A 68,774-nucleotide genomic window follows, 5' to 3' on the forward strand; every position below is an offset into this window, starting at 1 on the left:
GGACCATCTTGTCTTGTACGTTCAGTACTTCGCGTACCTCACACTAAATTAAGGGAACGATGAGCCATGTGTTTTTTTTCAAGGCGCAACGATGAGAGCCTCTGATACTAGTAAGGTCTCACACTCTTTTGCAGTGACTCCAATCATGTAATCGCGATGTGGCGTAGGACCCGGGGCCCTCGTGACTCTCGTGAGGAGACACCGTGTTTAAGCTGGCATTCATTCCGTTCAACGCCCCGGGATGCCTGCCAGTGCCGAGGTATATACTCGGCTCGATCGGTTGGCCTTGGCCCTGCCACTTTTGTTGTATAAAAATAAATCCTAGTAGTTGAGGTCTTGAGGCATGTCACACCAAATACAAATGTCTCGTGTTGTTGCCTTGTTGGCATCGAACGTTGAACAAACAATCAAGCATGGGCACCGTGCGCCTGTCTTCATTTCTTTCTCTCTCCTTTTCTGATCGAATGGCTCCACGCATCTTGGGCTGAGTTCGATCACCCGGACAGCTGGATCTTAACGTGTCGACCCATATATGCCAACATGCTCCTGTTGTCTCGCTACCTCAAGGACATTTGATCCGCCTTATCTAATTGCAAATTGTAGCACCAGGCCGGTTGGTTTCACCTTGCAAGGTGACGTCGCGGTAGGTAACCAACGCGATGCTTCCCAACAAGCATGAGCAATAATTTCCTGATCGGAGCTTTTGATTTTTGATGAATAAGGAAGAGTAACTCGAGACTGAAGTGACAGAGGACGATCGAGTATGCTTTGCTGGTTGCATGGCCAGTCCGCCACGGAGACTCTCTTCAGATAGCACCAGCAACCGGGGCGTTTTCCCTGTCTCCGATCGACACGTGCCCAGTGGATCCCGGGATCCTCGTCGGCGCGTTGCGCGTGCCGCGTGCGGTACCATCCGGCGGGACAACCTGCCGGCTGCCGGCAACGAGGGCCGGCGGGTCCTCGCGCAAAGCTGGCAGCAACAGGATTATTCGCGCGGCAGCAGCCGTGCCGTGGCGTACGTGCTGCGGTGACGCGAACGGGGATCCGTGGTCGGTCCGCCGTGCCGTGCGCTAGCTAAAACCCACCGCTCCACCAGCCTGTTTGGACTTCGGAGACCACGGGGATGGCAGCATGGCCGGCACGCCCGTTCTCGTGCAGTTGCCGTGGCCGCGGGAGTGTCGCGCGTAACGTGTTTGTTTCATGTCACATCGTATATTTGATTTTAATTAGAATTATTAAATATAGATTTATTATAAAACTAATTGCAGAAGCTCTTCTAATTAATAGATTAGCTCAGAATTTCTACAATTAATTTTATAATTAGCTTATATTTAGTTCTTCTAGTATTCGAACATTCGATGTGGCAAGAGCTAAACTTTAGCTAAGGATCCAAACACATCCTAATCAGCGCCACCGTTCTTCCTCTAACGGCAGGGCGATGCGAATGCGGTTTTGTGATGACCGTGCCCGGTTCGGCAGATAGACGTTGTTGGCGAATTTAGCAGAAAGTACGTATCGGCCTACTGTAGTACTGCTACTGCTGCTACTATGCCAGGTGTTATTGCAGATGCAGGCCGAATTGGACCAGCTCCCAGCTGCACCACAACGATGATGGTGGACCAACAACGATGCACGCGCCTTGATCGATTTAGTTTAGTGGTCTCTTCTGCGGCCCAGTACGGTCCAGCTAGCTCCACGCCTGCTCTACGTAGTTCTTGTTTGTGGTCTTTCTGCGTGGAAGCCAGCACGTCGCTTCTCCTCGCAACCACTGATTTCACTAGAGTCTGCCGCGCCTCCGGCGCGCTAATGGTGTGATTAGTTGTAATAAAATATATTAGCATCAAGAGTGTGATATGTTTTAGGAAAAAATAAAAATTATGGTACTAATTAGGCAGTTGCATGCACTTATGTTATGTTTAGATCTTTATGTCTTGATGTGACGGAAGAAATTATGGTTTTAATAATGACAATTAATACTTGCATGCGATAGTATAAGCATTAACTTTAAAGAAGTTGCGTAATTCTTCCAATATATTCATCAATGTGAAGGTAGGAAATTGGAATGGAAATCGAATAGCATAACTGTATAGTAATCACAATCACGTTGCCTTTGCTCGTATGGAAAAGTAAATCAGCTGTTATTGAAATAAGTGCTATGGTAACATAGTATATAATTACATAGTAGTGATAGAAGGTGAGCATTAAAGTAAATAAATATATCTAACAACAATGTTTATTGACCAAGTAGACAAACTGGTCGGTAAACATCTCAAGAGTAGACTGCGGATGAGTATTTCTTATGTATGTAAGTGTGATGACGTTCGAAGCAGTAGCATTGCCTATATTTGGAAAAATTGCAAGAGGAAGTGAGTTGCTGTAGTCGGCGAATAGCTCTGCGATCTCAGCGATAAAGTTGCGATGTTGATTTTCTATCTTTTTCAAGCGTTTCATCTGAGTGACACATGTGTCTTCAAAAATTCATGCCCAAGACATAGTTGATTCCTTCTCTTTCTGAATCTTCAATAGGTTGGCGTGGTTGTGATCGACCAAAGTCAATTTCCTTTTGCTTGTGATACTGTGAATGGCATTGTTGTAGGCTAACTCGATTGCTCCATCTATAGTATCTACAAAATCATTGTAGTAAGTTGCTTCCTTATTATGCGGAGGAGGTGTTCGTTGCGTTGACATAATAGTAATGGAAGCAGTGAAGATAGAATGACTCATATCTCTCACATCTGTTCTAGACACATAAAGACCTAGTTCTTGCGCAATTTGATAAAAAAAATATAACATAGTTATGCGGCATTTAGAGTAATTCTTTAGCTTTCATATTGTAGTAGAGATTTGATGTGTTGTATGACGGAAGAAATGATTTGAACAATGGAAAATTCACTACGCATTTGGTTGCCTACTCCTGTGTAAGGTGGTTACCATTTGGAAAGGTCGTAGTTTGAAGAGATGGAAGTGCATTGCATCTTGGATAGCTATTTATATAAGATAGTCCTAGTTACGAACATCTGTAGGCAAAGGTGGACACGTATGAAGTGCCGTGGTGGCTAATCTTCTTGTCGTGTCATGCAAGTACTATGCATGGAAGTTGTGTTTATGTGTATGTCTGTCTTGTAGCTGTGTGATATCCTTCAATCGACAACATAGTATATGTTAAATTAATTAATTGTAATTATTTATCCTCGGTAGTACGAATTTTTTAATTGAGATCGTCGTGAAGATTAATTAATTGAAGAAAGAATATTGTTATTTGATACGTAACCATGAAGCAATGTTCAAGGGAAATTGGTAATGTTAAATTTTAAATGAAGGTTAAGGTTTAATTAAAAAAAAGTTTATTTTGCGACAATACATGGAACTCGGGCCGTGTTGAATTCGACTCAACTATGAGGTCGCAGTGAAAGTCTCTACATGTTCAAGTTTTATTCATTGGCCCAACTATGAAGTCGCAATAAAAGACTACATATGTGAGTTTTATTCATATTTTTTACCCGCTCTATCTCTAACTTCTGAATTGATCGTCACGAAGGACCTAAGCAAAGTTGGGACGCAGCAACCTTGAGGTGTCTAGTTGAAGCAGCGGCGGAACTACCATGATGTGTCTGTATAGAGCCTGGGGCGCGCCTTTTTCGGGTCAGTTCAGAAGCTACCGAGCGGGACAAGATGCTCACTGCTCTCTTCGCGGCGGAAGCGGCGACGCCTGCCCATATTAAGGGCCTGGTTGCAGGTTTCATGGACTCGGAGAATGATAACATCAGTTCAGAAGCTACCGAGCGGAGCTACCGGAGGCAATAGAAACAACCGCTAAGCTAGCGCAGTCAGCAGACATGCTCAAAATCCTAGCAGACAGGCCTGCAAAGCTGACATGACAGTGTTTGGCAGTAACGGAAATTATTTTTCAATTACAACACACAGGAATAAACATTTCTAAAAAAAACCATCAGGACCTGTTTGGCAACCATGTGTTAAAGTTTAACACCTGTCACATCGGATGTTTGGATACTAATTAGGAGTATTAAATATAGGCTAATTACAAAACTAATTGCACAGATGGAGTGTAATTCATGAGACGAATCTATTAAGCCTAATTAGTCCATGATTTGACAATGTGGTGCTACAGTAACCAATTGCTAATGATGGATTAATTAGGCTTAATAGATTCGTCTCGCGAATTAGCACAGGGTTCTGCAATTAGTTTTATAATTAGCTCATGTTTAGTTCTCCTAATTAACATCCGAACATCCGATGTGACACTGTTAAAGTTTAACACCTCGTAATTCTGACCGAACGAAGAATGGTAACATCGATTTTGATTTGATAGTTATTTTATGAAACGACAACCTTTAGCCATCAGAACTGAATCTTCGCGGCTCTTGTGCTCAAATTCTGTATGTTTTCACGAACTGATTTGCACCAGTTTGGAGACTTCTGCGAATAGCCTACCCCTTTTTAGATGGCTTTGTTGTTGCAAGCAATATACTCAGCATGATCAGGACTTGAAAATGACCGTCACAGTTGATGAAAAAGGAGAAAAGCACTTAAGCTGAAGCCCAAAAGGTTGCCCTCTATCCCAGGATGTTATCAGTTATGACTCACGAGGGATGCAAGTGCGTTGACCCAGACTGACAAATTGACATATTGCCACTTTCTAGTTTATTTGGTTTATAACTTTGTTCACAAAATGAGATGCCAAAAAATGCAAAGGTAACAAACTTACATTCATGTGTATCCTATGACAGAAAATTCCCCGTAGGTCAATGAGGACAAGGCCACATATATCTCCATCGCCACTCGATTTGCCGCACTACCGCTCGTGTGCCCCTTCACCAAATGATTTGCTCATGTTGCTTTGTTAGATCTAATTGAAATATAATCAAGTTGGATAGTTTCCCTAGTAGACTACTAAACGTTTTAGATGGATTTGCTGGTGCAAGAAGCATGCTCTACATATGACACCACGACTTCGAAAATGGCTGTCACAACTAATAAAACTAATATTCCTGTAGTTGAAGTCGAAAGGTGATTGCTCAGCCAAGACGCTGCTAGTTTCATGGCCCCGGACAGACCCATCAACCCTGTTTGGCTCTTTCAGCGTACTGCAAGTTGAACCAAGTGGTTCCTAAGCAATAACACCTAGAATATATATTCCCATGGAAGGCTAAGATTGTACAAAGTTCTAATCATAACCTCGAAAGTCTGAAACAGCACTAAGACGCACGGCGTGCAAGACCATGGGGACTCGCTCTCATTGACGTGCGGGTCATGTCACAGTGGGGTGAACATGCCAGTGGGACGAGTCCCTCTACAGTTACCTTGATTTTTTTTCTTGGCTAAATGTGCTCATTGTTTTTCTTAGGCCCTGTTTGGGAAGGGGGTGTTAAAGTTTAACACCCCCTTTTTAACAGATTTTAACACTTTTGGCTGCCAAACACAAGTGTTAAAGATGAAGTGTTAAAATTTAACACCTCCCTTTTCATAAACACATGGAGGGGGTGTTAAAATGTGGCAAATGTGTTAAAAGTGGTCCCCCTCTCCCTCTTTTCCCTGGTTGCCCCCCTCTCTCTCTCCTCTTCTCTCTCCCCTATCCGACCGCCAGCGCCTCCTCCTCCCGCATTCCCCTCCCACCCTTTCCGCATCGCATCCTCCACGGCCGCCGCCATCCGCATCGCTTCCTCCTCGCGCGCCGCCGTCTCCTCCCGCAGGCCATCTTCTCCCGCCGGCCATCCATCCCGGCCGCCGCATCTACACCCGCTCGTTCCCCTCCCGCATTTACATCGCTGCTTGCGCGCCCGCCGCCATCTCCATCTCCTTCCGCATCGCTTCCTCCGCGCCCGCCGCCAACCCCTCCCGCCGGCCATCTCCTCCCGCCCGCGTTTTAACAGAAAGCATAGACGAAGTTTTGAGTTGACAATTAAATTGCACAAAGGTCAGCAGGAAGAAGGACCAACCCCCTCTGACTACTCGATTTGCCGCATTACTCTTGTGCCCCTTCATCAAAAATTAATTTGGGCCTGTTGCTTTGTTCAACCATTTTCATTTGAAATCAAGTTGGATACTTCCCCTAATAGCCTAACCTATATAGGTGGATTTGCTGTCAACAAACATGGCTCGAATGATGTTGTACTGCCACATGATTCCAGATAATGAGTCATAATGTAAAGTGGACGCCGGATGGTACTCAGTGAAAGATAGCCTACAAGCTACAGCTTATTGGCTCAGGGGGTGTTTGGGAAACACCCCTAAAGTTTAGGACATATCACATCGGATGTTTGGATACTAATTAGAAGTATTAAATATAGTCTAATTACAAAACTAATTGCACAGATGGAGTCTAATTCGCGAGACGAATCTATTAAGTCTAATTAGTTCATGATTTAATAATGTGGTGCTACAGTAACCAGTTGCTAATGATGGATTAATTAGGCATAATAGATTCGTCTCGCGAATTAGTATAGGGGTTCTGCAGTTAGTTTTATAATTAGCTCATGTTTAGTCCTCCTAATTAGTATCCGAACATCCGATGTGACACTTTTAAAGTTTAGTACCTCGTATCCAAACACCCCCTCAGTCAAGGAGGCCCATTGGTCGCGAATCTGGAACATAAATGCATGATCTTCATAGAGCTACTGCAACAAGAAAAACAAGTCCAAGACTAACTTCATGTTTTATGTCTGTGTGTAGCATGGGTCATCTTCATAGAGCTCCCATGTTTTATGAACCTCACAAGATTTGGAATCTTCTATGGTTTTACACGAGCTCAGATAGAAATAGGCTGCACCACACATGCCCCTATTAACATGAGCTTGTTCAACTTCACACTAGAAACATCAGTATCACAGCCAGTTTTGACTATTACATTAGCGTACCTACTGACCCAAGGAAATGGTAACATTAGGAATTGCATAAGGTCATTTAATGCATTTTAGCACTATGATCCCTAATAATACCAAATCGCAGGCCAACATCACTCATCAAACTATACTAAGAGGAAATTAGTGAGTTCTCCGGTTAAACTGCATTGCAAACTGATCAGCAGCCACCATTGCTTGTGAAGCTGAAGCAAGAGAACCATCATACCTATACATTAAGATACCAGTGTGAATTAAATAGTTTTTTTGGCAGAACGCTGATTAATATCAAATATATGTTAGACAATATGTCAACCGGTTTCAACGAATCGAAGTTGGAAAGAAGGTACATACATACAGACTAATAAGTAAGCTCCAATCTGCATAACTATAGCTCCTTCGCCTACTGACTTTGTGCTGTTAACGCAGCGGGCACAATACCAGTTATCATGGATTGAGGTGACCAAATCTACAAAACATAGCTATCAATCACAAATTGCTGGCCACAACGAAGACATTATAAGTTTAAAAAATTCACTAAAAGCAGCGAAAATTCGCCGTGTGGATACTCACATTGGTTTGGCCTAATAGAGAAGAATTCGGTCTGCAGATTACCCCTCTTAACAAAGTCAAGGAATGGTCGCATATCAATAGCTGTAAGTTGTGTTCCCTCTTGCTCTGCTCTGCACAGAGAAAAAAAGAGTGCCTGAAGTTTTCAGCAACAACATCAACTTATCTTTCATGGGTCATAACAAAAAGGATATTTCCTTTCTTCCAAAGCAAGGACATGGCATAGAGGTATCCTTCAAATATCTGATTCATTCGTTGCAAAACTCAACGTCCAACAAAAATATGCCTTCAGTTACAGGGGATTTTGTCCAAATTCTATGTCAAATCTTCCCATGTGAAGATATGGCCATTACACGTATCTACAACCATAAAAATGTGCAATTGCTAGCGATAACCAACTATTTCTTATCCCCCATAACTTCTCCTAGTGAGATTTAAAAAGCATTAAGTTCAACCTATAACTTCTCCTAGTGAGATTTAAAAAGCATTCAGTTCAACCTAGTGATACCTAACTATCCAAGAACTGAAATACACATCCCAATCCACTATTTTAACCACCAGTATCACAGATTATACATGTCCAACAAATCCTTACTGGAAACAACATACTGACAGAGGTAAAAATGACGACAGTAAGGTATTGGACTGGACTATTGGTAGGTATACCACGAAAACTGTAAAGTAAAAATAACCTGGGGAATGGTGAAGGACTCACATGACCGGAAGGAGCCTAGACGGCCCGGACGGGTCGTAGTTGAGCAGCAGCGCGGCCTGGACCTGCTTCCCTGCGAGAGCACGGCGGTCGGTTACAAATCAAATCGGGCGATACAGGGAGCTTGAAGAAGCGCAAAGCGGAGAGGCACGAGGGAAGACCGGAGGGGCCGACGTGCTTCGTGGTCCACTTCTCCCACGCCCGGCGCGCCGACAACCAGTCCGCCGCCATTGGGGGCCGTCGCCGCCTGCCGCTGCAGGGCGGAGAGGGAGAGGGGGTGCGAGGAGGGGGAAGCGGCGACGGGCGGCGAGGCGCCGGGAGAGGGCGTCGGGGAGAGGAGAGATGGGAGAGGGAGGGAGAGAGAGGAATGAGAGGAGGGTCGGGCTCGGGCGCGCGGCACGGGGGTGCGGCGTGGGGTTCCTTGCAAATGTAGCGGCGGGCGTTTTTCTGCAAAATTACCTCACTGTTATCCCATAGATTCCTAGTACACTATAAGGGAATTGGGCACTGTTCATTTTGTCAAAACATGGAGTCAATTTTAAGGCATCTTTGACCGGGGACTATCTGTGGAATGTGTGCAACTGGTGCATAACGCCATGCATTCTGTGATCTAGATCCAGCCTCGTATTTACCTGAATTCAGCACCACAATAAAAACTCCAACAAACAAACAAACAAAAGTCTCACTGTGACTCACCAGTCACCACCTCGACATGACATACATTACCCACTATATGGTCCAGAATTTCAAAGACTACGATGCAATGGAGCAAAAGTGCAAAACACTACAACTACATCACCAACAGGCCTGGTTTGGTTACCTGACTTATTTTTAAGCACCCGTCACATCGAATGTTTAGATACTAATTAGGAGTATTAAACGTAGACTATTTACAAAACCGATTACATAAGTGGAGGCTAAACGGCGAGACGAATCTATTAAGCCTAATTAGTTCATGATTTGACAATGTATTGCTACAGTAAACATTTACTAATGATGGATTAATTAGGCTTAATAGATTCGTCTCGCCGTTTAGCCTCCACTTATGTAATGGGTTTTGTAAATAGTTTACGTTTAATACCCTAATTACTGTCTAAACATTCGATGTGACACATGCTTAAAAATAAGCGAAGGAACCTAACAGGCCGTAACGGCTTCCGAAGGCGCCAGAATGGGCAGAATCGAGCCAGATGCACCCAGGGCCAGGGGCGGACTTAGCGTGGAGCGAGCAATTTAAATTGAACACGCAAAAGTTCCCGAAAACAAACTGCACCCGCACCTTAATTGGGTATGGTATCTAGAAACTAGAAGTCCTATCTCCTACGGTATCGACCAATGTCGATCTCGCAAGCTGAAGGAGACGAAGAGACTGGCTGAATCACGAGAGGATGGATAAGACACTAGCAGCGTGCCGCGCACCACGCCGCACGCAAATTCACAGCCGACCGAACCGAGAGAAGGAGAGATTTGGATCCGAATTGAGAGCGGAATCTGCTCCCGGAGAGACAGGGCAACACACCAAGCAAGCCAGGATCACTCACCAACAGCGAGCAGAAACCCCAGTTCAGGTCCGGACGGATCTCCGCTCCGCTAGCCGCAGCACGAGAGCGGAAGCGGCGGACTGCGGAGCGGGCGGGCGGAGGATCCGGCGGCGGCCGTGCTCGGCCGCGGCGCTCCGCGCGCGGAGGAGGAGGAGCGGGTACTGAGAGGCCGGTCGCGGGAGCCACGCTTCGCCGGGAGAGGAAGGTGACAGCGGGAGGAGAACAGCGGAGCGAGAGCGGGCGAGGTGGGGAGGAGGCGCCGAGGCGGGTGGGAAGATTACTGCCAGTAAAGTACGGTTCCAGCTTGGGGAGGCGTCGGTACGCGCTGGGACTGCAGCCTGCAGGATGGACGGAGGGAGAGGGAGGTGCTAGAATTCCAGCCAGATCAAAAATATTTAGTTCGAAGAAGTATTAAATATAGAGTAATTATAAAATTAATTGTAGTGATGGAGATTAATTTGCGAGATGAATCTATAAAGTCTAATTAGTCCATGATTTGACAATGTGATGCTACAATAACTATTTAATAATGATTGATTAATTAGGTTTAATAGATTCGTCTCGTGAATTAGCCTTCATCTGTGTAATTAGTTTTATAATTAGCTTATATTTAGTCCTCATAATTAGCATCCGAATATTCGATATGACACGAACTAGACTTTAGTCCATGAAACCAAACACCCCTATTATGCCCCCTCTTGTCTCCTCCATGACGATGTGTTTTTAGGATCACTTGTTGTGCGTTGTCTTATGTTTTTTCCTTTTTAAAAAAAGAAAATCTTGTGCTTTTTAGCACAAGCAAAGTTGCTGAAAAATAATTTTATTAATTAAAATGTTTCATGGAATAGCATATAACGTGTTAATCGTTTGTATTTGTGCATAAATATTTTGACGTTAAGTTCATTAGATAAGTCAAATTCATAAGAGCTATCGATAAGAGCCGATCTTATTTTGTATTACTAGAAAAATAATTTTCAATTTATTATTTTATATTGTTGCTTTTGAAGTTGGTCTATGCAGACGCTATATTGGATATCTTAAATGTTGTTTATGACATAAAGTTTAAGTATCTCTGGTGCTTGAATTTTTAGTTAACTATTCTTTTTTTGGTGGAATGGCTGGTGGCGTGCCCGTTGATGATAAATCGTCTATGGTGACTTTGTTAATCTATATATCTCTGAAAAATGTTCGTAGAAAGTAGGATGTGCTTGCATATAGTCATGGGAGTGAGTATGTGTATGTATATGCGAGCGTCTACGCCTATATTTTACAAAAGTTAAATAGCTCTTTGCCTTTTTTATAAAAAAATACTATACAGATGCAAACTTTATGTTGGATAAGCTAAATGATCTTTAAGATATATAGATTTTCATATTTTTATTGTAGGACATGCCGGGCGCTACATGTTATATTGAATATGTTAAATGCCCTTTATGACATATATGATGGTTCGGCATTTCTTTATCATTGCTTTTATAGATAATTCATTCATGTCTAGTATGGATGTGTGCTATATTGGATATGCTAAATGTCATTCATTTATTATTGTTGCTTTCAAATACGTTATATTTTATATGCTAAATGCCCTTTAAGATGTACTAGATAGTTAGACATTTATTTATCATCATCATTATCATTATTATCATTATTGCTCTTCCTCTTAAACGGCAGGGCGATGCGAATGCGGTTTTGTGGTGGCCGTGTCCGGTTCGGCAGACAGACGTTGTTGGCGAATTCAGCAGAAAGTACGTACCGGCCTACTGCAGTACTGCTGCTACTACGCCGGGTGTTATTGTAGATGCAGGCCGAATTGGACCAGCGCTCAGCTGCACCACAATGATGATGGTGGACCAACAACAACTATGCATGCGCCTTGATCGATTTGGCTATCTTCTGCGGCCCAGTACGGTCCAGCTAGCTCCGCGCCCGCTCTACGTAGTGCTTGTCCGTGGTCTTTCTGCGTGGAAGCCAGCACGTGGCTTCTCCTCGCATTCACTGATTTCATTTCATAACCGTAGACGCGACGACGCGAGTCAGCAGCGCGCGGCCGGCGCGGCGTACGCGGCCGATGTACCATGTACGTGGGTACCGACACGCGGGCCCCGCAGCATTACGTTGCGACCTGCGACTGCGAGGGCCCTGCTCGCTGCAGCATGCACGGCTGCACTTGGCGCCAATATATAAAGTTATAAACTCGGGGGGTCAACGCGAGCACGAGGTCATCGCAGGGAGCCCATGCGCAAGCAATGACGCAACGGGCCCTGAGCTGAGTCAGGTACGATGGATGCAGAGGATGCATGCACGCACATCTTACATCTACCTCACGGCTCACGTTAAGGGACACGGCAGCATGCATCGCCATCTATGATCTATCCCGGATCCCAAATAAAATACTGCCCTGAATTCGCATGAACCATGAAGCATGATGATAGATCGAGAGATCTCTCGGATCTCGCACGGCTTGGTTACGTTGAATCTCATCAATGCTGAACTCGAGGTCGATCTCCCCGTGCTTGGCTCGCTCTCTGCCGGTGCGGTCCATCATCAGCTTGCCGCGGTAGCGTTTGGTTAGACCTCGACAATGTTTGGTTCGTGCTAGGGTAACGTAAACGCAAAAGAAATCAAATTACAATATATTTGGTGGTAGAATTGGTGATTACCCTTTTTGTTTGGTTGCACTCGTAATCAGATTACGGTGTGGGTGTTGTATCTTATTACGGTGGAGGAGGAGAGGTAACAAGCTTGTACAGATATTATTTAAGGAAGGGATTCGATTACAATATCAATTGATTACAAACCACCATAATCAAATGTATGTAATAGGATTTGTTACCTTCAATAATCAAATTACGTTACATTTGAACCAATCAGTGAAGTAAACACCACCTTAGTGTAACGTGATCTGTTTATAGATCACGTTTGTTTGTTTTAGCTGCTCCGTAATCGGGTCACACTGTTAAGCGATACAGGATAGTACAACCATGATACGGCCGCTCACACCTGGGCGTAATCAGATTTCCATTACCGCTGTAATCGATTCCCTTTACGTTTATGCTCGAACCAAACAGCACCTTTGATTGCGTTCAGCAACCTGTTACGAACCAGTAAGCAGGCCAAACGGAGCGCAACCATATATGTATCGATCTATGTGAAAATGAAGGTCCGTACATGCAGGTCGATCGTCGACCGACCTTCTTGAGTCATGAATCTATGCACGATACAGCTGATTCGTTCGTGGTGGAGCAACGTATATACGATATCGATACCCCATCCCATCCGACGTCGCTTTTCGACGGTGCAGAGTGAATGCAGGCAGAAACTAACCACAGGTCAACCGTGTCTTTTCGAAAAAAAGGTGGTCAACCTTTAATTTGAAACGGTAGGTAGTTCCCGGTTGTTTAATTTCTCGGAGGGAATCTTTTGATCTTTCCGCGGGCACCCACGTACGTGACGTGGGTTACAGATCATCGTGACGGCCAGCGCTTCGGCGAGCTTCGCCGTCCGTCTTCCGTTGGGTGTCCAGGACTCCAGGTCGGCCGACCGGGTCGGGCTCCGGCGCGGCCCAAGCCCAACCCCTTCTCCAAGTTCCTGTCCCCCCGCGCGCGCGTGTATAAAGCGTCGTCCCAGTTGAGCTGACACGTTTCTTCCAGAGTTCCAGGTTCCAATTAACTAACTGGCCACTACTCTCTCGGCCATCGTCATTGCCTGGGAGGCTGGGAGCAAGACAACTACGGCGAACTGACGCCATGCTTGGGCGGGCGACGAGAGGAGGGCCATCGTTGTCGACCAAGCCGCCGCCCCGCGCGGAGGGTGCCGCCCGCAGCACCACCGTCGTCACCGACGCTGGGCAGGAGGTCACTGTCTCCCAGTTCGTCGCGCAGCTAGGTTCGTATACGCACATACGCAACCCGATCGAGAGATCGCGACCGATAAACGCATCCCTACTCTAATCCTTAGCGTTGAGCAGACGATCGAGTTCGTGACCACTGATAGATGGCGGGTCCTAGCTGCTAGCTTAATTATTAGCAAGTCGATCAGGCAGCGGATTTCCGTGGCAGCTCCCTGATCGGGGACGTTATCAGGCCGTGGAAATGGATGTGGAAAATTGGTTGATCTCAGTAGTTGTGTTGTATGTTTTGGCAGATGAGGCGGCGCGGCGGAGGCTGGACGGCTTGCACCAGAGGCTGAGGCTGCTGGAGCAGCAGATGGAGACGCTGGAGGCCGAGGTCGGCAAAGCCAGCGGCGGCACTACCATGGGCACCTACTATACGCCTAGTTCTAGCGGCTAGCGCCTAGCTACCGGTCTGTGCCAGATCGATCCTCCTTTTAGTTTCTTAGCACTCTCTCGTGTACATGGACGATTAGCAATACTATACGATGATCGATTATGCATGGTGTGTTCCTGAAATTCTCGCCACAATTTTGGAGGCTCGGGCTGAACTCAATTATAGATCCATGGCGTCGTGGTCTTGAATCTGCAGGCGATTTGGAAAAGTATGACAGTTCGTTTTGCCTTGTCACTCTCGTGTCTCGTGTGTGGAAATCAGCAGATGGATGCCGTTCCAAGCATGCATGCTGGACTTCTGACTTCTGGAGGAACAGTGCCAGTAACAGACAAAGTCACTTGACTAGGATAATTCAAGAGTTCAGACAGGGGCTGAAGCGGACAGGGGCTTTGCGTTCCCCAGTCCCCCTTGAATCTTTCCAACAGTGGTTCCGTGAGATAGATGGAGACCAGCGCAAACTCGGGAATACAATGGAATTTGAGACCTGATAAACTTATGTCCAGAACAAGATGTTGGAAAGATTTCAGAACTTGCACAAAAGGATTTAGTACAAGATCTAAGTAACTCAGCATCAGTATTCAGTACCCCCACAAAGTAAGCAAAACAAGATGAAGTTTATTAAGAAGGAAAAAGAGAATATCACTTCACCATGAACTTATGTACATTGGACAGGCTTTTGCTTCAGTTCAGAGCAGAAGTTCATAACACACAATTTCCTTCTTGCATTGGTACAAGTATCTCTTTGACAATACAACAGGATACATCTCTTGTACAAAGAACATTAGTACATATAGTAGTACATACAATATTTATGTTTTCAAACTAAAAAAAGAACGGATCACATAGCAACAAACAACATTAACAACAGAAGCATCCGCTACCACAAACCACATAGCAACACAATGAGCATCAAACAGTATCGCTATTCACAAGCTAGCTTGGTGCCAAAGCTGCTGAGGCTGATGGCAAAGGCTTGAAACGCTGAGAGAGGTTGCCGATAATCCATTGTGAACATATCATCGTCAACCTTACCAAACTGCAGCAGAACTGTTTCCTCATCCACAGTGCCAGCAGGGTCACTGGGGTTGGCAGCAGCCACAAGCTGGAAATTCTTGACTGATGCCACTGTTACCCGCCCATGGAAGTTTAAGCACCAGCACTGCAAGTGCTCATGCCAGCGGGGTGCTTTATTCCGCAAAGCTGTGGGGCCCATGGGCTTCCTGAACTTCGTCTTCAGTGAATTTTCCCAGGTCTCCTGGGCTGAAGGGCATTCAAGAGCGCAATACATTCGCCTGGGACCCCTGGATTTGAGCAAGTTGTATTTGTATGAAACCTGTCCAACTTCATAGTTGCCTGCTGACACTTGGGGACTGATTCTTCTGCTTCCAAAACGCCGACTGGATCGACTGCTTGACGCTTTAGCACCATCATATGGTGGCTTGCTATCGTATACTTTGAAATTTGTCCCCCAGAAATCAGATCTAAAGAGGTTGCAGAAGTAGAATATAAAATAAGTAAAAAAGGGTTCTAATTCAAGTATGGAACATAGCAGGAGATCAATATTCTATTCTTTTTGCACAGAGGAATCAAACAAATAAAAAGTGTCATGACTACCTAACATAAGAAAGTGAAGTGCTAGCTTCGAGATCTAACCATAAGTTAGTCAAGGAACTTTTGTAATACGACAGCAGAGCAAGGACATATTGGGGCAAACTTAAGCAGTCAACTGCAAGGATGCAATGAATTCAATGCGTGCAAGCGCTAAGACCAAGTAATCTATAAGGCACGCTAGCAGGTTCAGGGATTCGTTCTTCAAAAGTATATACAAATGTTGCATCGTGAAAACTTGAAACATATTAGCAAGTAGTTGAAGAATAAGACAAATCAAGACAACAGGTACCAGAACTCATAAATCCTATATTTTTTATTTGGTTTGTGCATCCTAAGGCATGTTTATGAAAAAGAAATCATTTGTTAAATGCATGGAGTGTGTGTGACACCTAATTGCATCCGAACATGCCACTTTCACCAACCAATTTGTACGCAGGGTACAGAATGAACATGGAAGGTACAGGATAACTCTGGAATCATATTTTGACCTCACCTCAGTTTCCCCATGTACGCATTGCTCCCTTGTGATAGGTCCTCTGCATCAAGGGATATAATGTACTCAGTATGTGGACCTCGCCTAAATCTTCTAGCAGCCATGAGAAATTTCCCTTTATCCATAGGTGCTGTCAGACACAAACAATATGCAGTGATCATTAAGCATATTTGATGATGAAAAAGGCTAGGAAGAATACATCTGATATACAAATGTTACGGTGAAAGGTCCATGGAAACATACAAAACAAAGTTTAGGTGTATATACACCAAGTTTGGAGTATGCAGTCGTGCACTTCAAAAAATTCTACATAAAGTAAGAAATGTAGATATGTTCAAATATAAACAAAAGCAAAAATTTCTGCAAAAATATGATCACTACGTGTCCTCTGAGACCTTTTTGAAGTGTAAGAGTGCCTAAGCTTAGGTGTAGATGCACCTCGGTTGAGAAGATATCACTCATAAGGAAACAATTAGCTTGGCTATACACAAACTTCATCACTGAGCATTTGAGGGTAAAAGCTGGTCAAATAAATGTTTAGTGCTATGATTAAGCTGTAGGACTACAAGTAACTATCCTAGTAGTGTTCATGGACTGCTAATTCTATTTCATTACCCAGTCTACTTTGTTTTTCCATCATCACAGATTAATAACCAAACTAAAATGCATCACGTGGTCCAGGCAAAATAAATATATCATGTTGGACCAATCAATGGTCTGAAAGGCAAGAAGCAATCAGTTATGGAAGTGAACATGCCAGATTTCCACTAGAAAGAATGCACCATGAAAACACATTTTACTCTCTTAAAGTGAACTTCAGGTTAATGTATAAATATGCAACATGAGGTAAAAATGAGAAAAATCAACATGGTATTCGCATCAATCTTGCACTTACAGTTTGCGTAGCCAAGGTAGAGGAGGAATGTAGAGTTCCTTTTGTTCCGCTTGATAAAGCACTGCATTGGGAGCTCCCTTGGCCCTGGCTGTGTTTTGACAAAATGGTGATTTAGGCACACTGTCACACTGATGTCAAATAAGAAACACTATGCTACTAAAGTTGCAAGGAAAACTTCTGGAACTGAAGTCCTGAAATATCTAGATAGCTGCCTATGCACATATCAAAATAGCTAACAGATGGTACATTAGGAAAAGTATCCAATCCATCTGCCAGGTTATTTCTCCCACAAGAATCCTAAACAACCAAAGTAGCTAAAAAGTAATAAAGATACCTAGATGCAGAAGAGCACTACCCCGAAACTCGCCCAAAACACTAATATCTATGGAAAAAAAGTTTCATATGTATCAATAACTAGACATTTCTGATTGTGGAATATTTCGTGAACCCAGGGCCAACCAGCCTCACTGAAACCGAGCAGAAAAACTACATATGAGCAGGCAACTGACAAGCTATATTCCGTAATCTCTCATCCAAAATAGTATCAAACCAATTGAAGTTATAAAACAAGACAAATCTACTAATCCCATCGCTCCTAAATTTAGCAGGGCAGGAGTAAGAAATCTCAGCGTCTTGTGGCAACAACAGGTATGCCGTGACCAAATTCGTCCCTCAAAGCTCACAGAACTACCGTAATCCGACGCCTCAATCCCATTTCAGCACAGGAGCTTCGCCAAATCACGAATCTAAAGACAAAAATCGCATCTTGGATCGACCCCGAACCCTTCTCAAAATCATCGACATGACAAGAGATACACACAGTCCACAGACCCCCCACCACCGCACACCGAATCGGCACCAGCAACCGAGCACCCTACTGGCATGCGCGCGAGCGCCTAGCACAGACCGCGGCTCCCGTCCTCACCTGCTTGAGCGAGGAGGGGAAGGTGATCTTGCCGGACTCCGCCGGCGGCCGCACGACGGCGACGGCGGCCTCGCGCCACCGGCGGCACACGCAGGCGCAGGAGACCACGTCCTTCCGCGCCGGCCACCGCTCGGCGCCGGACGTCTCGACGCGCCGCACCACGTCGGAGAGCAGCTCCGGCAGCAGCCTCGCCCACCTCTCCTCCTGATCCTCCGCGTCCGGGTCCGCCTCCACCACCTCGGCCATCTCGCCGCGCTCCGGTGGCGGCGCCGGCAGCGTCGAGGCTTGCCGAGGCATCCCCCTTCCCCCACTACTGTACTGCGTCTCCACTAGGTCGCGGGCCTCTCCTTTTCTTTTCTTTTTCTGCCCCTGTGTACTCAAAACCGCGTTCGGCTGTACTACTAGCAGAAAGAGAAACACCCCACTCGTAGTCTACTTGTCTGGACTGTAGAGAAGCGAAATTGTAGATCACAAGGAGTACCATGGTCACCGTAGAGTCCGTCGTATCTCGCCTGGCTAAAATGTTTGGCATTGAGCAACCACGCATATGCAGATGGGAGGGGTCACGTCATCGTAGGTTTGATGTTGCATTGTTGATTTTTTATATTTCGGCGTCACATTTAAAATGTTGCAACTTAGTTGATGTTTGAGGTTGCATTGTTGATTTTTATATTCCGGTATCACATTTTAAATGTTGTAACATTTCGTTCTTGCTAAACTAATATTATCAATAGATGCAGTGGTGGAACCGAAACGAAAATCAAACAACCGCCAGTTCAAAAAATTAACAATTTATCCCATTTTTTCGTTGTCCACATAAACATGCAATAGCTAGCCGTAACTATAGTAGTTAATTACGCAACGCCAATATGAATTAGGAAAATAGAGCTTGCTTGTATTGGTTTGAGTTGGAGGAGGAACATCAAAAGCAGGAGGGTTGGCTGTGATGCCTGCTGCCCACCATCGTTGATGTTGCCCTCTGCGATTCGCAGCCACGCCGCCACAGCCATTGCTTGCCCGTCGTCAATGGCGCAATGACGCCATCAGGCATTGGCTATTAGCATGTCGTAGAGCTAGAGTCCAGTAGTACGCGGGCGACGAGCGACTACCGACTGGGCGAGGTCTTGTCAGCGTGTCACAAGATGTAAACGAAACATCGCGACTTGCAAACTGTGGGTTTTCGAACGCAAAATACATGACCGGTGTTCCATTTGATTACGTACATGAGGTGTTGGGATTGACCCTTGTAACCTACGACCTAATTTGCGCATATAAGAGTTCATAAGCTAACAGTTGACTACGGACTGTTGGGGTGGCCATGGCCCCGTCGGACCCCTCAGTTCCGTCACTGAATAGATGTTGCATGAAACCTTATGCAATGTTACGACGGAAATTTTCGGTCCAAGATTTACAAAGTAAAGAGGCTGTTTCAACGCACATTTTGGATGCTGTAGACGTGTTTATTTTTTGTTTCATGTGCTATTTACTTACGTTGCAGATGTATTTTTCTTATATTGCTATGGAGTGATATTTTCCATCGCTTGTCCAGTGCTAAAATTTAGGCCCTATTTTGGATATAGAGTTTTTTTTTTCTCGGCCTAGGAGCCAACACGGCCGAAGTTTTTGTGCTTCTGCCTTCTTCGGCCCAATCGGCCCAATGGCCCATCCGTAAATATCCTTCGTCAATCTAATCCTCCTCATTTCCAGTCTTCCTCCGTAGTCCAAGCAGGCGAGCGAGGCGGCAAGGCGGGAGGAGATAACGCCGGAGCTAGTTCGCGGGCAGGGGCAGGTACACCCCGCTTCTTCTGATTGCTGTGGAGCCTCAGATTCCTGCCTGATGGTTCTCTCCTGTTAAGTTTCTCGGTGGGAATCTTTTCTGCAAAAAGCAATGCAATAGTGGGTTCAGCTCCGCCCGTGGGGAATGGCGCCGCCGCCGAATGCGAGCATGGGGCTGCTCAGCTTGAGTGGCTGCGGGTCTCTCCTCCCCACCCCGCAGCCTAATTCGAGCCAGGGTCGCGGGTTCTCGGTCCCCGGGAGGAGCGTCTCTGTGTTGCCACTGCGCTGGGGTTTGGCGAGGAAGAGAGGCCGGGTTCTTGATTCAAGAACTGACGGTGCTGTGGCTGGTGGCGAGTCCGGCGCCGGGTCGTCGGAGCTGCGGCACATCGAGAAGGAGCTGACGTTCAGCCCGACCTTCACGGACTATGTGAAGATCATGGAGTCGGTTAAGTTGGACAGGAGCAAGAATTTACATGGCAGCGATTCAGATAGCCGGAGCTCGAGAAGAAGGTTCACGGGTGATGGTGACCGACATGGGGATGGGAGGTCTGGTGATGCAAGGAATAAACCTTTTGAAAGGAATCAGGGGCCTCGGAGGAACAGAAGGAGTGACATAGGTAGAGTAGTGAAATTGGCGAAGGATGATAATCAAAAGGATGTTACTGGATTCGTGGAAAGAAGAGCAATGGGTGATGTAAAAAATAACCGCCATGGTCAAGGAGAGGTTGAAGAATATGTGCAAAGAAGAATAATTTGTGGTGACACGAGAGGAGATGGAGGCAATGGGCAGCTCTCATCACATTTGAAGGTCAAAGATACTAGCAGTAGTATGTCTGAACACCAGTCAGTGAGGAACAGGCAAAATCAGTCAGTTGCAGGGAGTTATTTGGAAGGGCAGGTACCGTATACTCCACCTCGGACTTCTGCCCTTCCGAATAACAGCATTTCATCAAAGAATGCCAAGTTTCAAATGGGAAAAGGAGACTTTACTAGCACAAGTAGTAGTCGTGACTTCAAATATCCCAGGCAGAGTACATTTTTTAATAGCGAGGTCAATGCCAACAGTAAAGTTCAAAGACACCAGCAAAGAGTAGAGAGTTCAGGGAGAAACTTTGTAGAGTGTAGGTTAGGAGAGATTGACATAGACTCTAAGAAGTCAACGCCTCAGCATGATAGCCATTCAAGTGATAGTTTGAAGAGTGATAAACCTAGAAAAATTCAAATGCAGAGAGGAGCAAATGTTAATATGGGGAAATATGTTAGGAGGGACACTGAAGCTACATACTTTGATGATAGAGCTGCTTTCAAGTCTTTTGAGGTATTCACTGATGTCAGGGATAGGCCACGGATTCTTCGGATGGAAATGGAAGAGAGAATACAGAAGTTAGCTAGTCAGTAAGTCTTCCATATACTTGGTTTATTGAAATGCTTGAGTTATCTGGTTTAAGTTGAAGTGTTTAACATATTACTCTTCTTTAATTTGGAAAAGTTGGACCTTCATCGCGGTTCTGGTTCATATGTAATCTTTAGCATGAGCATCACATTCTTTGCAATTCTCAGTTTTGATTTATTTTACTTTCCTTACAATTCTTCACTTTCTTATATTCACGGATGTGACCATTTACTATCATCATTCACATTAAATATCATCATGCTGAGTGGCTTTGAAATTTATTTCCCATACAAATGACGAGCACAAATCTTTTTTGATAAATAGCGCCTATGAACTTAATCACTTCTAGCAATCCTTATGGTTATTTATTTTTTGAAGGCTCAATGCTACAGATGTCAATACTCCAGAGTGGAAATTCTCCAAAATGATTCATGATGCACAAATCAAATTCTCTGATCACTCAATCCTAAGGATTGTTCAAATGTTGGGTCGATACGGAAATTGGAAACGCGTTTTGCAAGTTGTTCAATGGCTTGAGTCACGTGAAAGGTTCAAGTCCTACAAGAGCAGGTAATGGCCGCTCATATATGCTACCCTCTTCTTTGATGCTGTGCATTCTAGCTACTGTTATTAACGTGATGTGCAGCCTTGGATGCAAGCTTAAAGTAGTTTATTTAAGTTCTCTTGGGTACCTTCCAATGGCCTTACGATTTTGCATTAAATAAATATAGTTTTAGCATATGAAATGCATGCGATGTTCTAATGTTATCTATCTGATGTAGGTATATTTACACAACAGTTCTTGATGTTCTAGGAAAGGCAAAGAGACCAATCGAGGCATTGAATGTATTTTACACCATGCAGGTATAGCTAGTTCTCATCTTTGTTAAGATAAGAAGAAAAATAGTTCTCATCTTTGTTGTCCAAAAAATAAGAAGAAAAAGAGTTCTCATCTTTGCCTTATGGTTATCTAGACCTAATCTGACCTTATTCAGATGTCATTTGCAGAACCAATTGTCATCGTATCCTGATATGGCAGCTTATCATTGTATCGCTGTTACTCTTGGGCAAGCTGGTCTTGTCAATGAGCTATTTGATGTGATTGATTGCATGCGTTCTCCTCCTAGGAAGAAGTTCAAATTGGGCCCTCTTCAGAATTGGGATCCTCGCTTGGAACCAGACCTCATTGTATACAATGCGGTGAGTAGCTTTTGTAGCAAATTTCATGTGCAAGCGGTTTGATAAGCCTGGAAACAGCATCTACATCTTTAGAACTATTGGTCGTTTGATCTTCAGCAGTACATTAACTGGTTCTACCGCTTTGCAGGTTTTAAATGCTTGCGTGCAACAAAAGCAATGGGAAGGGGCATTTTGGGTACTGCAACAGTTGAAAGAGAAGAATATTCGCCCAACAAATACAACATATGGTCTTGTTATGGAGGTATGTTAATCTTGATGTTACATGTGATCATGTGACACTCATTTCTCGTGCTGTCCGTCTGAAACCCAGCTATGCTGGTCCTGACTGATGCTTCTGCAAATCTTTCATTATTTTCTGATGATAACTAAGCAGTTTTTTCTTGTTGAAATTCGTTGATTTATGTTATTGCTTCTCCACTTGCTTGTCTGATTTCCACAGTATCATATCTTTTTTATGTATTTTTGGCACTGTTCTTTATGTGGCTTAATCCCTTTTCAGTCTATTTTTAACTTTCTTGTACTGCAGGTAATGCTTGTCTGTGGAAAGTACAATTTGGTGTATGAGTTCTTCAATAAGTTGGAGAAATCATTGATACCCGGTGCTCTGAACTATAAAGGTTCTTCCTACAACTTTAACTTGATTATGTTACAAAGTACAATAGACATCTCAGACCTGCTGCTGTTTGTAGTTCTTGTAAATGCACTTTGGAGAGAAGGAAAGATCGATGAAGCAGTAATGGCTGTGAAGGATATGGAAAGTCGTGGAATCGTTGGTTCCGCTAGTCTGTATTATGACCTTGCACGGTGCCTTTGCAGTGGAGGGCGGTGCAAAGAAGCACTTCTCCAGGTTTGTACTTTCAAAATCTACTTAATATGCAATTCACATGCCATAGCTTTTGTTGACACAGAAATTAAAATGTGCTGTGGTCATTCTGCATTGGGCAGACTGAAGGATAATAACTACTTAAATTACACACTAGGTTTAGAAGCAATGGGCTATATTGTGTTGACTTAAATTATTTCTTATAAATATACAACACACTGTTTTCTGCAATGGATAGAGTTTGACCGAATAGAAAATAGTGTTTCAAGGCATCTCTGCCTACACAAAGAAAGACTGTTGATAGATGCATAAGCAAGATTGCAAAAACCTTACTTTTGTTGTAGTAGGCTCATGTTCTGAGCTGTTACCTTAGATATTTGTAACATAAGGCTAGAATTAGGCTCTGAACCTATTCTGATCCTCCAGTTTCAATTGCAGATCTTTTGATTTGAGAAAAGTCGCAAATCCTACTGAATAGAACTCTTAACTAAACAAGTAATGCAGCACAGGAAAAGATAATATCCGAGCTCGTGGTCATAGCAACTCATAAAAGCTGTCAGATAACTATTTTCATGTCACTGCTCAAGTACCACTTCTTTGTCTATGAACCACAGAGCCATCTGTCTGTTATTGCTCTATGCCTTCAGACTGCTTGTTTTGTCTCACTAACTTCTGTCCGTTGAAAACTACAATGCAGGTTGAGAAGATATGCAAGGTTGCCAACAAACCGCTGGTTGTTACCTACACAGGACTCATTCAAACTTGCATAGACAATGGCAGCATGGAAAATGCTAAATACATATTCAACGAGATGTGCAGCTACTGTTCACCTAATACCGTGACTTGTAACATCATGCTGAAGTTGTTTCTGGAACATGGAATGCTTGAAGACGCGAAGGATCTACTCCAGGATATTCTAAACGGCAGGATAAGGAGCAAAGCGGATTCGAGCCAAACCGCAACTGCTGACAAGTTTACTTTCAATACTTTCATGGAGGCCTGCGCTGCATCACAAAGGTGGGATGATTTTGAGTATGCGTTTCGTGAGATGTTATCGAAAGGGTACCATTTTGATGAGCGAAGGCACCTGCGCATGGTACTCGACGCTTACAGGAATGGGAAGGTACATTAGTTAGTTAGCAGCTATCACTTGCAAAGCATATTGTTTTCCTGTGTAGTTGCTTCACGAATCGATTCGTGTATCTCACCCAAGTTGTTTATCACTATTCAGGAACAACTGCTGGATGATCTATGGCGCTACCTGTGCCACCACAACCGTGCCCCGCCTGCACCAGTCATAATGGAAAGATTTTGCCTGAAACTGGTACAAGGAGAAACGATGGCGGCAATCTCCTGTGTCAGCAGGTTCCACCAGGAGGGCAAGATACAGAACACGTCTGCCATGTCGTGGCTCAATCTACTGAACCGAAATGCAGACAGCTTGAAGCATGAGCATGTTACCAAGTTAGTCCATGAACTCAGCAACTTCGTTAGCTCGAGGAGTTCCTCAGATAACATTAGTTTGTACCAAAAAATTCAGAGTAGCTGTACAGCGTTCCTTTCTGGTGCCACCGTTGTAGAAAAGGCGCCTTCTGGCCAGCAGATGGCTGTGGCTTTACACCATTCATAATCACCACAATTCCTCCATTCTACTATATTGCGTTCAACCATTCGAAACATTGCCACTGCCTACGGTTGTGAGAAATGTAGCTCGTGTCAGAATACAAAGGTTGACTTGGCGGCATAAAAGCAGTAGAGCTGGTGGGTTGTCTATGTTGGACTGAACATTGGCAGAAGAAACATTCAGACAATGTCGTTGGCTGTCATTCTGGGTGACGCATCTGTTTCACCCTCCCATCAGCGACAGGCGTGCTCCTTGTGCAAGACATCGATTTCTCACGCGGACTCCAGCAGCTTGGTTAGTTAATCTCCTTTAGGTGATGTTCATAGGACGATTGCGACGATGTCAACTTGGTGTCACTGGAGCAAGAGGATGATGGTTGCATTGCATGGGTGGAAATTTCGGGGTCAGTTCGGCAGCCGCCGCCGAGTACTGGATGTAGTTTGTTGTAGTTGGCTAATTGCCAATGATCTGGTATGTTTCCAATCTGGTTGTGGCGCATTGGATTCAACGTCTGAGTAAACCATTCTGTCTGCTCGACATTACTACATCAACTGTGAGAACAGACAGATTGGGTGCACCCCAAGGGCCGGGTGCACCTGATCCGTTCTCGTATCTGAATCCGTTCATTTCGAGACTTCGCGAGCTTTCATCCGGACGAAATTCCATGCCACCTCGACCGGGCTAGCTAAATAAAAAAAAAAAGCTCGACACGTGAACTAGAGAATCAGACAACGGTTCAAAGAAAAAAAAATGTGTACCTTGGTCTATTTGCGACGAGCGATTGATTGGATGATTTGTGACTTTTCCGATTGAATCCATATTTCATATGTGCATGATTATACTAACAACTAACCAGAGGTGTGGTATTGCGTGAATTGTGTTGTGGTGTGTATAAAATATATCATGCGTGTTGTGTCTCTTAGCTTGTGATGTGCAGGTGTAGGAAGCGATATGGTGGTCGATGACATGAGGTGAAGGTCAAGCGAAAGGTTCATGCCGATGAACTAGAGCTGTGAAGGGTGGACACGAGTAGACTTGGACCGAGAGACCCGAGGAGTTCGGGCGGAGTCATAGGCGATCCACATGGTGCACGGAAGAGCAAGAGTACATGAATGGGATGGAGACGGCGTCGGTCGAGTCAAGCGGGATGGAGGCGAGTCGAGTAGGCGGTCCGGGAGCGGGAGCGAAAGACTTGGAGGCGTCAAAGGCTTGGCGGAGGCTGGACACGTCGACATCGGTGAGTCACGTCGAGTGTACCATGCAAGAGGGTTTGACCAGTTTAGCCTCAAAATAGGGGTGAGTCACGCCTGCGGCGTGTGTAAGAGGGTTTGATCTCAAAACTGGGGGACGAGTCCGGTGTGGTCAGATGGCGTTGAGTCGAAGGATGCGTGGCATCATCGCAAACCTTGCGTCGAGGCGAAGCGAAGTTATGAAGGTGTCAGGTCCGTCCGATGTACCGATAAAAGTTGGACGGTTTTACCCACAAGGGTATTTGAGTTGTATGCTTTCATATAAGTGTATTCTGATCATTTTCCAGATACCTATATATATATGTGGAGAAGGTTGTTGGAGCAGCTACACATCTCTTAGACTCTTTGATGGTGTGCTTCTCATTTTGTTGGTGAGAGTTTTTAGGAGGTGAGAGAGGGAAAGAGACGAGGGATTTTTGATGTGATCTTTTTACCATCCAAGCTTTGAGTAGATTAGGAGTTGCTTGTAACCGAATATAATGGAGTAATCTAAAGATCAATTTTGTGCCATCTTGTTCGATTCTCTTCGAATCGGAAATCTATCTTTTTCGGGATTTTCGGAGGTATTTTTGGGATTTTTCGTTCTTGCTCCAAATCCGTTAATATTTGCTGGGGTTTTTTGTTGGTAGGATCCCTTTGAGCAACTTTGGTATTATCCCTTAAATCCCTCACGAATTTAGCGTGAATTTGAGTTTTTCCAAACCGGTTCGTTTTGAAGGGCGTTCGGTTTTCTCCAAAATTCGAGAGCAATTCTTGAGCTTTCGAGTTATTTTTCCTGGATCTATTAGCTCTTGAGGAGGTGCTTCAATGGGTTTTGTTTTGATCCGTGGGGTATCGAGGGAGTATTTTTGGTTTGGAGTTCGAGTTGTTCCTGTGTTCTTCCGCAGGGACGCGCAGCAGGCGACTGCGACCGGGCACCTCTCGCACACGCGGGCCAGCAGCAGCTGGCGGCAGGCCGGTCCACGCCGACGCAGCAGCCGGACCAGGCCGTAGCCGGAGGCAGCCCAGGCTGGATTGCTGCCAGGCCTGCACCGACGCTCGGCCCAGCATCAGGCGACGACCCACCACGCGGAGGTGCCCCTCCGGTCCAGGCGAAGCAGGCCAGAGAGCTCGTCGGCTCACAGCACCTGCCGGCCCAGCGCACAGGCAGCAGCAGCATCTCCTAGGGACAGCAACAGCTCACCAGCGGCAAGTGCAGGTACTGGCTCATCTGTTTGTCGCAGGTCGTGCAGGAACAGCGTTTCTTCAGTCAAGCAGCAGTTCGCACTTGTGCTTTTGATTTGTGAAAACGTTGCATGCTACAGGGATAAATGATTAGGCAATCATTACAAGTTCTTTAGTTCATTTAAGCTCTGAATGGTTGGCCGGCTATAGTTTTTGATGATCCTGTAGCAAATCAAGTTTTGTTTAGTCAATCAGCTTGTGCTTTGAGTTCCAGCAGTAGAGCAGTTTAGCAGTAACAATAGAGTAACTCTGCTTGCTACCTTTATCTGTTCTTTGCCGGTATGCATGCTCGTAGTAGTGCAGCTTTATATCTCGATTTGATCCAGTAGCTTCTTGTATCCCGTGAGTTAATCGCTGCAATCATTAGTTAATCTCTGTCACCCTGTTTAGCTACTTGTTCAGTAATTTGTTACTTGCTAATCATGTCTAGTGTTTAATTAATTATCTTTGCATGCTTAGTGAGTGAGCTTTAACAGTGACTTGGCTTATTCCCTTGTGTAAGTTTTTCGGTGCCTCGTTTTACGTTTGCTGCCACTATGATTTGATCTTTCCTAATCGTTACTAAGGTGAGTTTGTCATGAGTTGATTTGTGTCATCTTGGTGATTAGAAGCGAGGTGTGTTTGAGGTGGCAATCGAGATATAGACCTTGTGTCATCTTGATGATTAGAAGTGAGGTGTGTTTGGGGTGGCAATTGGGATATCGACCTTGTGTCATCTTGGTGATTAGAAAGCGAGGTGTGTTTGGGGTGGTAATTAGAATATAGACCTTGTTCTTTGAAAGAATTTTTTAAAGGCTCCCATTCATCCCTTCTGATTACCCATCCCGGTTCTTCAATACCTTCGAGCATTACGAGTTTTAAATGAACATAATTGTTGATAGTCCAAATATTAGTGGTTTTGCGAAATTTACTATCTTTTTGGAGGATGCTCTGCTCCAGTGGTACGTTGTATGCAGGACAAACTACCCTCGGTTCTTTCACCTATATGTTATACGCATAGATACATGAATATATAAATAGGATGAAAATAATAATAATACTCCCTCCGTTTTACGTTATTTTAAATTTTTTAGATACGTCTATAAAAACGACAGGAGTATTTTACCTTCACAAAAGGAAATAAAATTGAACTTGAAGGGCTTGAAGGAGTGGGAATGGCAGGCACGCGGTGCCATAGTTGAGACAGGTTTAAGGGAAACAGATAAGTGATTTTTTTTTCTGTCGTGCACTTTACTTGTATCACCAAAATCTAAAGATTCAAGATGCATTTGCCGCACTTTTACCGATTTATGATTTTCTCTAGGCTCTATAGCCGACACCTTTTCTGGTTCCCTGATCTATTTTTTCCAACAATAAATATCCGAAAGTACATAAATTACATAAAACCCTGGAGGTACAAACCCCATATCCGTGGAGTGCCTCCTTCAACAAATCCCCAAATCCCAAATAACGCTCACCACATCTCCAGAATCTGACCCTAATGGCATCCAGATCCACGGGCTCCTTCAATTCCCCCGGCGACGCGGCCAATGGGTGCCGCCGGCCGGCCTCAATTCTCCTCAGCGAGAACGCGTACATTGCCGAATTTCGCATCGACCAGCCGCCGGGCATCACCAACGACAGCAACGAGACCACGGCTACAGCGAAATGGAAGGGTGGCCATACCATGGCGGTCTCGTTCTGGGTCGCCGATCCGCCTGATATGCCCTTCTTCTTTGTGGTCTGCTCCAAACCCGCAGACTCCGTTTCCAAGAGCTCCGACTTCAGAATTTCGCCACATGCGGTACGCGCAGAGGGCTGTTTCGTGCTCCTCCGCACCCGCTTCTTCTCCCGCTACTGCAAAGACGAACTTTTCATGTACACGGCTGGCGACACCGAGTCCCCATCGCTGGAGCGGGTTCCCTTCTTGATGATGAAGATGATGATGATTTAAATGCTGCTGTTGGTTGTCTCCACGGAGTCAGAGAATTCGGAATCGTGCCCCGAGGCCTCCATTATCTCGTGGCCGCTCTTTGTGACTCCCGTGATTCCTCGTCGGATTATCAACTTCACGTCTACTCGTCCGAGAGTAAGATCCTGTTTGACACGGCTCCACTCCTAAACTCCAGCAACTCCATCAAAAAATTCAGCCAAACACCCCAACTTCAAAACTTCATGGAGTTGCCAACTCCATGGAGCTGTAGTGCAAATGGAGGTGGAGTTTTGGAGCACCTCTTTTGCTGCTTCAGAAACCTCTCTTTTGAACCTCCTCGTGGAGTTGTTAGTTAATTACCCACCAATGCTACTGGTTACACAAAAAAATATTTCATTCTATTCTCCCGAGCCCCACTCGCCGCCAGAGCCCCGCCCGTCGCCGCTCGTCGCCGCGCCCGTCGCCACCCAAGCTGCCCCGCCGCCTGTCGCCGCCCAGCGCCACCCCCGTCGCCACCCACCCCGCCGCCCGCCGCCTAGCCCCGCCGCCCAGCGCCGCCCCCATCTCCGCCCACCCCGCCGCCTAGCCCGCCACCCACCCCGCCACCTGTCGCCCACCCCGCCACCCGTGGAGGGTCTCCCGTGTGCGGCACAGTGCAGTGGAAAAAGGGGAAGAAGAAGATGGGATAGAGAGGATGACAAGTGGGGCCTTAATTGGGGGGCAATAATGGCAATCCACACTGAAATCGATCTTTTTTGGAGCTGAGAGTACCCATCTAGCCAAACACCCCATTTTTGTTCTGAAGTTTTGGAGCGGAGCTGGCTCCATGTGGAGTTCTGGAGTGGAGCAGCTCCACTCGGAGTTGGAGCCATGCCAAATAAGACCTAAAACATGGAGCTCTAGAGTGCTGCCAAATACTAGGGTCAAGACTATTAAACCGGAGAAGGTGATCACGCTTGGTGAAGGTGTACTAGGCTGGGTTGATTTCTCACACGGCTTGCTGGTGTGCAACTTGTTTCAGGAGCAGCTCCCTAGTCCATGTTTCCCTTGCCCAAGCCGTTGCCTGCAAACATGGACAAACTAAAGAATCCCAGGAGCTTCCCCAAGGTTGTTTTGGGATCTAACCTGTGTTGATGGCAAGCTCAAGTTTATCGAGATGGAGCATGGCACTGAAGTTCCTGAAAAGCCGAGTGATCCTTGCGATGATGATGTCCTCTATGATTCAGAGTTGATCAGGTTGCTCGATAGTGAAGACATGGATGACAAGCCCGAGTGAAGGCATGCTTGGAGGGACGTGACATGGAGTCGGACAGTTTCGTCCAACTATTGGTGCAAGGAATGCGTTGTTGATGTTGCTGACATCGTGGTCAATGAATCAGCATATTATTTGTTGCTGCCTGGGCTAAGGGGTGAAACTGTCGGGAAGTTGAAATTCAGAGACCTATACTCTGTTTTCCCCATCCTGAGCATAGACAATGGTGATATTCTTTACCTCAAGTCTTCGGTGGAACCCAGTGATCAGAATGGATGGGTGGTCACTGTTGACCTTGGGAACAAGAAAGTGAAAGCACTTAGAGCATATCCTTTTGAGAACCATGACCCTACCAAGCAAGCTTTTCGTACCAGTACACTGTCTTGCCATCTGGTCATTACTCCAGGTAATTGTTAGTTTCTCTTATTGTGAACACACCTGCTGCCTACAGTCCTTGTGTTGGTATTTTAGCTGCCTCTGCAAACTGGGTGCTCTTTGTACCAGTTTGATGGCCACCTAAACCCTTCATCATCTTTGTGTTTTCTGCATTTTTGCTAGTTCCCTACAAAATCCCTGCTTGTGACTGGCATTGCTTATGAATTTAGCGGGTTTTGTAGGTATTAAAGTCTCAGCATATCGCAAGATCACACAGGTGGGCAAGTCTGCAAATAGTTCAAACAGTGCATCAGTAAGTGTTTTGCATCACTTTTTATTTCAAAGCATTGCTGCCAATTAACTCTCTCCTTTCTGTGCTTAGATCCGTGTGGGTAAGCATGTCTCATGGAAATCTAGGAGCGAGCTCCAAGGGCAAGTTTCGTCGTCTGTTACGGGAACTATTCTGTCTACACCAATGATTCTATTTAAATCAACTAATTGTATTTTTTGGTAGCTGCATTTGCTAATTTGTTTTATCTATTGGAGATCTTTCGTTTAATTGTGCTTTCTGTGTATCGACTATTGGATGATAAACTTGAGAAACTCAAGTGCACAAGGGATGAAACTCAGAGTTCTATGCAGAATGATCAATCAAGGATGAAACAGCAAAGGCAAGTTTGGTATATCTGATCTGTTAAAGCCTGTTTGCACCAGTGATCCTGTTTAAGTGTTTATGTCAATTCATCGCATATTCTAGTTGTTTTGCCTGATATTGGATATCTTTTTTTAATTGGACTTATGTTTGTCAGGCTATTGGCTGAGAAAATCACCCTGTCACTAAATAAAGCTCCGAGTATTATTCAGAATGATCATATTTCGCAGGTTGATCCTGTTCAAAAAATTCTGGTATTCTGAATACTGCACTATTTCCAATATGTCCATTTCCCTATCATCATTTGTCAAGATTAATTAGAATGTGCTATTTCCAGCCCCCACAGCAATGCTTCAACAAGTGGGATCAGCCCTGCTACCCGGGGTATTCATCTTATCCCCAACAAAACAATCTGGTATGTACTCCCTGTTTTACGTATTGCTATTTTCTGATTGGCATACAGCATGATTATTTAGAACTTGCCATTCCAGCTACTGTAGCAATGCTTCAACATGATGAATGGATTCTGCGGGTATGCACCATTGGCGCCTACCCCTGTCTTACATGGCTATGTCAGCTATCAACCACTTTGGCACCAGCCACCACCATGGAGGCAGGAGCAGCCTTGTAGCGAGTTTGAACCACATAAGGTAAAAAAATTGGTGGAGCTTATGATAACCACTTTATTGATTTGCAGTTCTGGAATCATCTCCTGTAGCTAAAAGTTTACTTACTCTTGCGTCTTGTTACTGGTAATCGTGTCATGTGCTTTCATGGCTGATGAACCCAACATGATATGTGATGTATGGCATATGCTTTGTAAGTAGAAAGAACCATGGGCACCGATTTTAAAAACATGTAATCAATAAGTCAAAAGCAAATAAACTGTCCAAGTAAATTAATTATTTGAGTTCTTTGTAATTTAATTAACAAAATATGGAATTATACATGTCTGCTATTCAGTGCTATATATACTCGTTTTTTGATGTATTGCTCAGGTCTCCATTTTCTCGTCATCTATAATAAGCTGTTGGCTGTCTACAGGCATCGCAATCATGCTTCAACAAGCACAATGGTGCCAGCTACCATGGGTATTTGCAGCAACTCCCTGCTCCCAACTCAGTTGCCTATGGCACAGACTCAGTCTATGGCAACAATCAACAGCAGTTGCAGTCGCTTCCTCCTATTTACAATCTGCCTGCCAGTGGGTCTTGGCAGCAGCCACCTCCAATGCAGCATCAGTTGAAATCTAGTGGTGTTTGGACCTCATGAGGTAAGATCTACTTTGAGATATATAATTCTTTGTTTGCATGACCAAACATAATGTGTTTCAAACTAAGATTCAAAGAGGTTTCTGCTGTAGCTCTTGAAACAGTGACATGCATAAATGGCCCTCAACCTCAACAAAATCTCAACTATGTAAGCTAATATTCTCCCATCATTTGATCACAGGATTGAAATCTGAACTATTGGTATCCATTTTACTGAAATTTAGGTTCTTCAATTTTTTTACTGCAATTTGAGCACAATCAGTTGAGGGGTTACCTAAGAGCATGTTTGTTTTAGCTTTGGATTTTGGTCTCTAGTTCCGTGAGATGTTATTGAGAGGGTACCATTTCGATGAGCGAAGGCACCTGCGCATGGTACTCAACTCTTACAGGAATGGGAAGGTACATAAGTTAGCAGCTATCACTTGCAAAGCATATTGTGTTCATGTGTAGTTGCTTCACGAATCGACCCAGTTGTTTATATTCAGGAACAACTGTTGGATGATCTATGGTGCCACCTGTGCCACCACAACCGTGCCCCGCCTCCACCTGTAATAATGGAAATATTTTGCCTACAAGGAGACACAGGAGGGCAAGATACAGAACACATCCTCCATGTCGTGGCTCAATCTACTGAACCGAAACGCGGTTCGCTTAAAGGATGAGCATGTTACCAAGTTAGTCCACGAATTCAATAACTTCGTTAGCTCGAGAAGTTCCTCTGATAACATTAGTTTGTACCAAAAAATTCAAAGTAGCTGTACAGCATTCCTTTCTGGTGCCACCGTTGTAAAGAAGCCGCCTTCTGGCCAACAGAGCTGGTTTACCTGTGGCCTTATTACAGCATTCATAACTACCACAATTCCTCCATCCTAGTATATTGCGCTCAACCTTTCGAAAAACCAAAGTTTCCTTGTCACTGCCTACGGTTGTAAGAAATGTAGCTCGTGTTAGAATACAAAGGTTGACTTGGCAGCATAAGTAGTAGACCTGGTTGGTTGGTTATGATGAACTGAACGTTGGCAGAAGTCAGAAGAAATATTCAGACAATGTCGTTGGCTGTCATTCTGGGTGACGCATCCGTCTTATCCTCCCATCAGCGACAGGCGTGCTCCTTGTGCGAGACATCGATTTCGCACGCGCACGCCGGCAGCTTGGTTAGTTAATCTCCCTTTAGGTGATGTTCATAGGACGATTGCGACAATGTCAACTTGGTGTTACTGGAGCACGAGGATGATGGCAGAATGGGTGGAAATTTCGGGGTCAATTCGGCAGATGCCGTCGAGTACTGCTGTTGAACTCTTTTCCTTCCAAGGCCATGTTTAGTTACTCCCAACTCCCAACTTTGACACTATGCAAAAAGAAGATTCCCCATCACATCAAACTTGCGGTACATGCATGGAGTACTAAATGTAGATGAAATTAAAAACTAATTGCACAGTTTTGTTGTACTTTGCGAGACGAATCTTTTGAGCCTAATTAGTCAATATTTGGACAATAATTCACAAATACAAACGAAACGCTACAGTGTGCTACAGTGCTGTAACAGTAATTTGGCACCTCCCAAATTCCCTAACTAAACAAGGCCCAAATTACCATTCGTTTTAGGTTTTCACTCCGGTGGATTTGCGGTCTGAGTTAACCACTCTGTCTGTATTGGGACTTCCGACATTACTGCATCAATTGTGAGAACAGGTCCAAATCCGTTCATCTCGAGAGCTTCCATCTGGACGAAATTCCATTCCACCTCGACCCGGCCAGCTTAATCATAAGAAAAAGATAAGCTCGACACGTGGACTAGAGTATCATGAGTAAAAATATAGTGTGTATGAAACAAATCAACAAGACCTCCGAGCGTTATGAATTTAAAAATGGACGTAATTGTTGATATGATGCGCAAATATGGTTTCGTGAAATTTACTTTCGCTCTCAAGGACTTGGCATGTAGGACAAACTACCCTCGGTTCTTTCACCCATGTGACGATGCTACATGAGTATATAAATATTGCGACAAAATAATAATCTTTTTTACTGCCTTCGCAAAAGGAAACAAAATCAAACTTGATGGGTCTAAAGAGAAGTAGAGATGCTGGTGCGCGCGAATTAGCCCTGACCCTGAGAATGGCGGGCACGACGGTTGGCGGCAACGCGCCAGCACGACGTGCGGCGGGCGAGACCTTTTCTTTCCTTTCCCCAACAGAACAAGTGAACAACGATGGAAATAAACTGAATAAATAAATGCCGAAAAAAAACAGAAAAGAAAAGGAAAGAAAAGAAAAGGGCAGGGATACGGGCAGACAGCTAGGCTGGCCCACAGCTCGAATGGCATCGTCAATTAGCTCGGCAGAAAAAAATATCACTAGAAATTCCCCTCGTTTGCGCGTCCCCACCTGCCCCCGCGCGGGCCCCACCGCACGTCTCTTCCAACCCGAGCCAACCAGGCGCGAGGCGCGCGCGCGCCCGCCGTTCCCGGCCTCCGCTCGCCGCCGGCCGCCGGCCGCCGCCACCGCCACCACCCCAACGGATCGCGCGCCGGTGAGCCTCCCAGCCCGACGGAAGAGCGACAGCCGCCGGCCGCCAGGCCGCGGCGCCGAACCGCGCACGGGTAAGGGCCCTCTGCGGCGCCCCCGCGAGTTGCATAGGCATTGATCGATTCCGTCGGCTCGTCTCGGAAATTTTAGCTCTGTTTTGCCAACTTTCTCGATAGGTTCCCTCATGCCTTATCAAATGCCCCGCGGCATTTTTCTTTTCTGGTCCAAAAAGTTGCTGCAACCAGTTTGAGATTCTTGACCTGGTTTAAACTTCCTCAGAAATTTCTCTTTCCCCTTAAAGCGCAGCATTTGGCGACGTCGCTGAGAGTGAGATGTCCGGGCGCGATTAGCACCGGAGGGGCTGAACAATGTCAATGCGGCGGGGCCATATTTTATTGCCATATGTGATGATGGGCACGAAGGATTTTTCAAATGGGGGAGCCGACGAATCCGTCGCCGGCGGTGACTGGTGCGCTCGCGGCTGCACACAGAGTGGTTGCCCCGTTCCACCCTTGACAACGACCGGCCCTCGTATCTTATCCAATTTGTTTTAGAGCTTGGCTCTCGAATCCTGGCGTGGAATTTGTCCTACAGGTGGCGGAGGAAGAATTCGTTTCCCGTCTGTCGCTTTTAAACAACGCGATCTCAGACACGATTACAGCCAAGTGGATGCGCCGTGAAATCTTCTTTTTCAAATCAGAGTGATTTCTTTTTCGTTCGTCGTCTTCGTCCGTCGTGTCGTGCCTGCCGTTCTTGGTTTTCTTCTCCAACTACTGCCCGTTCCTCCAACAACGGGCGACCGCTGTTTCCTTCCTCCCTCTCGTCCGTTCCCTGTTCTGTTTCTTTCTCTCTTTTCTCCGTTCCCCCCATCCGCCGGCGTGTAAGCACCCCCTCTCTCTCTGTCCTCGAATCCTCTTTTCAGTTTCTCGATTCGAATCGCGTGCGGTGTAAGCAAAATCGTCAGGCAAAAAACAAAGCGCTAAAGCTGTTTGTTTGCTTGCTTTATGGTGATTGCAAGTTTCTTCTGCTCCCCGTCGCCCTTTTGTGGCGCCTCTGAGCTTTCCTGTCTGTTTTCTCTTGCATGCAGGCGCGCAGCGGACGTGAGGCTGCCGTGCCAAGGAGGAGCTCGCATCGTTGCAGCGGCAGGCGCAATGGTTGCCCCCCACGCCTGACCATGCATTCCAGGCTGCTCAAGAGGCTCGCGAAGAGGATCATGTGACGACGCCTTGCCGTCGTCTGATCATCGCGTGCCTGCAGTGAAATTAATGTGGAGGATGGATGGCTTCATTTCGTCGTGTATGGTGCTCGTCGCGCTGGCACTTCATCTCGCCGTGGATGGCTGCTCTGCTGTCAACTTTGAAGGTGCCGGCGGCTCGCCACCGTGGCTTGGTTCCGGCGGTTGAGCTTGTGTGCTGACTTGGTGTCCGTTTCATGTGGTGTATTCAGGATCAGCGCTTCTCAAGTTCCAGTCAAGGGTGGAGGATCCACATGGAGCTATGGCAGGTTGGAGCCCGCGCGATGGCGATCCCTGCAACTGGGACAGCGTCCGCTGCGTTGATGGCAGGGTTGTGATGCTGTGAGTTGGATGCTCTCCCCTCCTCTTCTGAATGTGCAGTAGCTTGAAATTCCATTTTCATCGTCTCCTCATGAATCGTCAGCATTGCCAACAATGAACGTTTCCTTCCCTGTTTTACGGGTCTTCCATCTGACTATATCTTTCACCGTCAAAAGAGGGCCTATCGTTAACTCAGCATGCATTGGTGCCTGTGCTTCCCATTGTTAAACTTTTCTGCATTACAGTTATCATGGTTTGACTTTAGAATACATGAAAAATTGGTGTATCGATTCTTCTGCCGAGTTTATCCCAACACAAGCATCCCTCCACTTCATAATTCAGGAAGTCATGAAAGAAATTAAGCTTTTCAAAATGAAAGTTATGTAAAAAATTAAAGAAAGTTAGCTGCTCAATGATGACAGATGATGATGAGCCTTTGAATGAGTGGCTTAATAGCAAGAAGTGATTTTATATCCCACCTAGAGAAAATTCCATGTACCTGGAGCCTTTCTAGTCTAGTAATTAAACTTTAGTGTAGTATGCCCTTGAACTTACTAATTGCTTTAAATTGGTTATTTCTTTTTTAGAAGTACAGAATAAAAAAATAGGCTCCCCCATATAATGCATCATTCCCAAATAGTTTTAAAAAAATGAAGCATCTGAACAAGCTCATTATTTGGTTTTATTAGAGTGGTCTTGACTCAGCCAACAGGAACAGGTGGCTACAGCTAGTTTTATATGATTGATTGCTATTCCTGGTGGCATTTTTATTCCTATGTTGTGGGATTGTTTTGCTACTAAAGTGGGGTTGTTAACTCTAAATTATATAATAACACTGGAGACTCAAAATTTATATTAGTTCTCTCAATTCTCTCAAATGGATCACCATAGTTTCAATACTGTAGTCTGCCTATATGATTTCAGGAACCATCTTAGTTCTATAGGCTTTCAGGAACCATCACCACCACTGCTTATCATTGATGTTTCAAATGCAAAGGCTTATCAGTGATTCTCGGAATCACAGGTTTTCTTTTTACTAGTGAATTCTTGTTATTCAAGATGATGATTTTTTTATGCTAGGGGGCTCTTTGTTTATTCCAGGAGGCCGTTTTGTACACTGCCAAATAAGATGAAAAGTTACATTTTTTTTACTGATGCAGTTGTTTTTTAAAAAAAAATATACTTGGCCTTGATATGCTGGCCCTACTTACTGTGAACTGTCTTTCTTCAGGAACCTGAAGGATCTCTCGTTAAGAGGCACCCTGGGTCCGGAGCTAGGAACTCTTACCCATCTGAGGGCTCTGTAAGTATACCCATAGATTTCTGTCTTTTTTCAGCTTATGTAGACCTTTTATTCCTTGTATAATGCAATCATGTGCACTTATAGATTATTGCTTTTAAAGAATATAAATTGTTATTTGGCAGAAAACATTATTTTGGCAATTTTATAATGTGGTATTTGACTAGTTGCTACACCCATGACAAAGGTTTGACAACCTACTATCCACTTGCAGTGTACTCTCCAATAACTTATTTAGTGGACCAATACCTAAGGAATTGAGTGCTCTTGCAATGTTGGAGATACTGGATTTAAGCAACAACAACTTGAGTGGGGAAGTTCCACAAGAGATTGCAGAAATGCAATCACTTAAGCATCTGTAGGTTTTCTGGCTGATCAAATTTCATGAAAGTTTTTATCAGCAGCCAGTAAGATGTCATGATATTTTAACATTTGTGCAGGTTGCTTTTCAACAACAGCTTCCGATGGCCTCTGATCCAAAATTCCTATGGGAACTTTAATCAGGAAAATGATTTTGATATCTATGATTATCCTGGGAGGGGTAATATGAATCAAAGAGCTGAGAATGGGTAAGAAAATTATCGTTATAAATTCCCCTTGAAGTTATCTCCAGTTTTTTCCTCTTATTTCTTAGGAAAAAAGATAGAGGTTATATGCAGATCCTGATGGTAGCAGTTTTTGAATTTGGACCATTGTAGGTTCGAATCTGCTTCTTCATCAGAGGAGAACAAAAAGGACACTAGCAATCTTTCTGGTAATCTGACTGTTACTAAGTTCAAGTCGATTCCTAGATGCACAAGCTATTCCATAAATGATATGCTTACTTGCTTTTCCCAGCTCAACTTCCTTCACAATACGCAGCAAGAAATCCAGCTGCACAGTTTAGCCAGCGCAGATTACTTCAGGATAGCAATCTTGCTGCACCTTCTTCTGCAAATGCTCCTGTTCCAGCTGCTGCTCCTGTTCCTTCCACTGGAACCGGCTCATTTTCAGCATTTAGTCCCAACAGTGCACCTGCACCAGCAGTAAATCCCCCAGGTAGTCCACCAATGGTCCCCAGTACTACAACAGAAGAAGTTCCAAAAAGAAGGTCCATAAAATGGCTTTATGTTGTGCTTCCATTGGTTGCACTATTGCTTATTGGCATCACATGTATGCTTTTGCTATGCCGCAACAAGTCAGGGACAACAATAGGTCCATTTAAGACAGGACTCAGTGGTCAGCTCCAAAAGGCTTTTGTGACAGGTAATGATTTTATTTGCTATCTTGCTTGATTTTTTCTGATGCAAGGAAAAAGCATTTCATAGTTGTACCTCCTTTTCATCTTTGGAAGTCATGTTCAATAAAAGTATGTGCAATTGTTCCATTGATATGTGGCAGCAGTTTGCATAGATGAACTAATGTCTTGTTCAATAAAAGTATGTGCAATTGTTCCATTTATCTGAGGAACAAATTGATGTATGTTGAAAGAGTGTCAAATTTATCTATTTGAACTGCATCTAACATTTGTGGTAATTTTTCCCACTTCAGGAGTACCCAAGTTGCAGCGCTCCGAGCTGGAAGGTGCTTGTGAGGACTTCAGTAACATTGTGGCAAGCTATCCACAATACACCGTCTATAAGGGAACCTTATCAAGTGGTGTTGAGATAGCTGTAGTATCAACCATGATTACCTCTAGCAAAGATTGGTCAAAATATTCTGAAGGGCGATTCAGAAAAAAGGTAATGCAATATTATATCATTAGAGGAGTAACTCTGCACCTCTAAATTTGAAATTTTTTGTAGTTGGACTGAAGCAAACTTGTTAACCTCTTTTGTTTTTCTTTATTTCTGAACACATAGATAGACTCACTCTCACGAATTAATCATAAGAACTTTATCAACCTGCTTGGATACTGTGAGGAGGAAGAACCTTTCATGAGGATGATGGTGATGGAATATGCGCCCAATGGGACACTCTACGAACACCTCCATGGTAAGACTTGTTAATGCTATTCAATTTTGAATGTCTACCCTATAATCTTTGTGGTCTAATTGCAATGTTTTTTCTTTGCTTTTTGCAGTTGAGGGATTTGATCCTATTGATTGGAATGGTAGGATGAGGATCATTATGGGAGTAGCATACTGCACCCAGCACATGCATGAGCTCAACCCTCCCATAACACACCCAGACATAAAGTCAAGTGCCATATTGCTATCTGAGGATGGAGCTGCAAAGGTATAAACATGCTTAGATATGTTGCAGCTTTTGTTTCTTTGAATATCTGGAGAGTGGATACTTCCACAGGCATCACTCTCTGCCCAGATTGGATGATATGTAGCAAAGAAACATCGTACAATGAAATTTCATTACCGTGAAACCACTTTCAGGACTTTGTACAATTAGTTTTGTACTTCCGTTTTGGAGTTCAAATGACAATATTTGGTTAAAAACCTGAGTTAAATGCACACTTTATCTACTGCATAGATTAGAAGAATCATTTTTTAGTTTGTTTCTACAAGAACCTTAGATGAGCACATCATTTTTGCTCCTTACACTGGGTCCTTAATTCTTTGCACAGATAGCAGACTTGAGTGTTTGGCACGAAGTATATTCCAAAGGAAATATGCCCAAGGATGACGACTTTGTTCATCACCATGAACCAGTAGCAGCTGATATAGCTGGGAATGTGTACAGTTTCGGTCTACTCATGCTGGAAATCATCTCAGGAAAGCCTCCATATTCTGAACAAAAGGGCTCACTTGCAAACTTGGTAATGACGACAATTATGGATAATTACTAGTCACTGAAATCAGGAAAATACCACATAAGGCATCTTCAAGTAACGTGAAATTTCACTTTTTTCTGTCACAGGCTTTGGAGTGCATTAGGGACAACCGGAGCATGTCTTGTTTGCTTGATCCTAACTTAAAGGCCCACAAAGAAAATGACCTAGAAATCATATGTGAGTTGGTTCAGGATTGCCTCCAAAGTGATCCCAAGAAGAGACCAACTATGAGAGACATCACCACTAGATTGCGAGAAGTAATATCAATTTCACCGGAGGCAGCAACGCCCCGCTTATCTCCACTTTGGTGGGCAGAGCTTGAGATCCTTTCAGTTGAAGCAAGCTAGCGAAAATGTTCATTCTTTCAGAAACACTGAGATTCTGTGCATACTACTGCAATGCAACCCTGTACATCTCTGTTGTATGTTTCCATCTCGTGTTGGAATTTCGCTGTCTGCTTGTTACATTTTCCCCCTCCCCTTGAATTTAATTACCAGGATCATTTTTGTCATTTCTTCTTCGCTTTCCCTCTGTATACTAAATCTACATGCGGTGGAAGTAGAATGCTTCATGCCATCTAGGGCTAATTGTAACCACGAAACGTGTAATGGATCATTTTACGGAAATATATATATTCTTTGATTGTTTATAAGGAAGAAATAACAACCAGTGTGCACTACACCAGCAATCCAGCTCTGTTTTGTTCTACCAATTGTTGTTTATTTTTCATGTACTTGATTTGAAGGTTGTCAACAAACAAAATTGGTAGTGAGTGGAACTTCATCGTGAGAAAGAGGGGTAAATTGGAGTTTCGGACAGAGTAGTAACTCAGTTTTAAACGTGTTTTTTTAAGATTCCAACTCCTAATAGGACAAGACTTTCCACCTATAAATATAAAAGATACATCCAGTCGAACTAAATCAATCTACTTATTTTTTAACCTTTTTTCTTTCTGTTTGTCTTATTTTTCCAAGCACCAATTGTTGTTCGTCTCTTGATTCCGATAGACCCAAACCCAACCACCACGTTGGTATCTACCTCACTAAGATTCACAGTATATGACAACCTCTCATGTAAAGGATAATGAGTTAATGACACATTGCATAGGACATCGTTGGAAAAATAAATGATGAATGAGGAGTCTCATGAACCAAATTCTATGGGAAAAAATGATAATCTACATCTAGTTCTTCAAAAGCCATTTAGTTCAATTTTTATGCCAAGTGTTGCTTATGCTTGTATATGATCGATTTTTTAAAAGAAAAACTCGATGAGGGAGGAAGGATGTCCCCTGACTTTAGCTGTAAGAAGGGTCCATTGAAGCCTAGCCAAGGCAGGAAGCCGACCATATCATTTCTTTGGTAACCAACTCTTTATCTAAAAAATAATTGTGTGTGCTAGCATTCCTCACCCATATTTTTTTAATTAAGGAAAATATCCGATCTTGAACATTCACATGTGAATGTGAATGTCTACGACCATAAAGGAACCAATCTGGCCACATAACTAGAAGATACACGAATACTTAGACTCGAAGCCTCAATCTAAGGAGGATAGAAAACAAGAAAGAAAGAATCTAAGAAAGAAAGCTAGAAACTAAGAAAGAAAGCTAGAAAGACTAAGCTTCAAACTTCTATGCCCTTCTTCAACCTTGCTTTGGTCGTTGTGCAGGAAGAAATACCTCACATCCGATGTCTTCTTAAAAACTCTTGATGGTCATGTGTTGCTTGGTAAACCACGATCCCCGAAGTGTGGGCGGTGATAGGAGGGAGCAACCCACGGTCCCCGAAGTGCCGGCAGTAGCAACCGGCAGAGTTTCTAAGGCGACACCTCTAGGGAGGTAGCATCACCACTGACGTCACCGTCGCCCGACCAACATGGTTAAGGTTTTCACCTGGAGAGCTCGCTCGAGAGAAGGAAGAGGGACAATCGATGACGCCTCCCAGAAGGTAAACAACGTCCTTGGATACCGCCATCATCAACCCGCAATCGGGCATAAGCTTTGCGCCTGACCTCGATCCATGAGCACACTACCAAACAACACCAGAGGAGTGCTAGGAAGCCGTGCGACATGAAGCCGAGCATAACGCTGCCACCTCATTGTCGCAGGCCACCTCACTCGCACGCGGTCATTGCAGACGTCGTCGCTGCCACAAGCCACCGCTCCCACGCGCGACAGCACCGGACCGCCGCCGCCGCCGCAAGCCCCCTTGCTCGTGCGCAGCCGTCGCAGGCTCCTCACCCGCTCGCAGCCGCGTCAGGCCGCCGCAGTACAGCCGCCTCGCGGCGCCGCCATGACCACCGCACACAGCTCCCTGCCTAGATCCTCGATGCCCAGCTCCCGGGGAACGGCGGCCATGCCGATCCGCGCCGCATCCCCAGACCACGCCGCCGCATGTATGCAATTGATAAGGAATGATGGCAAATAAAACACAATTTTATTTGAAGCACCAGGTGCTAAAGTAAACATCACAACTAAGGTGGTGCTTACAAGCACCCACCTCCCTCTCTAGCGTGGATCCTTTTAGCCACGTATGCTGGAGCTGATCTTATGCATCTTGCATGCATCCTCCCTTCTCTATGGTGTATGTTCATCTCTTTCAGATCTGACAAGTTTTTTTTTATGTACCCTCTATCTTGGTGACTCCTACCACTAAATTTGTTGCCTGCAACTAACCCGCCTTCGACAAACTGTTGGTCACACTAGCTTTGCCCCTTTTCAATCTTCACCGTTGCTTCACTACCCCGTCTAGTAGCATTTGTGCCACCTTGCCTCCGAGCCCACTACCTCCAAATTAGCTACTCCTCCGTCCCAAATTACTATTCATTTTGACTTTCGTAGGTACATAACTTTTGCTTTATATTTAGATATAATATATATCTATGTACATATCAAAAGCTATGTACCAAGTCAAAATGAATAGTAATTTGGAACGGAGGGAGTAATTTCCAAATCCTAATTTGAAATACATATTTACCTTTAATTATTATGGAATGTAGTTCAAATTCGATTAGTGAGCGAAGAGACTTGCAATCTAGAAACCTCGAACTTTTCCGTGAATGCAAAAACATTTTCACCCTCTCTAAAAAAGCATTTTATCACAAGCTGCTCAATTGCATGTGCAAACGCAAACCGGGAAAACGATCACGCGGGCTCTGCCGGAAGACGAGGGAGGAAAAATAGAGCAGGCTGCTTAATTTTGGCCGCTAACAATGGCGCGTCCCTGCTTGCCTCTGGTTTTCCAACTTTGGCTTGCTCCCCAACATGACCACGCCCTGCCCCCATCGCGAGTTCGCGGCGCTGGCATCCAATCCATCGTACGTGCGCGCGCCTGTGGCCGGCGAGCACTGGCCATGCACGCGCGCACAACGCACGCAGCAGCGCAAAAACTTCAGGGCCTCCCCTTCCTCTAGCCGTAGTCGTCGTCGTCGAGGCGGCAGGCAGGGCCGGCCGGTCTCCTGCCTCGCACGACCGGGCCCCCGTCGTCCGCCGAGCACCGGCGGCAAGCCCATGCACGCCTGACGCGTCCAGCTAGCTCGCTCACACAACGTCTCGACCCTGCTCCGCCGCGTCGGCATCGGCGCGCGCCCGTGCGCGGGCGCGTGCGGCACGGTTTCCCCGTGACATGATCCTGTGATGGTTGGGGGATTCCTGCGGCGCGGCCACAGCCTTGACAGGTTCCTGTCGAGGACGCGGCGCGCCGTGTCGCCCAGCCCCTCGTTCTCGTCCCCGCCATCGTCTCCGCGCGGCAGCAGCGTCAGGAGCGGGATGGCTGAGGACGATGACGACACGGCCACCGCCGCGCCCCTGCAGAAGCGGGTGCTGTCGAGGAGCCACGGCTCGCGGGCCATCTCCGGCCGCCTCCATGACCTGCCGCCGGTGCCGTCGAGAATCGTCCGCGACAGCGGGCCGCCTTCAGGTGATCACCAATTCACCATTGCTAATAATGCTGTTGTTCGCTTCACTAATCGAACGGCAGCTCTGTTCAAACCTTGTATCTCCCAAGAATTTCTCAGACTGGCTAACCTGTGTCGGATTGTCTGCAGACTTGGATTTGATGAAGGAGAAGTTCACCAAGCTGCTGCTTGGGGAGGACATGTCTGGCACGGGCAAAGGGGTCTCCTCTGCTCTCGCCCTATCCAACGCCATCACAAATCTTGCAGGCAAGCACACATTTCCCCACCATTAAAATGTTGTTTCTTTACGGCCCGACCAATTGCATAAATCTTCTTCACAATGGTGAAAATTGCAGCTTCCATATTCGGGGAACAGCGCCGCCTCGAGCCCATGTCGGCAGATCGGAGAGCGCGGTGGAACAAGGAGATCGACTGGCTCCTGTCCGTCACCGACCACATCGTCGAATTCGCCCCGTCGCAACAAGTATCCGAGGATGGAACCAACATGGAGGTCAGCCATGAGATCGATGTTACGCCATTGATTCTGACCAATTTTTTCACTCTGAAACCGCGCTTTGTAACCTCCTGCATTTCGTCCTTGTTCCCAACCAGGTGATGGGCACCCAGCAGCGCGGGGATCTCCTCGTCAACATCCCGGCCCTGCGAAAACTCGACGCGATGCTACTCGTAAGCATGGCCGTGCTCTGTTCATCTTTGCTTAGAGCTCGCCGAACCAATGTGCATGCAGGTCAACACTTTGTTCATCTGAATTCACCTGGCACTTTGTTTTTCTGTGCGTGGAACAGGAGTACCTTGACAGTTTCCACGAGGCCCAGGAGTTCTGGTACGTGGCGAAAGACGCGGACGGGGGCGAGGACGACGACTCGTGCGACAAGTGGTGGATCCCGACCGCCAGGGTTCCTGATGAGGGCCTGTCGGACGCGTCCAAAAAGTTCCTTCAGCACCAGAAGGAGCTTGTTGGGCAAGTGCTCAAGGCGGCCATAGCCATCAACGCTGATGTCATCACAGAGATGGAGATCCCCGAAGAGTATATCGAGTCTCTGCCAAAGGTGATCCATAAGATCCTCTCAACAGGAAGCTGCTAAAAACCATGCAAATTCCAAGGCTAATGCATCAGCACTAATCTTGCAGAATGGGAGGTCCATTCTTGGGGACTCGATGTACAGAATCATAACCGGTGACATTTTCGACCCCAATGAGCTCCTAAATTCAGTAGACCTATCAACGGAGCACAAGATCGTCGACCTCAAAGACCAAATCGAGGCCTCCGTCGTCATCTGGCAGAGGAAGATATGCAACAAGCTGTCGTGGGGCTCCGGTGTCAGCTTGGAGAAGCGAGAGGAGTTCGAGGAGCGAGCACAGACGACGCTCCTCATCCTCAAGCACAAGTTCCCTGGCATCCCTCAATCTACACTCGACATAAGCAAGATCCAGCACAACAAGGTGAGCTAACATTTTTCAGCTACTTTTCGGATCCGCTACAGTGTCCTTTTACTCCTGCCCCTGAATGTGTCGCTTTGTTTCAGGATGTTGGGTTTGCCATCTTGGAGAGCTACTCCAGGACCCTTGAGAGCTTAGCCTTTGCAGTTTTATCTCGGATAGAAGACGTTCTCCATGCCGACGCCGTCGCTCGGGATCCCAAGCGCACCAAATCGAGAAGGACTAGCCTAGAGTCTCCTCTTCTTGATGCGACGGCCGAAGCCGAGACGGCACACCACAGCACCGTGCACTGGCAAGATCAAGATCTTGAGGACGGTGAGCGGCATCCACAGGCCGCAGAGGACAACGGTGGGAAGCTGAAGAGGGTTCACCGGGTCGCGACCAAGAAATTTTTGCACTCACAAAAAATCGACGTGGCGAGTGGGTTAAGAAGCTTTACGCACAGATAGCACATAGCAGCTGTGCTGGGAAAAATTAACAATTGCGTGCATGGACATGCTAAAATGGTGCCTTGTAATTCGGAAGGGGACCTGTAAATAGCTCAAATTTAATAGAGGGCCCAGGGGATTTGGGGTTTGGCCAGGAGATGACATGCGTTCCTGTCCGATTTACTTAGCGCATACAAACTGCATTACTTTTCACGGTTCATGGTGAGGACTGATAACAACGCTAGCGAATATAACACACGAATAGCATATTGTGCACATGTAAACAGCATAGCATATAACATCGGTTATAGCCTCCAAAAGTTTCATCCAGTGCATATAGAACTAGGTCTTGTCCATTGACAAGTTATTTGCGACATAGCAGATGAGTTCAAACAAGACAGACTGAAGTGGACAACACTGCTGCGCTTTTACACTAGCTGAAACTCCTACAGCGCTTTCAGGATCTCCTCAGCACCAGAGATTGTGAACTGGCCGCCTTCCTCGATGTTTGCAACAGTGACCTTGAGGTTGTCAGCCAGGAGAGCAAACCGTCTTGAGCGAATGCCCAATCCTTTCTCTGTAAGGTCGAGCTCAAGACCGAGTGCCTTGGTGTAAGCTCCCGATCCATCAGCAAGGAACTTCACATGCTTGTTCTCAGGGTATGTCTTTGCCCATGCCTTCATGACAAAGGGGTCATTAACTGCAAACCACAAAATAGTGAGTTATGTACTATTCTTGCATGGGTACTTTTTATTATCAAGGTTATAAGCATAACACAGCAAATTAAGCGGTAATCGTTATGTGTAACAGGATAGTAGCTTCTGGATTATAGATGTATAATGTCTGAAATTACCAAAGCAGCATTAGTCTCCAGGCATTGTTTACAGGATTTGCATTGTATCATATATATAATTCTTTATGTAAATAACTGACAAAATACATAACTCCGTTGTGTGATGTCACACAGAGCTACCTTACAGCTATTCAGAGCAATTAAATGCCACAGTTTCTGAAAGCAATATAAGTCTATATTCTATGCTCAGCTCAAGATCATGTCACCCATGATATATATATATATAAAAGCAAAGATAGGCCAGCAACCTACCACTGATGAGCAGGATTTCATCTACACCCTTGGCTTTGAGCTGCTCAGACTGTGTAATGAAGCCTGGCACATGCTGCATGCTGCAAACATAAAAGAAAGACACAGCATAACATAGCCTGAGTACTTAGCTTTTTCACAAAATGAAATGACACAGAGATACAAGAGCAATAAACTCTTAGCTTAAGTTAGCAGTAAAGACAACACATCATAACACAACAAGAGTACTTAGATGTTTCAAAAATAAATGACACAGAGATACAGGAGCAATAAAACTCGTAGCTTAAGTCAGCGGTATCACCTTCAATATTGTTAGTTTAGCAATTTGTCATGAAAATTATCAAATTCATGCAGGTAACCAATTTTACACTGATATCAGGAATTAACCTACTTTTAGTTAAGTTGTCTATCTGTAAATGACTAAAACTCAAAGCACATACAGTGACTTGCAAAAATTGAATCATGATTGTAAATAATCTCAGGAGGCTGGCTCATACAGAGCTTGACCTGGTTAATTTTGTAATGCATCTCCATTTTCAATTCACTAGGTTTTCTTCCAGTAATTGTGCATAGGTTTGCACATGTGCTCACCAGATCCAATGACGAACATTTTTTTTGAGCGATACACGTATGCCAAATTACCAATTGAGGTGGTCAATATAGAAAACTAGCACATGCAGAGGTGGAAAATAGAGAGAAACCATAGCCAACAGCCATAACATAACCAACATCCCAGGCTCCCAGCCTAGTTCACGGCAGGAACCTTTTTTAAAGAAATGAAACCCCATTTCTTGGTTCCCCAAAGTACAAGGAGAATTTTTTCGATAATTTCTAATAATTTCTGGGCCTCCAACAGTTAGCCTATAACAGAAAGAAGTGAACATTTCGCTAGACCAATGTGCAATTCTCAAAGTGAGGAGTATGCATTTGAGACTTATTTTTACAATTCACCACATATGCTTGAGTAAGTGCAATAACCTTTGTTTTTCTAAATTCTATCAACATGCCATCCAAACTATCACGTTCATAGAGGTTACCAAGTTCATGCTAATGTTAGGTGTTAAGTTGTCTTTAGTTGAGCAATGAGCAATCTACACTGAAAATGGTCAAAAACTCAAAGTAAGCTGTAATTTGCATTAAACTGAAATCATGGTGGTCAATTTACTAGATAAAGTTAAAGAGATGCATAGGGAAACTACAAGCCTGAAAGTTATACTGGTGTTTATCAGTATTCAACTTCCTCTGTTAAAAAGACAACTAGGAAAGGAGATAGTGTCAGCAACAACATAGCCTGAAAGTTATACTGGTGCATTCCAATATACAACCCTCTCTGTTAAAAAGACAACTAGGAAAGGAGATCAAGTCCGCACCAACATGATTCATACACTGTGGGAGGGGACACTGGAGCAGTACTTGCACCGCGGCTGCTGATCTTTCTTAACAATCAGCACGTGCAGAGGGCTTTCATAACACATAATCTTCCCAAAATTGTAAAAAAGGTGTTGCTTGAAGGCCCAGACCTCGACAACATCATTCTCCTTCAAGCTGCACCGTTTGATGAAATCAAGGTACCCCTCCCCCTTGATGATCACAGATTTCTTGCTGTCCCAACGTAGTAGCAGAAGCTCCTTGTCACCAGCAATGAGATCCACGAGCTTCATACGCAGCCCTCCGTGTTCCCTTCCCGTCATCTTCTTACTCTTCCCCTGCTCCCCCTGTTCCTCAGCAGCGCCATTGTCAGGTTCTGATTGCCGCCTCAGCGTTTTTGGCGTCGTGGCTATCTCATGGAGCAGGTTGGCAGATTGAAGGTCCTCAGGTGATAGGATCTTGTGGAGGACGCACACATCGCCATCGCCAGGGAGACGGAATCGGTTCTGCTGCCCGTTGAGGTCAGAGTTTTTCAATATCCTTTCGCCAACAAAGTGCACCGGCAGGTCAGCCCGGAGCTTCAGCTCCAAGAGGTAATGCTTGCGCAAGCAGGGTGGCTCTTCCCTGCCAGCAGCCAGCGGGACAGCTTTTAGGGGTAAGGCATGGATGTGCGGTGCCTTGTATAAGACCATGGCACCAGCCTCAGCCGGCGGGCCAGCTGGGAGCGTCCGCTTGGTTCGCTCCTCTACGGCGGGAACAGGGTCGTCGATAACCATCGCACGTGCCCGCTTGCAGCCGGCCGAGCACGTCATCGTCGTCGTCGGGACCATCGCGTATGCCGTTGCATGGAGGATGGCCGCATGCCCAAGCTATATAGCGAAAATGCCCCCCACCCCGATCCCAATCAGGACCAGAACTACGACTTCGACTCCAATTAGCACAGGAACCAGAAAGTACCACCCGGGTTGGGTTGGGTTGGGTTGGGTTGTGAAACCAACCGGTTTCCCAACACGAATTGAGGACGCGAAGCTTTCCGTCGTCGATCTGCTTGCTTAAAACCCAATCTCTAGTATCCATTCCGAATTCCAACTAACTCCTCGAGAATCACGGGACAGAGTCCCAACAAGCAACAAGACCTAGAAAGATTCAATTTTTTCCCCCAACAAAAAACACGGGGCCGAAACCCCAGTCCCATTCCCGCTAAAGCGAGGCCGCATGTGACCAAAAAGCTACGAGATCTCCGAGGAAGCGGGAGGAGGGTGGAAGAGACGGAGACGGGAAGAGGGGGGGCACGGACCTGCAGGTGGGCGTGAAGGCGCCGGGCACGCCGAAGAGGATGACCTTCTTGCCGGCGGCGAGCGCGTGGACGGAGACCTGCTGCAGCTGGTCGCTCTCGTCGAACCACCCCAGCTGGCCGTCGGGGAGGGAGTCGCCGACGGCGATCGGAGCCATGGCCGTGCCGGAGCGGGGGGATGCAGCGCGGCGAGTGAGGACTTGATTGTGGGCAGTGGTGGACTGGTGGGTGGGCAGATGGCCTCACCTGGGGTATTTGTGGGAGGCGTGGCCCGCGTGTGAACGCAATAATGTTGGCGAATATGCCGCGGGCTGCGACGCGAGCAGGTGGCCCGGGGAAATTGGACTTTTTATTCGGTGGTGCAAGACTAGCCGCCGGCTGAAATTCCGAAGGAAAAAAGGACAGGTTTGTTTAGTTTGCGCCGTCGTTGGCGCATACAGCGAAGGGACAATCCACGACGACGAGGTCTTTCCCGCCGATGACACCGTCACCGCTCCCGGTAAAAATAGTGTTGAAAATCAAACGAAAAGGTTCTGGTTGTGCAAGTGTAGATCGGCTAGACGGGAGCTCCATCACGTGCCATGCTTCCATCGTCAACGCCTTCGAGGCGTGCGGGTACTGTTGGCAGCCGGGCTCCTACCAAAGTGAAACGGCTGTCCCCGTCATGCCATTCTTCTGGCTCGAATTGAAAAGTACGCTGCTGCGGCTTTGTATTTCAATGTATTGGATGGTGGAGCTTGAGATCCTCCTTGCGACGCTGCTCCATGCTATTTCAAATATACTCTATCTATCCTAAATTATACTCCCTCCGTTCCAAATTGTAAGTCATTCCAAGAATTTTGGAGAGTCAAAGTATCTCAAGTTTGATCAAATTTATATGATAATATAATAATATTTATGATGTCAACTAAGTATCATTAGATTCTTTATCAATTATATTTTCATAGTATATCTATTTGATGTCATAAATCTTTATATTTTCCTCTATAATTTTGGTCAAACTTGAGTTGTTTTGACTCTCCAAGATTCTTGGAATGAATTACAATTTGGCGGAGGGAGTAGGTCTTTTTGATATTTTTTAGTTTATATTTTTTTATACATATAGATTTGGATTTGCACTAGACAATAAATATATACAATAAAAATACACAATAAATATATACATATATACAATAAATACACAATAAAAAATATGTACCTCGAAAAGTCTAAAAATCAACATATAATTTGAAAAAGAAAGGAGCAGATCGTTTTACAATTCTAGTCAGTCAAGTTTCTTTAACTTAGCAGTCAATATGTGAAACTATATATCAGTGTAATCGGAACAGTTGGTTGCGCTGCAGCAACCGCTACAGTGTTGTATCCAGGGTGCAGCTTCTGCTTCGCCTGCAATTGACCTAGAGCTGAGCGGTTGTGTCGTGTAGCTGCAGTTAAAAGTTGCAGCAGAAGCAGAAGAAAGCAGGCCGTATATTGATTGATAATATATAGTTGATGTCACTTTTAAAATATTACAAAATAAGTACATATATAATATATCTATAATAGAAATAAAAGTACCATGTTGAACTTTACTTTGAAAACAGCATAAACAACCTAGAGCTGGAAGATTAGAGGGTCAACTATATTAATTCATGCCATTTGCTTCATAATATGGACCAAGTCATATAAGATGTACTAGAATTCTTCTCGATAACAAAGAGTCTAGTAGACAAGCGAAAAGGGAAGGAGACGCAGGTAGGCCTGCCTTAATTCATGCCATTTGCTTCATTATAGACACCAAGTCATATAAGATGTACTAGAATTCTTCTCGATAACAAAGAGTATAGTAGACAAAAGTGAAAAGGGAAGGGGACTCAGTCACGCTCTAGATGTACTAGCTTTTGTTGAATACGTGATGCTCTAGATGACATATGTTTTTAATTAAAGATAATACTATTTTCATTATGCTATATATAGACCCGGCCCACCACTATAGTTATTAGCATGTGATCAATTTGTCCATGTCAGAAAAGAAACTATGGTTACTAAGCCGACCCGGCCCAAGAATTCAAGTGGATCATCGGAAACAAAAGGGCTCATCGATAACATATTAGTGCTGTAGTTTGCACACAAAACAATAATTTCTCATTGCTTGACAGAATTCAAAATACGCCAACAAAGTCCAAAACCATAGATCTACACTATTACAATAAAACAAAATATACCACGGAACTAAAATATTTTAAATATAGTACATAAAAAATAGAAATTGAGAGAAATAGAAACAGCCAAGTTAAAAAATGAAGGAAGAATATCTATAGAAAGATTAGAAGAAAAAAGGTACACTGCTGGGGTAAGCGCCTTCAGACCGGGTCCAAACCTCCTTTAGTACTGGTTGCGCAACCGGTATTGCTAAGTCGGTACTAAAGAGGGTTCTTTAGTACCGGTTCAAATAACCGGTACGAAAGGGGTCCTTTAGTACCGGTTGGGGAGACCAACCGGTACAAAATTCTTTTTTCTTTTCTGTTTCTTTTCTCATTTTCTTTTCTGTTTCTTTAGTCTAGTATTTCATATTTGTTTCCTTTACGTATACTAGTTCTAATACGCAATATATATAAAGTTGTATTTGATCTATAATATTACATTTGATATAATATTATACATAGACATATTATGCATACACATATATGAATAATATTACATTGCATCAACTCTCCAAGTTCAACATTTTGGATCAACTACTCTGAACCCGAGTCCTGACGGTGATGCAAATTTGATCCATCATTATGGAACTCTCCCGCTAGATTTACTACCTTATCCAGAAGAAATCCACTGAGTTGTTCTTGAATTGCACTTATTTTTTCCGTCTCAAGGAGTTCTTTCTTCATGTGCATAATCCGTGTCATTAGCAAAGGTTATTATATTAGATCAATGGATCTGCGCAATTAGAACTAATTTATTGTTAAAAAATTATATACGAACTATGAATTCGTGGTCAATTATACACTTGGGACGTACAAAGCCATGGATGAACTCACATACATAGTATCCGCATAAATTATTCCCTGGATTCTGTCTCAAACACTATATATATGGTAAAAGAAGTTATGAAGTATTTGTTGTGTTCAAGGAAGTGACACGAGATGTGCAAATTAAATACATAGTGGGAATTCAGAGTGGATATGAAGTTGCTCCTTGAATTCACTTGAGTGATGTTGACGGAAGCGAGCCCATGCTCTGTTAAGCATGTCTATGAGGTCGGTGTATTAATTTCTTGGTCTCCTCAAAGAATCCAGGATAGCATTGTCGGTGTTGATTTTAGTTGCCTTAGCGCTCTTTTGCGACTGCTTGAACTACACAAATGAATCCTAGTGATCTCTTAACTTTGGGTGCTTTATGAAATCTAGTGTAAGACCCTTCTTTATGTAGCCTTTGTTTAGGTTCTTCTTGTACGTCTGAAAAGTAATTACAACCTTCCAAAAACCCCAATCTTTCACTTTTTCTTCGTCTACACCTTCGAACATGAAGTTTTCTTTTATCTGCTCCCATATCATTTCCTTCTCTCACTCGGGAATCGTGCTTATGGGGACCATGCTTATGGGACCACGCTCTCATCGATTTCAAGGCCTTTCCAGTTCTGAAAGCTTATTGGGATGTTATCCCTAACAAGAAACCTAGTTTGATTCACCAATTTGGTCTTAGCATTGTCTGGAGCAGTTGGTTCACCCTCTAACTTCTTCTTCAGGTTTTGTTTCCGTTTAGACCTGTTCAATCCAGATGGCTGAAAAACGAAAGAACTATTAATTCCCAATAATCTTGATAAGTAGAGAATTCAAATCTTGTTTACGTATAATAATTGCTATACCACGCCTTGTTGCCCATCATTGCCTCCCTCGGCAATTGGTTGCTCCTCAATGCCATCACCACATATGCTGAGGTAGATGTCAGTCTGGATGTGATCGACCTCTTTGTTTGGCGGATCGTTCGTGCGACCTTGAGCAATCAAGTCCATTAGGTATTCCTTGTCCAATTGAACCAGCTCATCCTCTGATCGTGCCATTGTAACTAATATAATATAAAAAAAATATTCTAAGAATAACTATAATATATAAATTTTCAAACAATAAATGACTAAAAAACAATTTGTTACAATAAATGACCACAACAATATTTACTATGAATTGCTAGTAAATGACAAAAAAACTAAACAGCTATACAATTTGGTACAATAAATGACTACAACAATATTTACTGTGAATTACTAGTAAATGACAACAAGAAAAGAGTTAAACACTTATACAATTTGTTACAATAAATGACTACAACAATTATTGTTTACTGTGAATTGCTAGTAAATGATAAAAAAAGAATGACCAAATAAAACTTATACATTTTGTAACATTAATTGACTACAAATATTTACAATGAATTGCACATTTCTATAATTTATTGAACTATTTGATGAATATTGTAACAGTAAATGACAACATCAAAAAAAATTTTGGTAATTTCTAAAAGTATCAAAGTAACTTTCACTTATTTCTAGACATTTCTAACAATTAATAGAATTTTCTAACATGGCATGTTGTGCAACTTACAATTAATAGGATTTTGCAACAATTTTTCTATATTTTCTATCTATTCAACATTTTTTCTACAATTTCTAGCTAATTTCATATATTGTAGAAATAAAAAAAGAAAAAATATGACGTCAGCCGATCGCGGACTTAGGTCAGCAGAGAAGACGATTGAGCCCGTGTCCAGCCGCTTGCGCTTCATGGAGGCCGGGTCGGCGGTGGCACCGGTGTCAAGGGGGGAGGGAGGTGCCGGCGGCCGGGTCTGGGGCGGCGCCGGTGTCGTTGAGGCTGGCGGCGCGTTGTCGAGGAGGAGGCCGGCGGCCGGCTCGGGAGTAGCGCCGGTGTTGGGGAGGCTGGCGGCGCATCATCAAGGAGGAGGCCGTCAGCGGCAGAGTGGGGGAGGCGCCGGCGAAGTCGGGGAGATGAGGGCCGACAGTGGCGGAGTGGGCCGGGGGAGAGGGGCGCGCGATGGCTCCGGGCGATGGTCGGGGGCGGCGCTGGTGTCGGGGAGGCCAGCGGCGCATCGTCGGGAGGAGGTCGACGGCGGTGGAGTGGGGAGGCGCTGGTGGAGTCAGGGAGAGTAGGGCCAGCGGTGGCGAAGTGGGCTGAAGGAGAGCCGCATGCGGTGGCGCCAGGCGATGGTCGGGGGCGGCGCTGGTGTCGGGGAGGCCGGCGACGCGTCGTCGGGAGGTGGCCGGCGGCGGCGAAGTGGGGGAGGTACCGGCAAAGTTGGGAAGAGGAGGGCCGCTGCTGGCGGAGTGGGCCGAGGGAGAGGCACGCGCGATGTCCGTCGCGGAGGAGGCCGGCGGCACGTTGTCGGGAAGGATGTCGAGATGGCAGCGCGGAGGATCCGGAGGGCCGGTCGCGGCGGCGGCATCGATTGAGATGAAAAATTCGCTAAGAGATGAGGGATGGGGGGAGGAAGACAATGTGATTAAATACCCCTGCCCCTTTAGTACCGGTGCTAGCTAGCACCCGGTACTAAAGGTCTTTTAGTACCGGGTGCTGGCTAGTACTGGTACTAAAGGGTCGACCTTTAGTACTGGGTCCAGCTACCATCCGGTACTAAAGGGGGCAGAGCGTGCCAAAATAAAATTGCCCCAGGTGTTATTATCATCCGGTACTAAAAGGTTTTGTAGCCCACTATTCTGGCTTCTTGCCTAAACTTCTTTTTATTTTCTTTCTTTTACAATTGCTATTATATTAATTTATTGAGTAGTAAATCAAATAACATTCATAAAAATTGCAAAAACAATTTGTTAGCTTGATGTTAAGTAGATATACACTATAAAAATATTAGATGCAGTTAAATATCAAACATAGTAAAATTATTAACTTTAACTTAATAATAGGTTATAATGGTCATAGTACTTATGTTCACTTTAAATTCGAAAAAATAGATATTTTGACAATGCAAAAATTTAGACAAGTAGTGCTTGTAGTGTGATTAACATGTTTACCATGACTTAGTCATGTACTTGTTTAATTATTCATAAATTTATTATTTAATATTTAATGATGCTAAAAATCAAAATATTTAATATTTAATCATGCAAAAATTAGTTCTTGTCTAATAGGGTGGGATTTTTGCAAATAATATTGTTAATAAACCCATTTGAGTACATTACAAATCATTATAATGTGCTATTACATTAATTTATCACTTGACCACAAAACACAACATAATGGTTCTAATACATTACATATCATCATCTAATGGAACGTTAATAACCTTCCTCTTGACGAACATCCCTTGGTTGTGATCACGGCATAAGTATGGAGTGTCCTCTTTGGCTAACAAGATGCTTGTGTCAACCACGACTGAAAATGGAGGAAGATCATCGAACTGATCAGAATCTTCTGAAATTTCAGTTTTGTCCTCAACTTCAACGATTTTTCTTTTCCCTAAAAGAACTATGTGGCACTTTGGCTGGTCATCTGACTTATTAGCTCCCTTTTGTTTTGGTTTGCTTGACATATCCTTCACATAGAAAACTTGAGTCACATCATTGGCTAGGACGAATGGTTCATCTCTGTACCCAATCTTTTTGAGGTCCACTATTGTCATCCTATAGTTGTCTGTCGTTACGTCTCCTCCAGTAAATTTCACCCACTAGCACCGAAACAGAGGGATTTTCAAGGTCCATAGTCAAGTTCCCATATCTCCTCAATGACTCTATAGTATCTGTATTTTTTTCCATTGTTGTCTATTGCATATATACGAACACCACTATTTTGATTTGTGCTCTTTTGGTCTTGGGCTGTCGTGTAAAATGTTTACCCATTTATGTCGTATCCTTGGAAAGCCGATACTGAGATAGATGGACCCCTAGCCAACCATGCTAGTTGCTCTTCAATCATGTCATCAACCATCGGTCGTCGCCGCAACCAAGAGGCGAAAGTGTCAATGTGATGACGTGTAATCTAGGCCTCAGTCTTCCCCTTGTTTGAGGACCGTACAATAGTCTTGTGCTCCTCCAAGTATGGAGCCACTAGGGATTATTGTTGCAGGACCGTGAAGTATGCTTTACGAAATGTACTCTCATTGATGTCCATCCGAGCTTTATTCCTAGTGTGCCCTTTCCCTTGAGTCTCCCCTCAAGGCGTGATACAGGGACTCCAATCGAACTCAGGTCATCAATAAAGTTAACACAAAACTTAATGACTTCCTCTATTCCATATCCCTTTGTGATGCTTCCTTCTAGACGGGCACGATTATGAACATATTTCTTCAGAACTATCATAAACCTCTTGAAAGGGAACATATTGTGTAGAAATACAGGATCGAGAACAAAAATCTCTTCAACAAGGTGGACTAGAAGGTGGATCATGGTATTTAAGAAGGAAGGTGGAAAGACCATCTCAATCTGACAAGGCATTGCACCACGTTATTCTGCAGCTTTAGTAGATTGTTTGGATGGATTGCCTTCTTAGAAATCATGTTGAGGAATGCACATAGCTTCATGATTACCATTCTCACATTCTCTGGAAGAGTACCCCTTAATGCAACAGGAAGCAATTGTGTCATCAGGACGTGGCAGTCATGGGCCTTTAGATTTATGAATTTATTCTCTTTAATATTTATTATTCTCTGTATATTCGAGGAGTAGCCCAATGGAACCTTGATACAATTCAAGCACTCAAACATATTTTTTCTCTTCCTTGTTGAGAGTGTAACTGGCAGGATGCAAGTAATGTCCATCATCTCCCTTTTAAGGATGTAAACCATCTCGTTGTTTCATGTGTTTCAGGTCCCGACGTGCTTCAATTGTATCATTTGCCTTTCCATATGTACCCAAGAAGCTAAACACGTTCACACAAAGATTTTTCGTCACGTGCATCACATCGATTGCATTACGGACCTCAAGAACTTCCCAATAAGGTTGCTCCCAAAATATAGACTTCATCTTCCACATGGGTGCATATTCGTCCTCATTGTTTGGAACAGGTTGTCTACCAGAGCTCTTGCCAAAGACTACCCTCACATCCCTTATCATAGGAAATACACATTTACCATTACGGTGAACGGGCTTAGTACATTTTTCTTCCTTCCCTTCAAAATGCTTCCCTTTCTTTCTTAACTGGTGCTTAGTATGAAGAAATCGACGATGGTCTGTATACCTGACCTTTCTACGGTGTTTCAAATACATGCTGCAAGTATCATCTAAACAGTGTATGCAGGCTTGATATGCCTTGTTTGTCTGTCCGGACAGATGACCAAGCATCGGCCAATCATTGATGGTTACGAACAATAATGCTTGTAGATTAAAAGTCCCCTTTTTGTCCTCATCCCACACGCATACACCTTCTTTCTTCCATAATAGTAAAAGTTCATCAACCAACGGTCTTAGGTAAACATCAATGTCGTTGACAGGTTGTTTTGGGCCTTGTATAATTACCGACATTATAATGAACTTCCGCTTTGTGCACATCCAAGGCGGAAGGTTGAACATACATAAGGTCACAGGCCAAGTGCTATAACCACTACTTAACTCACTGAATGGCTTGAATCCATCTGTATTTAAACCAAACTGTATGTTCCTTGTATCCTTTTCAAACTTGGAAAATTCTCTGTCAACTGTTGTCCTTTGAGACCAATGTTATGAGTACCGGGCTATGGATTTTAGTGAAGCCTTCCCAGAAATGCTATTGGCGCTATAGCGGCCGCTACATGCTTTAGCATTTTTTTTAAAAAAAACGGCTGAATTTACCATGTTTCAGCACATATTTAACCATTTTCAACACATATTTGAGTGCGGACATAACCAAGCATAAGGAATAAGTCGAAACACACACAAAATAGATCTCAAATCATAACATAATAGACTAATAGTACATAAATTGAGTTTCACAGTTCACACACAGACATAGTTCATCTCCAGATACAGTTCTTCAAGTTCAAGCTCACTGCTCAGTCATCAAGGCCATCACTTAATCTGAGTCATCATCATCGAGGGACATGTCATCACCAGAAGAAGCAGCCAGGAATGTAGTGTCATTATCATCTTCATCTTCAGAAGAGGAAGTAGTAGAAGATGCTTCTTCAACTTCATCATCTAGAATAGGGATCAGCTTCCTTTTCTTCCTAAACCTAAGGTTACCTTTACCTCCCTTCCTTTTGTGTTGTGCAGTTGCTACTTCCTGTGATGATCCATCTTCATCAACATTGGCTACTTGCTCATGTTCTTCTGCTTCTGCATTTGTCTTTGCCTTTCGCACAATGGCTATGAGCCACTCTATGTATTCGTCTCCATCATTTGACACAATTGGATCTCTACTTTTGCTCTCTCTCTTTTCCCTCAACTTGGAGTTGAATTTAACAAAGACAAGATCCTTCATTCTGTCATGCTGGAGCTTATTACGTTTGTTGGTGTGAACCTATCTAAGATGTCAAGATTTAAAAAATGAACTAAGATTGTAAGAATGTGAGGTTGATAGGTTGTAAGTTGTAACATCATAACTTGTAAGAAAGAGTAAAATAGAAATATGCTTATTGCTCATATGCACTCCAGTTTCTCTCACATGCTGAGGAGCTGCATGTTAAACTAAGAATTCTTACAGCCAATTTCCTGAGGTTTGGTGCATCAGTTCCATGATTCATCCACCATTTAGCTACATTGGAAAGTAAGGCACATGAGTGATAGACAAACTCACAAACAGAAACAATACAAAAATGAAACTTTATCTACCTAGATCAAAATGTTTGTTTCTCCGTTGCCTTGTAGCAATTTCTCTACCAAAAAATCCATCCGCATCTTGATACCGCTCGAGCTCAAGAATGATCTGGTCTTGAACATCTAGATTGTCAATTAGCTTTGTAATGCAAGTTATTACACCTTCTCTAAATGATCCATCTTGAATAGTCTTTCTACATGAGTAATCCTTCTCATTTTTGCAAATTTGGTATGGACAACAAATAAAACCACACGGCGGTTTCTTAAACTCTGCCAGATCGAGAAAATCACGCAAGTCATTAATGTACTTCTTGGAGCGTTTATCCGCGCTATACATCCATTACCGATCCATCTACAAAATATTACCGAACTAAAGATATTCTGATCATCTCTAGAATTATACATAAAACATAACAAACATGATACAAATATATTAAACTCAAATGTTGCTCAATGTTTAGATAGAAATACACAAATTTAAATTTCAGACCTAAACACCATGATACACTACGACAATTTATTTTTCCCCCACAATTTATTTAGCTCAAACATAATATATAAATGAAAAATTTCTCCATTGTAGCTTATTTTAAAAATGACTAATTGTATAACTCTATTTCATCGTATTATCTCTATGTACCAAAATTTATCTCGCTCATATTTGCAAATGACTAAAATATGAACAAATTATATTTTTCCCATAATTTATTTAGTTCATATTTGAAAAGGACTAAACTATGAAATTATTCCTCAAACCTCATATCAATTTCTTTGACTAATACGAAACATAGCATCCCAAAAATTGTAGTTTATTCTAAAAATCACAAAGAGCTCTAAATAACACATGTATATATATGAAAATTTTCTCCATTATACCTTATTCTAAAAATCACAAATTACTCTAGCTCTAAAGCATAAAAATTAGTATACTAACCATGTATCAAGGAAGGGTGAAGTTTCTAACCTTTAGAACACTTGAATGAGTGAAATCCCCACGAAATGATCAAAAATCCGGCAACACCTCCCCTATTTCGCCATGAATAGATGAAGCCTGAGTTAGAGAAAATGGCTCGGGTAGGAAGAAGAAGACGTTGATTTATAGGAGGGAAGTTAGTACCGGTTGGGAGTTTCAACCGATACTAAAGGGGATCACGGGACCTCCTGACCTGGTACTGATGTAAAAATTAACCGGCCCGTGGAGAAAGTTTCCTGGCACCGTGAAAAATCAAAAGGATAATGCCCAAAAAACGTCGACAGCAGGATTCGAACCTGCGCAGGCAAAGCCCAACAGATTTCGAGTCTGTCTCCTTAACCACTCGGACATATCGACCATTCCTCTTTAGTTGACTGAAGACAGTTTAATATACTGTTAGGGGCTGAGACAGCTTTTTTAGCAATAAATCAGGTATACATCAAGTATTTACATATATACGTGTTTTGTTGGGCCACAATCTTCGTTTGCTGAGTTAAAACTTAGCCTAAAGCCGCCAAGCTCGAGAAGACCTAGCACCGTGAACAAACAATCCAAATTCGGAAAGATCGATGCTGCAAGCGAAATTAGTCAATGGACCGCACTGAAGTCAATTTCCAACTTGAGCGGTCTGCATGGCAAATTGCCAGCTGCGGACTTTATAACAATGTACGTATTCCGGAGTAGTTTTGTAGTAAAGTTGAAATCATAGTTATTGCCGATGCAAACATGCAATCAACATGGCAAAAAACTATAAATTCGGTACATGTTGCAAGCTATCTAACCGACGGCACGTATCATTCTAGCTGGCATGAACATTCGATTTTTCGTATCTAATTGGCTGCTCCTACGCCGCGCCATGACGAGTTTCATCACGATCATTCGTCGCGGCTGGTGCAGGGCCACCGGTAGGTACGGGCAAATCTACTCTTATTTACGTTCAAATCTAAATACTCCCTTCATCCCAAATTATAAGTCGCTTTGACTTTTTTGGTACATCCACTTTGCTATGCATCTAGATATATTGTTATATCTATATACATAGCAAAGTGAATGTATCAAAAAAGTCAAAGCGACTTATAATTTGGGATGGAGGGAGTAATTATTATTCACTCCTTACCCTTCTCAATCCTACCCATATCCAATGGATAATTAACTTTGGGTTACATATATATATACATATCCAATTGATTATACACTCTCCATACCTTACCCTCTCTATTTCTGATGGGTATATAATTTTGTACCCATATCCTGCCCATTTGAAGTGGGTGTGGATTTAGGATAGAGGATATGGATACCTAGTGACGAAGGGGTGCGGTTATGCATCGCATGCAAAAAGTGACAGATAAGCCGTTGTCACCTTCTGTAGCTGGCCTCTAGCCTGATTGGTGGGTCGCGTGATGATTACGGGGCTGTGCGATGAAAGAATCGAGTGGAGGAACAGCTCACTGGAGTTGGTGATGTCATCCACATGCAAGAGGATCCGAAAACTAAAAAAGTCATAACTCTTGAATCGGACCTTCAATTCAAATTTTGATTGTAACATTAATTTTTTATAACAAAATCTTCAAAACAAGATCCCAATTCACTATGTTTGGAGAATATTTTAAAAATATATTTTTTGGATATGATTACTTAATTATGAATACTGCAAACAAATACTTCAACACCACTATTTTCTGCGAAAAAAATTAAACATATTTTTTGAGTTCATATTTTTTGTTCGAAGTGTATGATTGTTTTGTTCCACGAGTTTGTATAATTTGTTCCACGTGTATATGTTTCACAGAATATGCTACCTTCATTAAAAAATGTGAATAAAAAAGTTTGTCCATATAAAGTTCAGCATGGGCGCGATTATAATTGCGCCAAGGTGACAATTCTGCGCTTGTCACCTTCTATATGTTCCAACCACCATGCACCTACACACGAATTAGTGGGCCGCATTCAGCCCAATAATTAGCGCATAAAGGAGCATGTACCCACTTAATTAATCACGTGGTGACGAAGGACCTCCCCGCTTTACCAATGCATGCAACAATTTGTGAAAAGAAAAACCATGCATGCAACAGTTAGTGGAGAGAGCATGCATGAATGCAAAAAAGATAAAAATAATTGTGACCAACATGCATGCAAATCTAAAAACTAAAAAAAGTGATAACTCATAAACCGAACATCCAAATTAAATTTTAGTTCCGCTATTATATTTATTATAATGAGATATTCGAAACAAGACCCCAGTTGACGATGTTTTGATAATATTTTTAAAAAAATATTTTTAACATACAGATTAATTAGTTCTAACTAATGCGAACAAATACTAACACCATGAACAAATTACTATTTCCTGCTAATAAAAAATTAAACATGACGAATAAAAAATTGGTGCGATGCGAAAAAAATATTGAACATCATGAACATTTGATTGTGTAGGATAAAAAAAAGAAACTGAATCATTGTCAATAAATAAATCCACATCATCGCACAACTTAATATACAAAACCAAACAAATAATTTAGAATAAATCGGTCTAAAAAACTAAAACCACACGCGAATACTTGAGTTTATATAGCAACAAAATAATTTAACATTACAAACAAATATTATAACGAATGGAACAAATTATTTTTACTATCAAACAATTTAGTATATTAAGAGAACAAATATATAACAATATTATAACAGTAAGAAAAAATAATATAATAAACACAAAAAAATGCATACACAAATATAAATTAAGAAATAAGAAAAGAAAAAACAAATGGAAAATGAGTAATAAATAAATTGAAGGAAAAAATAAAACAAAAAATACGAAAGGGATAAACAAAAACAAAAGAGGAATAATATAAAAGGTTAAAAATAAAAAATAGATCAAAATAAAACAAGTCATTATACCTAATTTGGCATGCGGCATTAGCACCAAATATAGCTAATAAATAGGAGTAATCAAGATCATTTTTACCTCTTGTTAATCTGTTCTAAAATTTCTTAGGCGACTTATTTTATGGGATGGAGGGAATATACCTAAAACAACTTTACGAACTCACAGGACTAATTTGGATACAAAATAACCTACCTAAAAACAAGGAAGAAAAGCAAAACGGAAAGAGAAAAATCACATTCATGTGAGAAGGGAAAAAGGAATAAAAAAGAAGAAAAACTAGGAAGGAAATCAATAGAAGAAAAAAAGGAAACGAAAAAGCATGGAAGAAGAAAGAAACAGAAAACATGAAGGAAAAGTAAGGAAACTAAAAAAGTAACGAATGAAAAGACGGGTAAACACAAGGTAGAAAGAAAAAATAGAAGAAATAGCGAGAAGGGAAATAAAAAAGAAAGAAATAGGAGAAGAAAAAAAATAAAAAGTGGCGTGTTGGACTTTGACATGCTTGCATGTACAATCACACAGCAAATCAGTAGAAACACATGCATCAAAAGAAGAGCTTCAGATATCAGATCTCAAATGACTCACTTCTCCCTATGTTTGTGAATGCGGATAGCTAGACGCCTCACACGTATGGTTGTGGACTCCTGCTGCCCCCACGCAAGTGAAAATATTAATGGGTCTGTTTACTTCAACGGTCCACGTGCACATTCTTACACGTGAATAATCATCGCATATGCCACGTATAGCTTTTCCCTTAGTGGGTGCTGCATTAGCCGCAACCGCAGCATGGCTGCTGCTGGTGTGCAGGGGGCTGTCGGCGCACAAGTTGGCGCCGAAGAGGCGGAACCGTTGGCGCTCCATGAACGCCCACACCTCAACCACGTCGTCCTCTTGGAGCTGCACCGCCGGACGAAGTCGAGGTACCCGCACCCCTTGACGATCGTGTCGTGGCTGCTGTCCCACCGCGACATCCGCAGCTCCTTGGCTCCGGTGGCGAGGTCCACCAGCTTCACGCTGAGCCCGCCGTGCACCTTCCCCTGCTTTTTGGGTTCCTTGGTCTCCTCGCCCTGATGCTCCTCCTCGACGTCCGCGGTGCCGTCCTGCCCTGCCTACTGCCGCTTCGGCCACTTCCTCTTTTTGTCCTCGGCCTCGGGGTTGGGTCACCGAGCAGGTTGGCCTTCTCGAGCTTGGCAGGGGTCAGGATCGCGCGAAGGCGGCGCTCAACGCCGTCGGTCGATATGCGGAACCGGTTCTGCTGCGGCACCAGGTCCGTGCTCGTCACACGCTTCTCATCGATGAAGTGCACGGGTAGGTCGGAGCGGAGACCCAGCTCCCGGAGGAAATGCCTGCGCAGGCACGGCGGCTCCTCCCTGCCGGCCATGGGTGGCGGGCCCGGGGGCGGGATGGCACTGATAGGCTTGACGTCGAGGACGGCTAGCGGTGGCGCCGCGCAGGGTAGCGTCATCCCGCCGGGTTCAACAGACGACGTCGTGGCGGCCGGGCTCCTACCGCCGCGGCCGCTTGCCGGCGCTCTATCGCTGCGCGGCCATCATCGTCGGGAGCGTTCGCTTGGAGTCAGACGAATTCGGCGGCATCTTCCAGTGCTTATTTCCGGTGAATTCATGGTAACTAATCGCAACGGAATCGATTATTGAATGAGGAGAAAGGGTACCTGCCGCCCCGTCGCCGGGATTATGGAGCGGACAACTGGCCATTTGCGTGCAGCCTTTTGCCTCATGGAGTTGGAGTTCGAGTCTGTTTGTGAGGAGACACGCCGAGTTCAACTTCGATCGCCGCCGCCGTGTCCTCCCCGATTTCATTCCCAGAAGGTCAGAATGGCCGGACCTGCCTCCAACTCCACTGCTTGGCTAACAAGGAGGGGCACCGACTCGAACAACATCCTGCCACGACACGCCCTCTACCGAATAGGACTCTAACATCAGTATCGAAGGTGTGTCCGTGAGATCACCAAGGGTGCGTTTGGTTAGGTGTACGGCAGTGTACGTGTACGAGCTCGTCTAGGATGGAACCTTGTCCCAACGTTTGGTTGATTGAATCGCACCACACCGTCCTGGACAGAGTTGTACCCGCTCAAGGAATATTCCACAAATATCCTGAACCATCCTGTGCACTCAAAATAACCGGACGGTGGCATCCAGGACAAGGAGTGCTCCCCCCTCGCGACCCGTGGGACGCCGCTCGTGACCCACCACTCCTCTGCCTCTCGCAACTCCGCCGCGACTCTTCTTCCCCGATGCCACCGCTCGTAGGTCCGCCACTGGCTCCCCGACGCCGCTGCTCGTCCAACGCCCGTCAACCCGCTCCTCCCACACCTCTTCGCCAGCCCCAACCGCTCTTCGCCGACCCCGACTGCTCTTCGCCAGCCCCGACCAGATCCTTGCTAGCCCCGACCAGATCCTTGCCAGCCACAACCAGATTCTTGCCGGCAGCCACCAGGCAAGGTATGACCCGTGGTTCCCCCTTTTTCCCTTGTGTTGTGCGAACCCTAATCTTGTCCATCGATGGGTTTGGGTGGGTCAGGCACCAAGATTGGACCAGGGTTTACGGCAACAGAGGTAGAGGGATTGTTCTTGGCCGACTACTCTCTGATTCAAGGTACGGGGATCAAATCTTAAGATCTGTCAGTTTAGATGCCTTTCCTCTTTTCTGTCGGTTGGATTAAACTCGATCCGTTAGTTTAGATGCCTTTTCCTTTTTTCTGTCAATTGGATTAAACTCCGTGCATCAGGAAGCATTATTAGCAAGAAAATTTTGCACTGACATTGTGTTTAGATGTTTTTGAATGGACATTTATGTTTAGGGATAGATAAGTTAAAGCTTGTCAATCCCAAGCCTGTCTTTCCCCTATATGCTGAATAGAAATTAGTCCTGAAGGTGCTATTGTTGTTTGAAAAATAGTTGTCTTCGATATGGGTTAGGCGAAGCTCTGTCCTGATTCGTTAATCTCCTGATACTGTAAACCATGTTTGGTTCAATGTATATGCATTGATGGGTTCATATATGGCCAAATTTTCTTCTATGACATCACAATTATTAGTAACTCAAATGCAAGTAATTCATCAATATTTTGTTACAATATTTTTTTCATTGCTTTGGGTCATGTAGATGGACAAGAGGCAAGTTAAAAGGAGAAAATTGCTTATCAATGTTGCTGCATATATTGCTGCTTCTATGGTTGTTCTATATGTCCGGTCCAGATTAAGGAATAGGAGAGAGCCTATTACATATGGCCCATTAGTGGAAAGGGATACGGCTAGAATATCCTACATGAATGATAAAATTTTGCGGTACGACACAACCTGCACAAATATGATTAGGCTTAAGAGAGCATCTTTCTTTCAACTGTGTCAAGTTTTAAGGGAACGATAGTTGCTTTGTGACACAATACATGTATCTGTTGAAGAGCAAGTTGCCATGTTCCTCCATACGATTGGACACAATGAAAGGAATAGGGTAGTTGCTACAAACTTTGGGAGATCAAGTGAAACAGTGAGTAGATACTTTATAATTGTCCTCAACGCCATAGGTGAGCTGAGAAATGATCTTATCCAACCACCTTCTTTGGAGACGCCAACCAAAATCGCAGGCAACCCTAGATGGGATCCATACTTTAAGGTATGATACTTGACAATCGTACCTAGAGCGTGAGAATGGTGGCTTACGAGTTCCCGAAGGTAATATTACTATAGTTGTATGTGTTCATGCACTAATTTACTTAAAACCAATAAAATAAGCATTGTGTTCCTCATATCATAGGGAAATTCTACCTTGTGGATGCAGGATACGAAGCCAAACCTGGATTCATGCCACCTTTTCGTGGTGTGCACTATCACTTGAATGAGTGGGGAAACAATCCAGTCCAAAATGAGAAGGAGCTATTCAATCTAAGGCATTCCTCTCTACTTGTGACTGTAGAATGTGCCTTTGGATCACTCAAGAGAAGATTTAAAGTCCTTGATGATGCAACGCCATTCTTCCCATACCTTACTCAAGTTGATATTGTCATAGCATGTTGTATCCTCCATAACTGGGTTGTTTCTCAAGGCATTGATTGTTTCATTCTGCCGGAGAACACATTGACACCTAGTCCCCATACTTCAGCTAGTGCACAGTCAAATGACCATAGGTTGATGGTTGAAAAGAGGCAACTAATTGCTGAAAGGATGTGGCAAGATCGACAAAACTACTATGGCCATTATATATAGTGTCCTAATGTAATAAGAACTTTGTAATATTTGCAATGTTTTGTACCTAGAACCTTTTGTGTTTTTAAATTATTATACTGGTGTGATTATTTTTATTATGATTTACATATTATTTGCAACAATTTACTATTGTTTGCTATCAACCATATTCAATGGACTAATGCGATGCTGCTGGAACCTTATATTTTTTTCACTTTCTTGGTAGGAAATGGATGTTGCTGGGGGCCATATTCAATGGACCAATGCGATGTCAACATTTGTGCTGACCTACTTGTCTAATCTTGTGAGGAATGGCAATCGCACCAACTTTGTGTGCAAGCAAGTCCACCTTAATGGTTGTGCTAAGGCTTTAAATGGGAGTCTGGGTTGTCAAGTTTCTGGCACCCAAGTTAGTAACCATCTGAGGAAGTGGAAAAAACTTTATAAAAAGATGAAGAGGCTCCAGAATATCAGTGCTGCTCTTTGGGATGAAGATACTTGCACAATTACTCTTGATGCAGGTCACTACCAAGAATATATCAAGGTAAGTGCATTACTGCTATTCCATACTGATCATTGAATCGGGCCATACTCTTCTGCAAGTGCTGCTCTTTGGAATATAAAATGGAATGATTTTTTT

At 44.1% G+C, this 68,774-nt stretch overlaps 7 protein-coding genes, 1 long non-coding RNA gene and 1 other non-coding gene across 13 annotated transcripts; 5 read left to right on the plus strand and 4 right to left on the minus strand.

The window, feature by feature from the left end:
* Positions 1-6,636: 6,636 nt before the first annotated feature.
* LOC101768414 lies at positions 6,637-10,049 on the minus strand. 2 transcript variants are annotated; one of them, XM_004969456.3, is made up of 6 exons: positions 9,681-10,049; positions 8,301-8,586; positions 8,143-8,212; positions 7,431-7,540; positions 7,216-7,326; positions 6,637-7,086 (listed from the first exon to the last, which is right to left on the minus strand). In XM_004969456.3, the coding sequence occupies exons 2-6, from the start codon at positions 8,368-8,370 to the stop codon at positions 6,986-6,988; spliced, it is 462 nt and encodes a 153-aa protein (XP_004969513.1). In that variant the 5' UTR covers positions 8,371-8,586; positions 9,681-10,049; the 3' UTR covers positions 6,637-6,985. The 2 variants fall into 2 exon arrangements, with proteins under 2 accessions (XP_004969513.1, XP_004969514.1); XM_004969457.3 differs by having other exon boundaries at positions 7,212-7,326; positions 9,681-10,023.
* A 3,291-nt stretch (positions 10,050-13,340) lies between these two features.
* LOC101769093 lies at positions 13,341-14,088 on the plus strand. Its single transcript, XM_004969458.2, has 2 exons — positions 13,341-13,565; positions 13,824-14,088. Exons 1-2 carry the CDS (start codon positions 13,427-13,429, stop codon positions 13,967-13,969), a joined length of 285 nt encoding a protein of 94 aa, XP_004969515.1. The 5' UTR covers positions 13,341-13,426; the 3' UTR covers positions 13,970-14,088.
* Positions 14,089-14,609: 521 nt separating this feature from the next.
* Positions 14,610-18,187, minus strand: LOC101769503 (tubby-like F-box protein 1). Its single transcript, XM_004969459.2, has 4 exons — positions 17,891-18,187; positions 16,966-17,053; positions 16,071-16,200; positions 14,610-15,447 (listed from the first exon to the last, which is right to left on the minus strand). The coding sequence occupies exons 1-4, from the start codon at positions 18,185-18,187 to the stop codon at positions 14,889-14,891; spliced, it is 1,074 nt and encodes a 357-aa protein (XP_004969516.1). The 3' UTR covers positions 14,610-14,888.
* Positions 18,188-19,594: 1,407 nt separating this feature from the next.
* Positions 19,595-24,837, plus strand: LOC101769906 (pentatricopeptide repeat-containing protein At1g30610, chloroplastic). 2 transcript variants are annotated; one of them, XM_022826960.1, is made up of 10 exons: positions 19,613-19,679; positions 19,747-21,061; positions 21,438-21,629; positions 21,842-21,923; positions 22,068-22,259; positions 22,387-22,500; positions 22,786-22,876; positions 22,949-23,106; positions 23,780-24,205; positions 24,314-24,837. In XM_022826960.1, the coding sequence occupies exons 2-10, from the start codon at positions 19,812-19,814 to the stop codon at positions 24,710-24,712; spliced, it is 2,904 nt and encodes a 967-aa protein (XP_022682695.1). In that variant the 5' UTR covers positions 19,613-19,679; positions 19,747-19,811; the 3' UTR covers positions 24,713-24,837. The 2 variants fall into 2 exon arrangements, with proteins under 2 accessions (XP_004969517.1, XP_022682695.1); XM_004969460.4 differs by having other exon boundaries at positions 19,595-21,061.
* Positions 24,838-32,964: 8,127 nt separating this feature from the next.
* Positions 32,965-33,367, plus strand: LOC111257221. Its single transcript, XR_002677626.1, has 2 exons — positions 32,965-33,041; positions 33,128-33,367. It is a non-coding gene; the product is annotated as an uncharacterized LOC111257221 (long non-coding RNA).
* A 1,861-nt stretch (positions 33,368-35,228) lies between these two features.
* Positions 35,229-41,452, plus strand: LOC101770314 (protein MALE DISCOVERER 1). 3 transcript variants are annotated; one of them, XM_022827255.1, is made up of 13 exons: positions 35,229-35,244; positions 36,258-36,532; positions 36,617-36,746; positions 37,957-38,028; positions 38,240-38,383; positions 38,466-38,594; positions 38,724-38,779; positions 38,863-39,270; positions 39,556-39,746; positions 39,867-39,999; positions 40,088-40,242; positions 40,586-40,777; positions 40,879-41,452. In XM_022827255.1, exons 2-13 carry the CDS (start codon positions 36,436-36,438, stop codon positions 41,137-41,139), a joined length of 1,968 nt encoding a protein of 655 aa, XP_022682990.1. In that variant the 5' UTR covers positions 35,229-35,244; positions 36,258-36,435; the 3' UTR covers positions 41,140-41,452. The 3 variants fall into 3 exon arrangements, with proteins under 3 accessions (XP_022682990.1, XP_004969518.1, XP_022682991.1); XM_004969461.3 differs by lacking the exon at positions 35,229-35,244 and adding an exon at positions 35,775-36,050; XM_022827256.1 differs by lacking the exon at positions 35,229-35,244 and adding an exon at positions 35,776-36,050 and having other exon boundaries at positions 36,258-36,466.
* A 2,977-nt stretch (positions 41,453-44,429) lies between these two features.
* LOC101771112 (rop guanine nucleotide exchange factor 12) lies at positions 44,430-46,965 on the plus strand. The gene is made up of 7 exons (XM_004969463.4): positions 44,430-44,712; positions 44,840-44,956; positions 45,046-45,200; positions 45,302-45,376; positions 45,496-45,759; positions 45,842-46,153; positions 46,237-46,965. Exons 1-7 carry the CDS (start codon positions 44,430-44,432, stop codon positions 46,597-46,599), a joined length of 1,569 nt encoding a protein of 522 aa, XP_004969520.1. The 3' UTR covers positions 46,600-46,965.
* Positions 46,830-50,593, minus strand: LOC101770718 (peroxiredoxin-2C). The gene is made up of 3 exons (XM_004969462.4): positions 50,346-50,593; positions 47,684-47,763; positions 46,830-47,278 (listed from the first exon to the last, which is right to left on the minus strand). The coding sequence occupies exons 1-3, from the start codon at positions 50,498-50,500 to the stop codon at positions 47,025-47,027; spliced, it is 489 nt and encodes a 162-aa protein (XP_004969519.1). The 5' UTR covers positions 50,501-50,593; the 3' UTR covers positions 46,830-47,024.
* Positions 50,594-61,320: 10,727 nt separating this feature from the next.
* TRNAS-CGA lies at positions 61,321-61,402 on the minus strand. The gene has a single exon. It is a non-coding gene; the product is annotated as a tRNA-Ser (tRNA).
* Between the last annotated feature and the right edge of the window lie 7,372 nt (positions 61,403-68,774).

This window comes from Setaria italica, chromosome V (assembly GCF_000263155.2).
Source record: "Setaria italica strain Yugu1 chromosome V, Setaria_italica_v2.0, whole genome shotgun sequence".
In the NCBI taxonomy this organism is placed as follows: Eukaryota; Viridiplantae; Streptophyta; class Magnoliopsida; order Poales; family Poaceae; genus Setaria; species Setaria italica.

Coding starts and splice junctions, on each gene's coding strand:
- LOC101768414 (XM_004969456.3), bottom strand. CDS start 8,370: ATGGCGGCGGACTGGTTGTCGGCGCGCCGGGCGTGGGAGAAGTGGACC. Junction 7,541..8,142: donor TCTAGGCTCCTTCCGGTCAT/GTGAGTCCTTCA, acceptor TTCTCTGTGCAG/AGCAGAGCAAGAGGGAACAC. Junction 7,327..7,430: donor CTCTATTAGGCCAAACCAAT/GTGAGTATCCAC, acceptor TATGTTTTGTAG/ATTTGGTCACCTCAATCCAT.
- LOC101769093 (XM_004969458.2), top strand. CDS start 13,427: ATGCTTGGGCGGGCGACGAGAGGAGGGCCATCGTTGTCGACCAAGCCG. Junction 13,566..13,823: donor CCAGTTCGTCGCGCAGCTAG/GTTCGTATACGC, acceptor ATGTTTTGGCAG/ATGAGGCGGCGCGGCGGAGG.
- LOC101769503 (XM_004969459.2), bottom strand. CDS start 18,187: ATGCCTCGGCAAGCCTCGACGCTGCCGGCGCCGCCACCGGAGCGCGGC. Junction 17,054..17,890: donor TCCCCTCCTCGCTCAAGCAG/GTGAGGACGGGA, acceptor GTCAAAACACAG/CCAGGGCCAAGGGAGCTCCC. Junction 15,448..16,070: donor GCGTACATGGGGAAACTGAG/GTGAGGTCAAAA, acceptor CAACCTCTTTAG/ATCTGATTTCTGGGGGACAA.
- LOC101769906 (XM_004969460.4), top strand. CDS start 19,812: ATGGCGCCGCCGCCGAATGCGAGCATGGGGCTGCTCAGCTTGAGTGGC. Junction 21,924..22,067: donor ATGTATTTTACACCATGCAG/GTATAGCTAGTT, acceptor TGTCATTTGCAG/AACCAATTGTCATCGTATCC. Junction 22,260..22,386: donor ACCTCATTGTATACAATGCG/GTGAGTAGCTTT, acceptor ACCGCTTTGCAG/GTTTTAAATGCTTGCGTGCA.
- LOC101770314 (XM_022827255.1), top strand. CDS start 36,436: ATGTGGAGGATGGATGGCTTCATTTCGTCGTGTATGGTGCTCGTCGCG. Junction 39,271..39,555: donor CCAAAAGGCTTTTGTGACAG/GTAATGATTTTA, acceptor TTCCCACTTCAG/GAGTACCCAAGTTGCAGCGC. Junction 40,000..40,087: donor ACTCTACGAACACCTCCATG/GTAAGACTTGTT, acceptor TGCTTTTTGCAG/TTGAGGGATTTGATCCTATT.
- LOC101771112 (XM_004969463.4), top strand. CDS start 44,430: ATGGTTGGGGGATTCCTGCGGCGCGGCCACAGCCTTGACAGGTTCCTG. Junction 45,201..45,301: donor AGGATGGAACCAACATGGAG/GTCAGCCATGAG, acceptor GTTCCCAACCAG/GTGATGGGCACCCAGCAGCG. Junction 45,377..45,495: donor AACTCGACGCGATGCTACTC/GTAAGCATGGCC, acceptor TGCGTGGAACAG/GAGTACCTTGACAGTTTCCA.
- LOC101770718 (XM_004969462.4), bottom strand. CDS start 50,500: ATGGCTCCGATCGCCGTCGGCGACTCCCTCCCCGACGGCCAGCTGGGG. Junction 47,764..50,345: donor GCCTTCACGCCCACCTGCAG/GTCCGTGCCCCC, acceptor TTATGTTTGCAG/CATGCAGCATGTGCCAGGCT. Junction 47,279..47,683: donor TGAAATCCTGCTCATCAGTG/GTAGGTTGCTGG, acceptor TGTGGTTTGCAG/TTAATGACCCCTTTGTCATG.